Genomic DNA, 70,863 nt, shown 5'->3' with positions numbered 1-70,863 from the left:
GGAGCCAGAGTTTTATTGCTGCATGTTACTGATTGAAAATGTGGGAAACCCACCATCTCCAAAATAAAAAATAAACCAAGAGGAAACCAAAACTCACAAAAGTAGACAAACACACACAGACAGGAGACAAAATATAGAGGTGTTGTTCAGCACTGGAGGGAGGGCGACCACGACAGATGACACCACACGCTCTGCACTGCATTTTGTTCTTTTGGAGATGAAATAAATATTTTATACCAGTGGGTTCATTCTGAGGCAGGAAAAAGCTTTTATTTGTGTACAAACCTTCAGTGATCCATGAATGAAACTGTGAGAATAATAAAGTTTGTTTTATAGATGATTTTAGTTTTAAGTTTACGGACAGTAAGAGAGCTCACACAAGGGCAGCACACCATCCATCCATTTTCTTCCGCCAAGGGCGTAGATTTGGCACGGACAGAAGGGACATGTCCCCACCAATATCCAGCGATTATTGAATTGTCCCCACCAATACTTTGACCTCTTCGAGCAAAGAAAATCAAAACCGATAGAAAGAAAAAAAAAACGATCTGTCGACGTCCTACGTCATGTGACAAATATGGCCAATGTCATTGGCTGAGCCTTTCAGGGAGCTCTGTTTAGTTTCAGCAGCGGCAAACCTGCGCTGCGAGGAGGACGGTAGCAAAGAGGAAGAACCTGGATATAAGAAAGTATTTTTCAAAGAAACCTGTCAGTCACTTAAAGCCAAGTTCACTCATAAAATGTGTCCGTCATAATAACGTTACAGGCTATGCTAGGCTTTGGCCCACATCAGTCTACAAATGTATGTAACCATGAATTACGTGTTTTGGAAACTAACTGAACAACAGGCAGCACTGTTGGTTCTCTCAGTCTCAGAGTAACATTTCTAATTTTGATTGAAACTGTCAGAGAAAACGGAGCCTCGAGCAAGCCAGGATATTAGTTTACAGAGGCTGTTAAAATTATATGTCTAACGTCAAAAAAATGTTGGAGACACAATAATTTCATCCTAATGGCACTGACATATTCATCAGGTTAATTTTTGAGACAAAATATCACGAGGTAGTCATGATTTTGCAAATATTCCAACCAACACAAAGCTCAGAGAGTAACAGTGACACAAGATCACAGGTGAAATTGGATGATGACTTGATGGTTCATGACTGTATTTGAAGCACATGTGTGACTGCATGTATGTGGAATGTCTCACTGTTATTCATCAGGTGACAGAGGCAGCTCTGCCATGTTGTAGCTCAGACAGAGGTGAAGAGGCGAGGTCACAGGTGACTGACATATGATTTGGTGCTATAGATTAACTAGAATTTATTATCATGACAATTGTTAGGCTGCTGATGTAAATTGTTAAGATAAGATAAGACAACCTGTGTTAACCTGGGGAGTTCGCCTTGTAATCGGAAGGTTGCCGGTTCGAGCCCCGGCTCGGACAGTCTCGGTCGTTGTGTCCTTGGGCAAGACACTTCACCTTCTGGTGTTGACCAGAAGGGCTGATGGTGCGATATGGCAGCCTCGCTTCTCTCAGTCTGCCCCAGGGCAGCTGTGGCTACAACTGTAGCTGCCTCCACCAGTGTGTGAATGGGTGGATGACTGGGTGTCCCGCCTATGGACTAGTAAAAGCGCTATACAAATACAGGCCATTTACCATTTCTATTAGTCCCACACGTGGGAAATTTGCTTTGTCACAGCAGAAAGTGGACAGTGCAAAGTTATATAGCAAAAATTATAATATTATATATTAGAGCACCATCAACAAAAACAATAATCTATGTAAGAATAGGATTGGCGTACCAGAGAGAAAAAAAGAATACTTTTTTGTTTGTGGAATACGCGACCGCCAAGGATCCACAAACCTATTCTGAGACATGAAGTCCAAGATTGATTTTGACATAGAGGACTGAGTAAAGACACGAGGTGAGGAGCAGTCTAATGTCTGGCTCATTACACAATTTAAGTCCCCAGTGAGAATTACATTATGGGTATCAAGAAGAGGAAGAGTGCTAAATAGACAAATCTGGGTTATCAAAATTTGGAACAAAAATGTTAAGTAATAAAACAGGTGTGTGAAACAGATTACCAGTGAATATAAGAAATTTATCATTTTTATCCTTTAATGTTTTGAAAACTGTAAAATGAACCTTCTTACTAATTAAAATAGCTCCCCAAAACATGAATACTTGAGCTTGAGATGATGTGTTTCTTGTAGAAATAATATATTAGGGTTTAGACGCTTCAGATGTGAAAATATTTTAGAGCGCATCACCGGGTTGATAAGGCTTAAAAATCAAACTGAGGAAGACCTTGATGAAGCTTGGATGTCAGGGAACATGTCATCAGTTGTTTATAGTGAAAGTGAGAAGACATCCCGCCTCCAAATAAAAAAAAGAAAACAACAAAAAAAGAAAATCAAACAGAACAAAAACAAAGACCATCCCTCCCCTTGCTTGCACTGTGTTCTTCCCCAAACGAAGGAACGGTGTGTCATTGACAAACGTATGCTAACAGCTAAATAGTGCAACAGGAAAAAAGAAAACCAACACCTCTAAGTGCTGTGTGAATCCTGCAGAACTAGACAATTAGTATAAAATGAAAATATACGATAGACACTACTCTCAGTAATCAAGAATGCCTGCGGTGAAATTACTGTGTTTGAGTTAAACCTACAAATTTGATAATTGGGGGGGATTTTAATTTAGTTTTACATATCTATCTGGACAGGTTGTCAGCTCAGATGATCGCACCATCTAATGCGTCTAGGATTTTGAAATCATTAATTGACAGCTGTTTGAATGCAACCCGAAGGGAATATTTCTCTCACTCTGGGGTTCATAACACATACTCCCGTATATATATTAGATAGTAAACTGTTACACAGGGTCCAAAGTAGTAAATATCAAAATACCCTCATATTAAATCATAGCCCAGTGTCTATTTCACTAAATCTACTGGAACCAGGTGGTAATTATAAACACTCAATTTATTATGAGGAAAACATTCTGCAAATTCTTGGAAGCAGGGCCGGCCCGTGGCATAGGCCGTATAGGCAAATGCTAAGGGCGCCGTCCATCAGGGGGCGCCACGCCAGTGCCACAAATGTTGAAAAAAAAAAAAAAGTTGGTACTATTATTTCTAAGTACAAAAAATAATCCCACGTTAATTAAAATGCAAAGTAAAGCTTATTTAATAGAAATATTATTTGTTACAACATTACGCCCCCCCCGCACGGTGCGCCCCCTCCCTTCCCGTATCATGGTTCCTTTTGGACGTCACCACATCAAAAAATCAACACAAGATGTCAAAACGGCCAAAACTGTCAGCTGCCCAGGGAAGAAAAGAGAGAAAAGAAGAGGAGGAGAAACGAGAAAAAGACAGAGGTAGGTAACGTTAGCCTACATGAAATTATTTGTCTGAATGTGATAGTAACCTAAATTTTTAGCATTAAGCTAATGTTACATGTTTCCCTAACTGCTAATCAATAAATAGCTAGTTAACTGTTTTAACGTCAGTTAATATTGTGGAGGGGGCTAAATTGTTATGGAAAATAATAATGTAACGTTAGGTAATTACAGTACTCCCACCTTTCCCACCATTCCTCATTTGTATTCATCTTTTAAGCAGGTGTTTTTTGTTTACATTGTTATTGCCTTCTGGTTAGCTAACGTTTACCCTGCAGGTAATAGTCACTTTTCCACCCCTGTATATATTATAGTTGTAGTTGTTAAAGTGCACATCATTAATGTTAATTAAGCAATATCACATGAGAGGGAATGCTGTTTGTTAATATGAGCACTGCTGTGATTCGGTCAAAGATAATCATAACATAACATTCTCATATGATATTATACTGTTACTTTGCATTCTGCTATTCAGCATTTCACTGTAATGATGACAATAAATTGAATCTAATCTAATTTGCATATCAGTTAACATCATACATATATCTCTTTGGTTTTTCATTTATATTATACCATTTCATTTTATTCCTGGAATCATATGTTTTTATTATTAGACTTTAATACTCAGTGGTGTCACATACTCCTCTCTTCAGATGCACTGTTGAAGTTTCTAAATCCCACCCCTGGGCCATCTACCACATCTACCGCTGCTGCCTCCACTTCAGCAGCACAACCCACCAGTGATGCAGCATCAGCAGCACAACCCAGCCATGATGCAGCAGCATCAAGCGGTCTTCCTGTTGCCTCCACCTCAGCAGCACAACCCAGCAGTGATGCAGCAACATCAAGCGGTCTTCCTGCTGCACCAATAGACCCTGCTGACTGGCCTTCTGCTTTAACTGAAAAGGTACGAACAGAGTTAGTTCACAGAGGTCCATTTGTAATTGATAGTGACTTCACATTCCTGAAACAGAAAGACGGGCGAAGGTGTCAGCATGATTATTTTAACAGACTCTTAATCAATGGGGAAAAGGTGAGAAGAACCTGGCTTATGTATTCAAAAAAAGAGGATAGCTTGCACTGCTTCTGCTGCAAAATGTTTTCCAAGAGAGATTACAAACTGAGTAGGGAAGGTCTGAAGGACTGGAAAAATGCAAGCCACTTGCTCAAGGTCCATGAGGATAGCCAGGAGCATAATGCTCACATGGCAACATGGAAGGACTTGGAGGTCCGTTTTGCGAAAGGACTCACAATAGATAAACAAGAGATGGCACTTGCTGAGGCTGAGAGAAAAAGGTGGCGTGAAGTTCTACATCGTTTGGTGGCAATAATTCAGTCCTTAGCTGAAAGAAACATGGCTTTCAGGGGGTCCACAGACACATTAAATAAACCAGACAATGGCAATTTTCTGAAAGAAGTGGAGCTCATGGCCAAATTTGATCCAGTGATGAAGCAGCATGTCAGTAGAGTAGAAAGTGGAGCTGGCAGTCACATACATTATCTGGGAAAAACAATCCAAAATGAACTGATTGACACCATCAGTTCAAGAATAACAAAACGCATTGTGGAAGATATCAAAACACCAAAGTATTTCTCCATCATTTTAGATTGCACACCTGATCTGAGTCATAAGGAACAGCTCTCTGTCATAGTCAGGATAGTGTCACAAGAAGACATACCACAAGTTAAAGAGCATTTCCTGGGCTTTCTTGTTGCAGAGGAATCAACAGGAGATCATTTGTCAACTCTCATCCTAAAACGGATAGAGGAGCTTAACATTCCTTTTGAAGACTGCAGAGGACAGTCCTATGACAATGGGGCCAACATGAAGGGAAAAAATAAAGGTGTTCAGGCAAGGTTGCTTCAGCTAAACTCAAGAGCTTTTTTGGTCCCATGTGGTGCCCACACTTTAAATCTGGTAGTAGCTGATGCTGCAAAAAGCTCACCAGATGCCCTTGGCTACTTTGGGCATTTAGCAAAATTATTCAAGCTCTTCTCAGCCTCCACCCATAGGTGGGGTGTTCTCCTGAAACATGTGAAAACCACCTTGAAATCATGGGCTGAGACCAGATGGGAAAGCAGGATAAAAAGCATTGAGGCAGTCAGATATCAGGCTCGGCAAGTCAGAGAGGCTCTTCTGGAGGTGAGGGAAACAGCTACAGACCCTGTGGTCAGAGTTGAAGCCCAGTCTTTGGCTGAGGAGATTGGATCCTATCGTTTTTGCATTTTTACAGCCATCTGGTATGACATTCTCAGCAAGATCCAGTATGTGAGTAAACTCATGCAGTCGCCCTCCATGCAGCTAGATGTGGCTGTCGACTTGCTGAAGAAAACCAAAGATTCCCTCACCAGCTACAGAAACACTGGATTTTCTGATGCACAGACAACGGCAAAGGAGATGTGTGAAGAAATGAATGTGGAGGCTGAACTCAAACAAAAGCGATTGAGAACCACCAAAAGGCACTTCGGTTATGAGTCTTCAGATGAGCCCATACAAGATGCACTTAAAAAAATGGAAACCACATTTTTTAATGTGGTAGTGGATACAGCCATCTCTTCACTTGATGAGAGATTTCAGAACCTTGGAGAGGTGAATGACAAGTTTGGAGTACTCCTCAATTTCCACAACTTACAAAAAGAAGAGCTGCTACAGCAGTGCCAAACACTGAGTACTACTCTGACCCATGACAGCCAGCCGGACATTAATGGCACAGAACTTGCAATGGAAATGCAGAATTTCCCACCATTGCCATCAAAGAACATGACAAACATGGAACTCTTGACCTTCCTGCATGAGAAGAAGCTGGCAGAAATTTACCCCAACATGTGGGTTGCTCTGAGAATCTTTGCCACTCTTCCTGTTACAGTGGCTGCTGCTGAAAGAAGCTTCTCTAAGCTCAAACTCATTAAAACCTACCTGAGATCTACTATGATGCAAGAACGTCTCAGTGGACTTTCCATCATAAGCATAAATCATGTGGTCTCAAATCAGTTGTCATATGATGATGTTGTAGATGACTTTGCTGCAAGAAAGACTAGGAGAGTAAGGCTGTAGCAGGTGATGTGAGGTTGATGAGGGGGTGGTGTACAGTAATTTGTAAGTCATTCTAGTTAATGCAGTATTAAAAAGCACAACTAGAGAACTCTGTAGGATCCCCTTTTTTGTAATATAGTTGCTAAAGTCATACTGGTTTATTTAATATCTTGTTTTGTGCAGTGCCTTATTTATATTGTATTTTTAATTTATTTTATCCAACTTGTTGACACGTTTTATTGTGTTTATGTATGTAAAATTTATTGTATTTCATATATTCATTTTTTATTTTTTGTATTCATTTATTTATTCATATATTTTTTTATCTTGTTAATTATTCTGATTGTGAATTTGCTTTCTTTAAGTAAAAAAAAAAGGTCAAAGACAAAGCTATTCGGTTTCTTGTGAGTACATACACTACACTGCCGATGTAGGGGGGCGCCACCTAAAATCTTGCCTAGGGCGCCAGATTGGTTAGGGCCGGGCCTGCTTGGAAGAACAGATCAAGTTGTTTTTTTGAGACAAATGACAAAGACGAAGTATCATCTCTTTTATTGTGGTAGACGTTTAAAGCGTATGTGAGAGGCTGTCTTTTAAGTCGTCTAGGGCTGCCACGATTAGTCGACTAGTCACGATTACGTCGACTATTAAAATCGTCGACGACTAATTTAATAGTCGACGCGTCGTTTGAAGCTTTGTAAGATCCCAAAAGACGCAGGAATAAGTAGTAGTATTTAAGAGTGTAATAACGGACTGAAACAGAAGATGGCAGCACTGCATGTACAAGGATGCCAGCTGCTGTTAAACCCCGAAGAAGAAGAAACTGTGTTCCAGAATTCATAGCGCGGCCCAGCGCAGTTGTCAACAATGGCGGCAGCTAGTTAGTTTTAATATTACAATTATTATTCTTTCTGGGTCACAAAATAAACGTTTAACATATTTTCAGGTGTACATTTTACGTCCAATGGATGCATGATCTGATTAGTCGACTAATCGCAAAAATAATCGGTGACTAGTCGACTATCAAAATAATCGTTTGTGGCAGCCCTAAAGTCGTCTGAGAAAAAACGCAATAATGCGGAACATAGACAGTTGGAGGTTCAAATACCAAAGTTGGACTCTGCCAAACAATCATCAGTACAGCTACACAGTAAAATATTGACTCTGAAGTACAAACTCAATAAATTGCTCTCAGACAAAATTTCCAGGGCCTGTTAAGCAAACCTATTTTGAATTACTGGCCAGGCATCTAAGAAAGGGAGAAAGTGATAGGGCCATTCATGCAAACAGGTCAGACTCAGGGTTGTTGATTAACTCTCATAAGGATATTAATAGTGCTTTTAGACAATTTTATGAACAATTATATACATCTCAGTGTAATGCACCTTCTGAAACTATGCAGGGTTTTCTACACAAATGTAACTTGCCTACATTGGCACAAAAGGACAGGATGTCTCTAGATGCAGACTTAAAATGTCCAGAGCTGAATAATACCATACGCTCCCTGAAAAACAGGAAGAGCCCAGGACCTGATGGTCTATGTAATGAGTTTTATAAAACGTTTACGTTTACTTACCCCATATTTGCTGAAAATGTTTAATATGGCCTTGGAAGAGGGTGCACTTCCACAGACCTTGAATGAAGTGACTGTGACTCTCAGTCCAAAGAAAGGAAAGGACTCAGAATTGGTTAGTTCTTACCAACCAATCTCTTTATTGAACACAGCCCCGATCAAACAGGGTTAATCATGCATCTCATAACCTGAGGCATCTTTTTGACCTTATTTATTTCTCTAGGGATCCAGATAAAGACCTAATGATATTAAGCCTTCTGTGCATTCTGTGATGTCCTTATGATAATCTTTCATGCTATCTGTTTCTATCCATGCCCAATCTGGTATGGTGTTCTCTGTGATGCTGAACGTGAGAGACGCTGAACCTTATTACCAGGTAACAGTACAGAATCACATTTCAGAGATAATGGACTAGTGTGTCCGCTATATCCGCTATAACAGCTGGGCTTGGTGGAGCAGGCCGAACCGCTCCCCTTTGATTCCTCAGACCTGGCAGCAGCAGTCTGCGAAGGCTGCACATGCTGGCACCATCTTGCCGGTATAATCAGGGAAAACAGAGATGGTCATATTCAATGTTCCCTCTCAGCTGCGCTTGTGCGCAATTGCGCACTAATGGCACGGTCTCTGCGCACAGAAAATCTGCGTTGCGCACAAAATAAACTGACCTGAATTGAAATTAAAATTAATACTTTAACAATTCTGTTTTGCAGTGTTAGTCAGTAAGTGACTGGCTGCTCCCGTATTGTATTAGAACGATGCCGCCTTATCCCATAGTCCAGCCAATGATGCGATTCACATTCGTATATACGCAGCTAATCAACGTGGTTGACAGGCTATGACAGCGTCCTTATGTGCCGTCACCGGAGTTTTAGCTAGCAAAGCGGCGTGGCTGATGTGGAGTGAAGCCACGTTAATGACAACGTGAACAACCATTGGAGATGTGAGCAGGACAGACGGAACAACTGACAGAAAAAGTGTGGACTTTATACCAGTTTTTAAATTGTGTTGATCGGCCACGTAAAACCAGAGTTATGATAAAAATATCTGCAATGTTTGGTTTTCCTGAATAATATGTTGTTTATAATTACGGGATTACGGGATTGAGTTTCTTCCTTTAGTCAGCTTTGATGGCATTTTAGTGACCAAAACCAAAAAGTATACTGTGACACAGGACCGCGGAACACACATACGTACAAACTGGCGTTATGTTTGGGCAGCAGCCCTTTTATTTATGGCAACACAAACCGCGGTTTTGTTAGCCTTTCAGCTCAGGACGCAGACACTCCTGGTTCATTGCCACCTCACTTCTGCCCAGCCGCCAATGGAACAGAAAACACAGACTCATCGTCAATCGACCTACCCAGGCACACCTGTTCCCACCACCCCTCCATGCCTCCCTTCTGAGCTCACTGCGTCACCCCTCCTCTGCAGCAGACCTGAGACCACACCTCCGCCACATATACTATTCTAAAAGGACTTAGATATCGCTTGGAATCGAATCAGAGAAAAAGTGCCCAATAATAATTGAACAAAAAAAGCCAATTCTGCAGGAGCTCACCAAAACACTACTCACATCAAACCGCCAATAGTCCTCAAGACATGACACTTTTAGCCAAACTGAAAACATAATAATGAAATATGTAACCAGCAATGTTCCCTCTAATGTTTCATGTGTCTGAGCGAACACACAAACTCCCTGAGCGTCCCTTGGACCACTGTGAGCGACATCAGACGTGTGCACTGTGGTCACGTCAGCATCTAATGCATCCAAGTTACATGTTTATTAAAATAATCAAATTACAGCATTTACATTTATGTTAGACTACTTTTAATTAACTGCTTTAGCCCACTTACAACGAAAATTTAAAAGAAATCTTGTTCATGTCCTGTGTAGCATGTTAACACTATTGGAAGTAAAAATAACTTGAACTCCAATTTTGAAAACACAACTTTCTTTTTTCTTTTTTTATATAAAACTCTGACTTGTATTATGGTATTATGAGTCTGAGTCTGTGGTCTGGGAGAGAGTCTGTAACTCTCTGTCTGCAAAATACAGTATATAATGACCAATGTTGAGCATTTTACCTCAGTACAGTAGTGGATTAAATTGATAATAAAACTCTGTGTGCTTCAAATGTAATCTTATTTGAATTAACTCACTCTTCAGTGATGAGATTTATATACTTTTATATGCTAAAAAATGCAAAACTGCAGTTCATACATATGATCTCCAGAATCTCTGCAGTCATTGTGACCAAACATTTACATTGAATACAAGGGGACTCGTCTAATTCCCTGGTTAGCCTCTTGTGTCCTTGTCTAGTCTCGTGTTCTTTGTATTACTTTCCCCTGGAACACTCTCTCACAGTCTGTTCTCTAAAACCTAAAAGAGGAATTATGGATTTCATCAACTGGTCTCTGAATGCAATTGACACCCCTTTCTCAACTAGAAGTCTGGGCTCGGGTGAGCCTGAGTGCTGAAGATATCTACCTATTCGGAACCATGATAACAGGGTTCTTGCTGATCGGAGCTGGCTTGGCCCTGGCTTATCGAAGAATTAAGAAAGCGGAACCAGCTGTTCAAACCCCCACAAGGCTGCCCGCTGGGATTGAAACGATGGGACGAGGCGTGAGTTTCTCAAAATGGGCTCAATGAGTGCAGCACGGATAAGATCTTGGAGAAGCTTACGACTGCCGTGAATACTCAGAACAAGACATCTGAGTGCAAACTGGATTACATCTGGAGGGGCTCGCTCGGAATAACACCTCTGGGCGCAAAATTGGAAGACATCTCGGGGAGGCACACTGCTGTGACTTCTCAGAATCGCCTCTTTGAATACAAGAAATGACAACATCACAGAACGCAAGTATGGCGAAGCTCGCGGCTCTCCAACGGGAGATTGAGAGACCAGTGTTGGACTGTAGAACTGCTTTGAAATTCATATGAGCTGTTCGCACTAAAGTAAAAAGCAACATCACTTCATGCGGATACCCTCTTGGTGCCAACTGTGGTCTCAAGGCTGGAGCCGATCAACAACACCCTGATAGACTGGTGGTACTGCTGGTAGACTGTTTACTTAGCCTGGCAGGGCGAAGGACACTGTCTCAGCTGAACTCTGGACACACACACACATACACACATACTGATTTGCACACACTCATCCCCCCTCCCTTTCCAAACGCCTTCGATGCTTGTTTCCTGCGCGGGAACACGGCGGGTCTGAGCCCGCGCTGGAATGGTAGCGCTGGGCAGGATGGCCGCTGTGTTTGCTTTGGATTACTCCTCACCCCCCACCCAACCCTGTGGCTTGTCATGTCTTTCATAATGTTGTGCTGTGGACATTTATGTGCTTTTGTGCAGAGGAGTTTTTTTTTGTCTCCTGTTCTCATGCTGTCCTACCATGGAAGCACAGCATGAGTGGAGGTCTCTTTTTTTCCTCTTGTACTTTCCCATTGTAGTGTACATGTCAGTGTTTTTTCTGTAACGCTACCGATCTCCGACTTGTATCCCCATGTGATGTCTGTGTTCTGTGTGTAAGGTCTGGGGGGGGTTAATTGATTTGATTTGATTGATTGATTAATGTCTATCTGACAGTCAGTTCAAAGAAAAACTAATCAGGCACTGAAATTAAAAGTATCCCATTTGATTACCTTGTGTGAAGTTTATTCATAATTTTTGATGTTGTCCATAAAACATTACAGACAGTAACTCCAACTCTTTCAGAGCTGTAGTTTCCAGTCAAACAGCAGGTCAAAGGTCAGATTTATTGGAGTGCTGCTGAGTGTTGCTGCCAAGTTTGGGTAAATCATCTTCAAAATAGTCTAACACAGACACCATTTGCGCTCACTTTCACACTTACAGGTAATTTAGAATCACCAATTAACCTAACCCCAGTAACTACATGGGTGTTCTGGTGGGAGAAAACCACAGAGAGAACCCACTGCAAACTACCCTGATTGTGGATTTGAGCCCAGGATGTTCTTGCTCCACTGAGCTGTCGATCCAAACTTAACAAAAGTAGGAAATCTATGATAACAAGGCTTGATGCAGAATTTTCTTTACATTTTTGTCATTGACAGGTTAAACCACAATAAATAGCGAAAGCATACATGCAGACGCAGTCCTAGCCTGTTTGGTGCCCTGGGCAAACACCCCCTCTAGCGCCCCCCTACGCCATTACATGCTGGGGGAGCAGGTTGAGGGTCACAGACGCCAACAGACTAAATAAACTGATCCACAAGGCCAGTAATTTTGTGGGGATGGAGCTGAACTCCATTAGGGTGGTGTCTGAGAGGTGAATGTTGTCCAAGATAAAGACAATCATGGATAATACCTCCCACCCATTCCATGACTTGCTGGTCAGTCACAGGAGCAGGAAATCATTCCTGCCTGTGGCCATCTCCCTGTACAACTCCTCCACCTAACACACTGTAAACACTGCAATAGTTACACCCTTTATACACACACTCTTTTCTACGGTCGATCTGATTTCCTCGTGTTGGTGTTGGTCCCAGATCATCATGAAAATGTTGTTCCAGGATCAACATTGCAAGTGACCAATCAGAATGTTGTGACGTCATACTTTTGCGACTTCGGGAAAAACCGCCGTAAAACAAAAAACTGTACTTAAGCTGCGAGAAACCGCCTCTGTCCGCCGATCAACGGACCCTGACCCTAATCCTAACCCTAACCTTTTAATAAACGGTAAGCAGGATTGATATTGTCCTTGCAACACTGGAATTTCATAAATGCAAGAATGGCTTGGCGCGCAAAAGAATAACGTCACAACATTCTGATTGGTCACTTGCAATGTTGATCCTGGAACAACATTTTCATGATGATCTGGGAACAACACCAACACGAGGATATCAGATCATCCATTTTCTACTCTGTAATATTCTTGTCAGTTTTCTTGATATTTATTTATAATCATCTTTGTTAATCCTTGATATTTATAACTGAGTGTTCTGCATATATTAGTGCTATTTCTTAAATGTGTAAAATCTGTAACATGATGTATTGTTTGGAGTTTAGTCTGTTACTGTTGCTATATTTACCATTTTTTCTTGGACCAACTGTAACCCACATTATTTCCTTAGGGATTAATAAAGTATTCTGATTCTGATTGTTTCAGGATGACCTGCCATTATCCAATCACACATCTGCTTACCTGGATCTTTTGCTTATTTCTCCTCCTCTTTTCTTTTTTTCTAAACTGAGCACCTGATGGCTTTGAACTTTTCTTGTCCATCTTCCATTTGTTTTAATTTTGCACTCCAGAACACCCATCCCCCAACCCGAGGATCACCACAACATAACCTAACAGACCTACACCTTAGTTCACAGATGCGCTTTGTCGAGGGTTTATTTCTGGGATTTCGCACAATCCAGGATTCACACCAGGAATCCATGATGGACTTGGATTTACAACATTATGAATGAAATGTGCTCTATTTGGAAGCAGCAGGGCCCTCCTCCCCTGTCGACAGGTTGTGTGTGAGACTTTAAATCATCAAACTGTAAATTATAAATTTTATGTTGTTATTGATCAAGAATTTTATTGATCAAGAACAAGAATTTGCCGTCTCTGGTCTCGTCATTCACACCATCTAGGCTCCATAAAGAACTATTTCTTCTACGCGTCAAGTCAGTAAACTCACCCATTGCAATAAAACTAGCCCTTAATTACTTTGCATTACATTATCATAGACAAACAGAAGGAAATGGTATTGAGGTGAAAAGCAACACAGTTTGTCCCGGACTTCAGCTACAATGAAAAAGACACAAAGCTGGAGTTATTCTGTGTTTACGCTGCACAGCTGCCTCTTCTGCTCTCATTCTCTCCCCTCCCTCTTGTTTTGCTGCTTCAATCATGAAACTGATCAACGATCAGCTGATCGGCTTTTCTCTCTTGTTTATTTATCGCCCACATTGTGTCAGAAAGAGGAAACCAGCAGATGTCGCGCTAAACAACAGCAGCACGTTTAAGCTTGATCAGCTGTTGTTAGAATTTATTTAATATTAATTTCTAGTATCAGCTGATGTTTGCTGGAGCCACAGCTGTAAAGCTGCTGGTCATGATATCGGTTTGGTTATCTGGTGAGAGGGAAACATGCAGATGAAACCAGGAGATGTCCTTACTGAATCATCAGAGCTGAACAGGTGATGGAGAAACAGGTTTACCTTTTAGGTGACATGAATGAGTTGAAGGGAAGTTATGAACTGTTTCTGAGAGACAAATAACACCAGGATCCTTTTCTATGTAGCTGACAGCTGGTAACTGTGCAGGGGCGGGTCTAGCAAAGTGTTGCCAGGGGGCAGGTAGGGCATTAACAGGGAAAGGGGGGCACAAGGAAATACTTTCTGTTAGGAGGCCTGGGTCATTGACCCAGGGTTTTTGAGGTTGTTATATCATTTATCATTTCTAGTCTCTGGTTTCTTAAGTTCTGTCTTATGGTTTATGTCTCTGTCGTCTCTAGTTGCTCTGTCTCCCCTGTCAGCTGTATCCCCTTGTCTAGTTCGCGTCTCTGTGTATCCTTAGTTGCTATATCCCCGTATCCAGTCAGTCTGTGTCTGTAAGTTCAGTCTGTGTTGTGTTTCCTGTTTTACTTTGAAGGTCTCTGTCTTTTCTCAGTGTGTTCAGTTTACGCTTCTTTGTCTCGTTAGTCCTGATTTGCCCCAGCTGTGTTTCCCTCCTGTTGCCCATTCCCTGATTACTCCCTCTGCGTATTTAAGCCCTGTGTTTTCCTGTGCTCTCTGTCGCGTTCTACCGTTTACTTAGCTGTGTGTTCTGTTAGTCCTCTGGTTTAAGTTTATTTTGATTTTTTCCAGTCATGTTATGTTACCCTTTTTTGAGTTCAGTATTAAAGCTGTTTTGAGTTCACCTTTGGTCTCCGGAGTCTGCACCTTGGGTCCTATTCCTGTCTGCACACAGCCTGCACCTAACACTTTCTTATTCTCATTTAAAATGTCTGCTTTTAACAAATAATTATCTGAATTTTACAACCAAAGTTTTTATCTGATATAAAATGTATAGAAATCGTACATATACCAACAAGACAGTGTACATCACTGTCACAACAGCGTTTGTTTTCATTCAAAGTCTTTACGGCTTTTCCTATAATACCTGGTGGGCCGGCCTCTAGTCAAAATGCCCGGGCCGATTTTTTTTTGTCCCAGTGAACTACTTTAATTAAAATCAGATGAATATGGCACTGACACGGCTGGCAGCCTTAACCCAATTTCGCTCGGGATTAATAAAGTATCAATCAATCAATCAATACAAAAACAAATGCTCAATGCTCTGATAATGCTCCTCTGTTCCACTCATGATTCAGCTCAGTTCTTTGCTTTCCTGTAAACTTCAGAGGTTTATTTTTATAAGATATACTGAGAAGAGTGTGGGATTTAATTAACTTACATATTACATGACTTTATGTGTAAATGTAATCCTACACAAGGAGAAACTGTAAACCTCTGAGAAAATTATTCACCTGGTAGTTAGTTATATTTATCAGCCACAGCTTTTAATGCAAATAATATAAATGTTTAACATGATTCTTTGTATAATACAGACTGACAGACATGAAGTTTCACAGAAACCCTCCTCATGTGAGCGTCTTCCTTGTTTGGTTAATGTTTGATTCAGTTTAATAAGTTCTTACTAACAAATCCACCATCACGGGGAAATCTGATTGGTTCCAGGAAACAGTGACGGCTGTTTCCAGCAGACTGCAGATCGACTGCAGCAGTTCTTCCTCCTGTTATCACCTCTGATCGTCTCTGCTGTAACTCGACTCTCACTGAGTCGCCTTCACTCTGACTCAACTTTCCTTCTTCAACCTGGAAAGAAAATGATGCAGCAACAATCTCAGGTGAGTAAACCAACGCTCAGCACCACTATGTTACAAACTCATGATTCAATATTCCTGCTCTGGCATAAATTCTGCATTATGAACTTTATAATGTTCATAATGAGTCAGAGTCCTGCAAATGGTCACCAGATAAATTTACAGTCTTTCTTTATTCTTGGCTGGAAATTCTGTCATAAATAGCAAAAGTAGTGATGAATTAATCAATGATTAGATTTATTTGTTTTTGCAAATAAAGCAGTCGACTTTAGGAGAATCTTCATCAATATTTAATATTTAATAATCTCACCATGTAGTTTTTGTTTCCATAATTTATTTTCCTAACTTATCATCCATGTTCGTGTTTGCTCCTTCGTGCATACAGTGTCTGCTGCCCTCTTTCCCAGGAAACCTTCAAAAAGGAGGTTTTTTGTTAGTTGGTTATTTGATGTTTGTTATATTGTTTGGTGTAAATAATACAGTGTTAACTTTATAATGTTCAGTTTTTGTAGCTTTGGAAATATGTAACACTGCTGTATATATAATGTTTATTACTGACATAATTAGAGTTTTTTATTTTGCTGTTATTTGGGTTTTTATTCACAGAGAGGTCAGAATATTAGAAACACCAACAGCTGGTTAAGATCCAGACTAAATGAGTAAAATAATCAAACAATTAATACATTAAAAAACATTAAAACCACCAAGCAGAAACATCATTTGATTATTTAGAGGAGATCATTCAAAGCAGAAGATTCGGGTGAAGCTCTTCCTTCTGTGGTTAAGTTTAGGTTAAAGAAACACCGCACATGGTGAAGTCTGTGTCCACGTTTAAAGATAAATTTGGGAGTTATAACTGAGGACGTCTGTTCAGCATTAACTACTGAAAACACAAAATATAATTTCATTATTATTTCTAAGACAATAGAAAAAAAGGCACTGATAAAGTTGCGCGGACTAAACCCACTTCCTGCCTCCCTCAGCATGAGTTATTACTGAGGGCTGTAACCAGAATGCAGGTCATGCTTTTCATGTCAGCTGAAGAACAACGACTCACGATCTTTGCTTTAAGGTCACCTTTGCACAGGTGAGACAGGAAGTGGAACAAACACCTGTGAAGAGTTTAAACTTGGAGTCCTAAAAACCTGTGTGTGTGTGTGTGTGTGTGTGTGTGTGTGTGTGTGTGTGTGTGTGTGTCTCGGGTGTGGGGTTTCTAACTTTAAGTACTAACCACACATTAATATCCTCGTGTGTGCTGCTCAGGTGTGATCGTGTCCTTGAACCACACACCGACACATCATGTTTCAGAAGACACGCGAGAGCCTCACACAGAAGAAATACACAACAGTGATGACACACCGACCTCTGGTGAGTGCTGCCGCCCAGGACGGGAACAGACTTTTGGTTTGGACGTGCTCATGTTTAAGCACTTCCTGTTTGGAAACCTTTCCTTATGGTTAATGCCTCAGTGAATCATTACTCCAGAGTCCAGAGTCCAAGATGAAAGTGAGCATATGAGGAAAAAACACTCCAGTGATGAATAATCCAGGCAGAAAATAGGGCCATTCATTAACTGCTGCACCCTCTGCCCACTACACCTGCACCACAGTGTGATGCTGAATGTGATGCAGGACAAAACAGAAGCTCATAGGACTTTTGCACAGATTAGTTATGTTAATGCTACATTTATTTTTATGTTATATGTGCATCATTTTTATCTTTTATCATCTTTTTACTTTCCTGTTTCAGTAGAAGTTATCCTCGATGCTGAGCTAAGTTTATATCTGTTTTCTCCACATGTTTATAAAATCACTGTAAAGAATATCTGTTTATTGTGAGTGTTTAAAACAAATTTGTACTGTAGTTCTTTTTTTTAAATTAACGATTAAACATCAGGAAAGAACACATGTTTGGGACAATGTGTACAGTCAGCAGAAATCACAGAACCATCAAGAAGATCAGACAAATATGTTTTTAAGTCTTTGTTCCTGCACATCAACATTTAGTGACTGTGTTTTTCATGCATTGACATACTCAGTGAAATCTGTCCCTACAGGGTCAGGATGATGGTCATGGTCATCTGCAGACCTAATATTACGGCACCTTGTGTGTTTGCTACAGGAGAAATAAACTGTATGAAACACTCCTGTGATGAGGAAAGAAGAACATCAGATCAATAATTCAGATAAACTTTCATTAATTTACTTGTGATTCTTGATTTAAAAACACACACACACACACACACACATTACCCTCTTATACAACATTTTATTTAAATTTGTGAAAATTGCATCATTTTTGAGATGACAGAGTTTAAAAAGCATTAAAAATTATACTCAGTGAAGTGAAAATCTTCTGTCACAGAGCTTTCTGTGTATTGTAAAATTTATTTGTTCAACTTGTTTGCACTTTTAAAACTTTAAAAATTCTTTTTAGAACAGCAGTGACAGTATTGCTCCATATTTCTGTAGTACTGCTTGTTGACCACCAGACGGCGGTGGTTTAAAGGGCATCTGTTTCTGCAACACCTGCTTCACCTGTGAAAAATGTGTGACCACAGAAATATCTCCAGATGTAAAAAAGCTACATTTAAGACAGAAAGATCATTAAAAATAAAAAGTTTTCTCTTTTTCAGCCACGAAATTCTGACTTTTCAAGGTCAAACAAATCACAGATACTTCTATGCAAAACATCAAATTCGTGACTGATTCAATTTTTTTTGCATAAATCTGAGTTTTTTTATAATTAATTAATTAAAATATAATTAATGTAATTAAATGTAATAAATGACATCTTTAAAACATCTTTAAAGCTGCCAGCTCTGTATTTCTTTACTTTTACCTTCAGTGACTCTGTTACTCTTTAATGTTTGTCTAAATTAAATTGATAACTGTCAGCTGGTTTTATTAATTTGATCTGTATTTTCTAAACAGCCAGAAATTCCTCTGTTATGTCTCCCGCTGAGGGACAGTGCGGCTGGAACATCTGGTGAGTCCATCAAGCTTCATGTCACAGATGTTAAATACAAATTACTGCAATTATATTTCGTCTGTTTCACAGACACATGTGATGCTGAACCTCCAAACAGCAGCAGCTATGACCAAAGGCTTCCTCACAGTGAGTTCAACTGAAGTGAGAGAAAGTTCATGTGAGATAAACTGTGGAGTCGTCTTTCTGCGACACGAGTCAGACTCCACACCTCGAGTTTAAACCTGCAGGATGATGAGCTGATGAAGGAAAAATGATACTGGAGGCAAACAGAGAGGTGGTAGCCTCAGCACTCAGAGCCTCACGTATGCATTTCCAACAAGACAATCTGATATAGTTTTAACTTTAAAGCAACGCAGTAACAGGGAGACTGAGAACAAACACACAACGATTCTGTGCTGAAGCAGCTAAGACGAGTTCATCATCACAGAATAAATAAATCAGGTTTTTCTTTATTTTTCATATTAAAGTTGAAATGAAACAGAAAAATATTCAAGAACAAAATTAATGATTCATCATTTCTTTTCATGTGTTTTTGCTGTCATGTTCAGGCTGGTTGAAGCTTGTCAGCTTTATGTTTCTTATCTGAAGTCTGAACATATTGTTTTGCTGCTGAGTGCGATGATGAGTATCAAACATGTTGGTTTATGTTTATTTTTGTGTATTTTATGTGGGAGAAATTCTATGTAAGAAGTTTTTGTGGGACATCAGTAATATCATCCAGGATCTATACATTAAAACATGTCAGTAAACCATGTCTGTCCTTCTGTGGCTCATATCTCAGTGTTACATTAAACACTCAGAGTTTATGATCTCTACTCTCTGTGAAATACACTCAGAATAAGGTGTAGCGTCAAATCACAGAATTCATGAACAAATGAAGGAAATGAATTTCTGTCTCTTTACAGATGACGAGCGTCACTGCAGCCACAGCTATGAAGTGATGCCACATCACAGTGAGTAAAACTGAAAGTTTTTCTTTTTCTTTCATTGTTGCAGTTTATTTATAGCTGCACACTGAATCTGCTGAACTACAAACAGAAATCCAAACACTGTACTCACATGAACTCAGCTCTAAAGTTTTGCATAGTGAAAAAATCACTTTAGTTTCAGGTCAAATCAAAGTAAGTTTTATTTACAGTATAGTATGTTTGTGTCTGTTTAACCGGTGAATGTGAGCACTTCCAGGACAAACATGTTGATGATGACGCTCTGAGATGATCTTTGGGTTTTCACAGATGATCTGCAGCTGCTGAATAGCAGCGATGATCTGCAGCCACCAGACAGTGAGTCAGACCCAACTCTGAGTTTTTATAAAAACAATCAGTGCAGTCAGCTGAAACACTCACAGACAAATAGACAATAAATCTTTACCTGAATCTTCTACACTCGGTTGTCTTCATTGCTTTCTTTACGGTTTTCTTTGCAGTGTCTGAGATCAGGGTGGTTCTGCTGGGGAACATTCAGTCTGAGAGGGCAGCTGTGGTGAACTTCATACTGGAGGTTCCTGTGTTTAGCCCTGAGGAAGAGCCAGACTATCAGCCGGTCAGAGGACTTCTGAGGGACAAAGAAATCACCCTAATCAACACTCCAGATCTGCTGCTTCCAAACATCTCTGAAGACGATCTGAGAGAACATGTAGAAAACTGTGTGAGGCTCACAGCTCCTGGACCTCATGTGTTCCTGCTGGTCCTGCAGCCTGAAACCTTCACAGAGGATCACAAACAGAGACTCTGCAAAGTCCTGAAACTCTTCGGAAAACGAGTGTTTGATCATTCGCTGGTTCTGCTATCAGCATCCAAAAACAGGGGCTCGAGTTTCATGGAAGAGCTCGGGCTCCATCGTCCCTTAAAAGATTTAATCAAAATGTGCAGTTACAGATATCTGTGGAGGGAAAACCTCGAACCTCAAGAGCTCTTCACACGCCTGGTCCAGATTTTTAAGGAGAACAATGGAGAGCATGTGAGATATAAAGCACATAGTTAGGAAACCTTCACTGAGGTGTCAGGTCTCAAAATGCAGAGAACAACCTGCACTGTGTAACCCACAGAGGACTGCATGCCTTTTAAAACCAGAGTAAAGACCAAAAGTTTGTTGTAGTATCGAAGTGAGTATCAACCAACAGCAAGGGGTAAAAGTAGCTTTTTGTTTTTTTAAAGGCACCAAAATAGTAGAAATAAAAGATGTATAAGAATTCTTGGTTATCTGGATGTGTGTGTTTGTTGTTCTTTAGTCTGTTTGTCCAGGTGTTGTTGATTCGGTATCTCTTCCCTGAAGTGTGCGTCGTCTCTGTTTCTGTTTGAGGCGTCAGCACACAGTGACTCACTGACAGGACGCTCGCTATTGTGCTTCACCGGGAGCTGAGAGCACAGTCGGGCCAGCTTCAGCTTCCTCAGGAAGAACAGTCGCTGCTGTGCTTTCCTACAATCTGTGATATCTTCACTGACCATGTGAGATTATTGGTAATGTGAACACCCAGGTATTTGATGTTCTTCATAATCTCCACCTCTTCACCATTTATGGGAAGTGAGGATTTTATCATCACTGGTGATCAGTCCCACTGTAGTGGTGTCATCAGCAAACTTCACTGTATCCCAAATCCTCAGGACCAGGGTTCACAAGAGTTTGGGTGCAGGTTCTGACATGTGATGGTCTGTGGGTAGTGGATAGTCACAGGGTCCTAAGTTTGTGTCCCAGTTTGTGAGTGAACATAGTGTTAAAGATGCAGCTGAAATGAAAAAAAAGCTTCCTTAAATGTTTTTGGATGCTCCTGCAGGGACAGGGGTGTGTGAAGTGCAGGTAAGACTTCATCCTTCAAAGATCTGTTCATGGTTGTCAAGATCTTTGGAGAAAATGTGAGATAAAATAATGCCCTCAAAGCACTTAGTGACCAGGTGAAGGTCACTGAGAGACTTAACTACAAATGTTTCTAACATTTTTCACTTTATCCATCCTTGGACCTGTAGGAATAGTGTTGATTATTAATTAGCAGAAACCAAAAGAGCTCTGCCCCTCAGGGGAATCGAGCCAAAGCTGATGACATAACAGCAGCAGAGACAGATTGGAGCTGTATTTCGAGACTTAGAGACTTATTGATTGATTGATTGAATCTTTATTTTGAACATGTTAAAAAAGTACAACAACATAGAATTCAAAGAGACAAATAAACAAAGCAAAACAAAAGGAAAACGAGCAACCACAACTACAAATAACTTTCATGTTCAAAAAGGAGCAGGAAGAAGCATAAGCTTATTTAATCCCACCCCTTTTCCACTATGTAGTAATGAATAGACTACAGAAATACCTCCTTGCAATTACATATGTTATGTGTATTTTATTTATTTTATTTATTAATTTATGTAAAAAAAAAAAAAACACCCAGCGCGCCCCTGCGGGCGGTTTATCCTTCAAGCTCGGGTCCTCTACCAGAGGCCTGGGAGCTTGAGGGTCCTGCGCAGTATCTTAGCTGTTCCCAGGACTGCGCTCTTCTGGACAGAGATCTCCGATGTTGTTCCCGGGATCTGCTGGAGCCACTCGCCTAGCTTGGGAGTCACCGCACCCAGTGCTCCGATTACCACGGGGACCACCGTTACCTTCACCCTCCACATCCTCTCGAGCTCTTCTCTGAGCCCTTGGTGTTTCTCCAGCTTCTCGTGTTCCTTCTTCCTGATATTGCTGTCATTCGGAACCGCTACATCGATCACTACAGCCGTCTTCTTCTGTTTGTCTACCACCACTATGTCCGGTTGGTTAGCCACCACCATTTTGTCCGTCTGCATCTGGAAGTCCCACAGGATCTTAGCTCGGTCATTCTCCACCACCCTTGGGGGCATCTCCCATTTTGACCTCGGGACTTCCAGGTTATACTCGGCACAGATGTTCCTGTACACTATGCCGGCCACTTGGTTATGGCGCTCCATGTATGCCTTGCCTGCTAGCATTTTGCACCCTGCTGTTATGTGCTGGATTGTCTCTGGGGCATCTTTACACAGCCTGCACCTGGGGTCTTGCCTGGTGTGATAGACCCCAGCCTCTATGGATCTTGTACTCAGAGCTTGTTCTTGTGCTGCCATGATTAGTGCCTCTGTGCTGTCTTTCAGTCCAGCTTTGTCCAGCCACTGGTAGGATTTCTGTATATCAGCCACCTCCTCTATCTGCCGGTGGTACATACCGTGCAGGGGCCTGTCCTTCCATGATGGTTCCTCGCCTTCCTCCTCTTTCTTGGGTTTCTGCTGCCTGAGGTATTCACTGAGCACGCTGTCAGTTGGGGCCATCTTCGTGATGTATTCGTGGATGTTTCTTGTCTCATCCTGGACTGTGGTGCTGACACTCACCAGTCCCCGGCCCCCTTCCTTCCGCTTAGCGTACAACCTCAGGGTGCTAGACTTGGGGTGAAACCCTCCATGCATGGTAAGGAGCTTTCTTGTCTTGATGTCAGTGGCTTCTATCTCCTCCTTTGGCCAGCCTATTACCCCAGCAGGGTACCTGATCACGGGCAGGGCGTAGGTGTTGATGGCCCGGATCTTGTTCTTACCGTTCAGCTGACTCCTCAGGACTTGCCTGACCCTCTGCAGGTACTTGGTGGTTGCAGCTTTCCTAGCGGCCTCTTCATGGTTCCCATTCGCCTGTGGGATCCCCAGGTACTTGTAACTGTCCTCTATGTCTGCAATGTTGCCTTCTGGTAGTTCAATCCCCTCAGTTCTGACTACCTTCCCTCTCTTTGTTACCATCCGACTACACTTCTCCAGCCCGAATGACATTCCAATGTCATTGCTGTATAGCCTGGTAGTGTGTATCAGTGAATCGATGTCTCGTTCACTCTTGGCATACAGCTTGATGTCATCCATGTACAGGAGGTGGCTGACAACCGCTCCGTTCCGTAGTCGGTATCCGTAGCCAGTCTTGTTAATGATCTCACTGAGGGGGTTCAGGCCTATGCAGAACAGCAGTGGGGACAGAGCATCTCCTTGGTAGATCCCGCACTTGATGGTGACTTGTGCTATGGGCTTGGAGTTGGCCTCTAGTGTTGTGTGCCACATTCCCATTGAGTTCCTGATGAAGGCTCTTAGGGTCCTGTTGATCTTGTACAATTCTAGGCATTCCAGTATCCAGCTGTGGGGCATTGAGTCATAGGCCTTCTTGTAATCAATCCAGGCTGTGCACAGGTTGGTCAGTCTGGTCTTGCAGTCTCGGCTGACTGTTCTGTCTACCAGTAGCTGGTGTTTTGCGCCTCTGGTATTCTTGCCAATCCCTTTCTGTGCCCCGCTCATGTATTGACCCATGTGCCTGTTCATCTTAGCCGATATGATGCCTGACAGGAGCTTCCATGTAGTACTGAGGCAGGTTATTGGTCGGTAGTTGGATGGGACCGGTCCCTTCTTGGGGTCCTTGGGGATCAGGACCGTCCGACCTTCGGTTAGCCATTCCGGGTGTCTCTCGTTAACTAGCAGCTGGTTCATTTGTGCTGCCAGACGCTCGTGGAGTGCAGTCAGCTTCTTCAGCCAGTAGGCGTGAACCATGTCGGGCCCTGGTGCTGTCCAACTCTTCATACTGGAGACCCTTTCTTGGATGTCTGCCACTGTGATGGTTACTGGACCCTGTTCAGGGAGGTCGCTGTGGTCTGCCCTCAGATCCACTAGCCACTGAGCATTGCCGTTATGGGTTGCGTCCTTCTCCCATATGCTCTTCCAGTATTGCTCCGTCTCCAGCCTTGGTGGTGCTGTTCTGTTATTGTTCCCTTGCCACTGAGAGTACACCTTTGCTGGTTCTGTGGAGAACAGCTGGTTTATTCTCCTGCCTTCTATCTCTCTGGTGTACCTCCTCAAGCGGCTGGCCAAGGCTGTGAGTCTTTGCTTGGCAGTTTCCAAGGCCTCAGGTATGGACAGCTTGCTGTATTTCTTATGCACCTTCTTTGTCGCGCCTTTCTGCAACTCCGTTAGTTGGCTAACCTCCCTTCGTGCTACTTTGATCTTGCCCTCTAGCCTCCTTCTCCATGGAGGGTACTGCCCCTTGTGGCTGTTCAACTTGTAGCCAAGCATCTCACTGATCACTGCTGCCGTAGTGTAGATCAGCTTGTTAGTGTCGGTAATCGTGGTTGTAGGTATCATCCGTAGTGCTGCATTAACATCATCTAGCAGACCTTCTGAGGGTACTTCACGTAATCTTGGTAACCGGCTAGGGGGGGTCCAGGTTTCAAGCTTGGCCATGATCCTATCTTTCAGGTCAGTTCCTCTCGCACTCAACGATCCTTCTCCTATCGCACTTGGGGCTATGTACCCAATCTCGGGTGGGGGTGATGATATCTCCCCCCTGACCTGGCGTCCTGACTCCTCCTTGCCGTAGCATTTATGTTGTACCTCGTCAATCTCTAGCTGTGAGAGCAGTCCCTTCTTTCGAATGTTGGAACACTGAGCTACTAGTTGTTTCGCCGTCATTGTGGATGTTGGGTATCGAAGAATCCATAGGTCCCTCATCCTATTCATGTAACCCCTTCCGGCAGGGTTACTTGCGTAGTAGCATTCCAACAACGCCCTGTTTTCGTCTCTTGCCCACCGATGCCTTCTTGTTCCAGTAGCCCACTTGTCGTCAGGGTGCCCTGGTTCCTCAACACCTGACGCGGACCTTGTTGATCCGGGCGACGTCCGAGCCGGCATGCCTTCATATTTATCTGTCTCGCTCATGTCTGCGGTAGGCTCACTTTTAGCATAGGGGGTCTAGCCTTAGGACCCTTACTGGATACAGACGCCCCAGGCAGGAATCGAACTTGCGATCTTCTGCTCCAAAGGCGTGTAGTCTAACCACTACGCTATCCAGCTGCTATTGGCGCCCGAACAGATATATCTAGATATATATATCTAGATATATATAGATATATATATATATATATATATATACACACATATATATATTAGGGGTGCAACAATACACAAAATCCACGGTTCGGTTTGATACTTTGGTGTCACGGTTCGATATTTTTTCGATACAAAAAATGTTCATCCTTTTTTAGTTGTCATTTATTAAAATTATAAATATGTATTTTAACTCAAAAGTACAGTTTTTAAATTTAATTTTGCTGAAACAACAAAGTAATAAAAAAATAAATCTGATGGAGAAATCACTCATCTTTGGAAAAGAGAGTTTATTACAGAGAAATGGCTCTTTCCAAAATAAAAGCTCTACTATACCCTTCTTCTGGGCTATATTCTCAGCAGCACATTAAACATATCAGGTCCCCATGAGGAGAATCATGTGCTAACGGCTGTCTAAATGACTCGGGTAAAGTTTGTAGCATGCCTGCTTGTTGTTTTTGTCTGCTTCCACTTGTCTTTGCACTAGGATGATGTCGGCGTAAATGTGGAGTCATATTCATTATGTTCCCACTAGTGCTGTCAGCGTTAAACTGAAATGACGTTAACGCCACAACACGGAGAATCTCCCTTAACGAGCTACCGCGGATCGACCCGTGTGTGGGGCTGGACGGAGTCAACAGGTTAACGAGCTAACTGCGCTAACGCAGTAGTTCCCACCCATGTAATTGAGCATTGCGTGGCACATCCGATATACTGTTTTACTTTTGTCCATGAGGCGCTTACCTTCAGGGTCATACTTCACATGAAGACCAAAATAGTTCCAAAGGCCAGATCTGAATGCGGGCGGGGGAGGTTCAAATTGCCATGTTGCAATGAGCTTGCGCTCAGTGGATCTGCGCTCGACAGTGCAGCCTAGGCGGAGTAGTCGAACGCAGATCCACTGAGCTCTCAACACAGACAGCATCGTCAGAAGAAAAGATGATATCTCCATATTTCTGTAAAAAAAAAAAGAAAAGAAAAAAAAAGAAAAGAAGTGTTTCTGATTTTATGACTTGATTGTTTCATTTACCATCATCCAAATTTGGTATTTTATGAATCATCACAAAATCAGTTCTTGTGCTGGTAGATGCAAATCGACAACCAATAAAAAATCACGACGATAAATTGACACGGTGATAAACATCTGATAAATTATTAGAACATGTCAGTTACAAATGTCATCTCAAAAATCTCTTCTATCACAACTAAACATAGATGTTATCTGAAGGTAATGTTTAAATTTGAATCTAACTTTTTTTGAGATCACATCAGTCCTCCTCTGTCCTGTACTGTTTGTGTTTTCATTTACCTTATGTTTATAATTTGCTGTACTAATGTCACCTTGAGGGTCTTCAAAGGTGCATGTAAATAAAATGTATTATTATTAATATTATTATTATTATTATAAACATGCATAAAGACAGTTAAGTTTTCAGACAGTAGTCATCTTCTTTAATATTGATTCTAAATTTAAAACGTTTTCATGTACAGGCTTTTCAATTTGTTTTGACTCAAATATTTAATGGGAAATTAATCAACTAATTATTAGATATTTCCATTATTATTTGTCTGCCCATTACCTCAGACAGACGATGTAAGAAAATGGTTTTGATAAAGTTTCACGTCCTTTGTAGAGAGCAGCAGATAGAAAAGGCAGAAATTTGTCTCCAGTATATGTTTTATTATTGAATGACCTGCTCACCAGGTCAGACCAGTGGGGGGTTTTGGAGCACCAGAGGGAGTGTTCGCCCAGAGCGCCAAACAGGCTAGGACCACTTCTGGATCAGACTGTGAAGTCTCGACTAGTGATCACACTTAAATTTAATTAGATCACAAATTTGGGACAAAAATGAAGTAAAAAAGTCACAGAAGTTTCATTGTGAAATCGAAACTTCCTCATTCACACAGCTACGTCTTGGGGGGGGGGGCAGCCTCCACCTTTTTTGGGGTGGAACATTCTGAAAACTTTCGTTTTCATTCGGATGGGCGTTTTGCTGCAAAACGGTTAAACCGGTGAGTAACTCAACCGACGATGAAATACTTTAAGATCTTGTGATAATCTACTGCTGAGCTGCTCATTAAACCAGGCGAAGCTTCAGTGTTGATATTACTGACTGATCATCAATCACTAATCAGTGATCAAATACTGTTAGGTGAGTCAGATTTATATCGACATAATGACATCACGGCAATTTGTCTGACGGACCTGGAAACAGCTTCCTGATCCCTCAGACTGCACACACAGCGTCATCTTCAAATAACTCGGTCAAAGTACGCAGAGTGTTTGAAACGGAAATACAGAAAAAAGCCCGAGAACAACGACGCGATTTGTACAGTTTAATGTGGAATTTGATCCTCTGATTGTCAGTTTGTGTTAAAATGAGACATCTCCGGTTTCTTTTCTGCAACACTAAGAATTTTTTTTTTTTTAAATGTGAAATGATCAAAAATGCAAATGGTAAATGCAGCATTTTTGATTTCAAATGTGAAACACAACCAGGAAGAAAAACGTACATAACAGAAAGTTACATTTACATGGTTTTGTCTTATTATCAATAAAGGCCCCAAAAGTCTTTGTATGTTATACTGTGGATGTGTTATAGATCATACATTCTTATATATTTTATTTCAATGAAATATTTATTTATCTGACTTGTTGCCATTTAGGCCACGATATATGCTTTAGCAAAAAGGAAAGTTTGAAGCCTAATCTTAAAAGTAGAGATAGTGTCTGTCTCCTGAATCCAAACTGGAAGCTGGTTCCACAGAAGAGGGGCCTGAAAACTGAAGGCTCTGCCTCCCATTCTACTTTTAAATACTCTAGGAACAACAAGTAGGCCTGCAGTGTGAGAGCGAAGTGCTCTAATAGGGTGATATGGTACTACAAGGTCATTAAGATAAGATGGGGCCTGATTATTGATAATACATTAAAATAATAACATGTACAGTGAAAGAACTTACAGCCAGAATTTATGCTAAAATTATTATTTACTTTTTTAACTTAGTTAAGGTGCAAAATAGATAGAAAACATAGCAGCCGTACACTCACAGTTACTTACCACCTTTATTTTTCTTTCATAACAGGTACCAACTGAGGTACTAATGTGTTGTTGGCCCATGTGAAACCTAAAGTCTCTATAGGGTCTGGTTTATCTGTTGGAACATGTCATAAATGTCCACATTCTCCTAATTAATTCTTGACAACTTCAAAATGTTTATTTGTTCTAACTGCACTCAGTTTCTACTTCTGGACATGAGCCAGTCACACCTGAATATCTGGAACATGTTCAAACAGTTCCTAGGTGCAGATGTTTTTGCAGGTCTGAATAAAACAGTTCCAAGCAGAAACTCTATCTCACTGAGAGGTGAAGGTTATAGTCACACCACAGGTCAAAGGTTAGTGGAGTGTTAACGTCTTCATAAAGGTATACCTGTTGAAAAGACTCACCTTTTAGCATATCCCAGCACACCCACTCACTTCACCAGGTGCACCTTGTTTAGTTCTCTCACCTTCAATTGGGTGTGGTGCTTGTCCTTAATTGCACTCACCTGTCACACAGTATATAAGGACTGCATCCACTTTTGGCTCACTCTTTCTTCACTCCCACACGGGGCGGCAGCAGAGGTGAGGTTCTGTTTGGGTTTTTATTTTGTGTTGTTTAAGGTAATGAGTAACTTAAATCTCTGTTTTCTTTCAGCATTGGCAGTCCATGTGTGTCTTCCTTCTTTGCTTTATTGAATAGAGAATAAAAGGAGAACCCTGTGAATGATTAGATGACTGCTTATTCTCATTCTGATCGGATGAGCCCATGATGCTGATTATTTAAACCCTGAGCCTTCCTTCCTTCACAACATGGTCCTCCGAGCCGGAGCAGTGTTAGCGTCATGGATTCACAGCAGCCATTGACTGAAGGTTTGAGACATTCCAGTCGTGATAGTCGACCTCCTGCCTACCTGCAGCAGTATGACGTTCAGTATCCTGGGAGTAGAAGAGCTACATGTGAGACAGAGAGTCAAACCGAATGCCAACACAGTGACAAAGACACACATGGGCTGCAGAATCCTGTCGGAGAATCAGAAAGTCAACCAGAGAAACGTCCTGCCCCTTTACCTACCAACCAAGATGAGGTTATGAGAGAACTCCTGACGACGATGAGGGAGATTAGGCAATTTATGTGTCAATCATCTCCTTCCCATTCTCGTAGCTCCAGATCTTCAATTCGCACTGTCTCGTCTGATGGAATCAAATCTTCTGTATGCAGTTTACGAGCCAGTCCTCAAACACATCAACAACATGAGCAGTTCCCAGTGATTGATACAGCAACCGGTCAATCACCCTTTCAGCCCCCACAGATTAGCCGTCAGTCTGGTTTAGTTCCGGCTGCCAGCCCTCCTTTACCCAATTCAACAATATTAGATGCTGCAGTCCCTTCAAGCGGTTTGCCTAGACCAGTCCTTGCTACACAAGATGAAACTCCCTTTGATTTCCTGGCCTTATCACGGCAGGATCCCCACCAGATCTCATGTGTTCAACCTGCTGTTTCTTTAGCTGAAGACCCTGTTCAACCTCTCATTTGCATATCTGACCACAATCATCACCCTTCTCTAGAGCAACAACCAGCTACATCCAATGCCTTACATGAACAGAAACCTTTGGTACCTGTTACTGCTAGGTCGGGTCACTCCTCTAGCACGAGAACACATGTATATAAACTTGAAGGTCCTTCGTTTCCAGACCTTAGTAGAGAAGACGAAATGCAATACAGGATGCTACGGATGGCCCTTACAAACCTTCTTGATCCTCATGAGACAGAGCACTTCAAATACCATGTCCTTCTTGATCACCTCAAAGTAGACCAAGCCAAACGATTAGCTCTTGCCTTTTCCTACGCTCCTGACCCATACACTCAAGCCATCAAAGCCCTTGATGAGCGTTATGGGCAACCAAGACAGCTGGCGTTGAAAGAGCTAAAGAATATACTGGAAATGCCTCCTATCAGAGCAGGTGATGGTCAGAGTCTTGATAACTTTGCTCTTCGTGTACAGGCCTTAGTTGGTTTGCTTAGCACTATGGGAGATCAAGGACGTGCAGAACTAGATTGTGGCTCCCATGTTGATCGCTTGTTAGCGAAGCTGCCTGCAGAGCATTTCAGTCGCTTCAAACGGCACGTTTACAGGGAACAGGGAGAAATGACGTATACCTTGCCTTTGTTCTCATCCTGGTTGCAAATGGAGTGCAAGTGTCAACCAAGAAAGGACAGTGCTGTTTCATCCTTCAACCAGCCACGACCTGCCCGTAAGTACACCTCTCCACTTACAACAATATTACATGGGGCAAATACATCTGATGATCCTGTACAAGCAGCACAACCGATCATAACAACTAAGGCAACATGTGCATACTGCTGCTCACCTGAACACCACATTAGTAAGTGTCCTGAGTTCATTCAGAAGACAAAGGATGAGAAAATAAACTGGATAAAAGCAAACAAACGGTGTTGGCGTTGTGCTAGAACTCATCAGGCTGCAAAGTGTGACCTGAGGAAAGCATGTGCCACCTGCATGGGACGACATCTACAGATCCTATGTGATGTAAATAAGAGATCTAAAACTGAAACCAATCCTGTAGTGAGGACACTGTATTTTGATAGACCTAGTGATTGTCCTAGTGTACTATTAAAGGTTGTGAAAGTGCTACTGCGAAATGGCAAAAGAACTCTTGAAACATATGCAGTACTTGACGATGGCTCCCAGCGTACCATTCTTCTAACATCAGCTGCACAGCATCTCAACCTAACTGGGGAAGCAGAGAGATTATCACTTAGAACTGTCCGTCAAGAAGTTGAAACTATTCAAGGTTCTTCCGTAAGTTTCAAAATCTCACCCATTGCACACCCAGAGAAAACCTACACAATTAATAATGCCTTCACTGCAAGTCACCTAGCACTTTCAGACCACACCTACCCTGTATCATCTCTCCAACGGAGATACAAGCATCTTCAAGGTATCCCATTACCCATTATTAATAAAGCAGCGCCACTCCTGCTCATAGGCTCAGATCATACTCACCTCATCACGCCTACAGCTCCATTAAGACAGGGACCATATGGGTCTCCTGCAGCAGTTAAAACCCAATTAGGATGGACACTTCAAGGGCCGATCACAGATTTTCAGCCCCAGATCAGTACAGAGCATGTGCAGTGTTTGTTCACATCTCTCAGTTCATCTGCAGATGTACTGCGTTATCATGTTGAGAAGCTATGGCAACTAGACACTTTACCTGAATACAGTGAGAAATCTGTGATCCGATCAAAGCAAGATCAACTGGCACTGGAACTCCTTGAACAGGCCACAAAAAGGGTTGAGATCAATGGTGTTAATCGCTACGCCACTCCTCTTCTTCGGATGGCAAACTTTCCTCCTTTGAATGTCCCTCCAACTGTAGTCATGTCTAGACTCCGCAACACTGAGGCTCGGTTAGCTAAAGATCCTGACAAAGCCATGTCTTACAAGGATCAGATTTTGAAATTGGAGCAAGCAGGCTATGTAGCTAAACTTAGCCCAGAGGAGATGCACAATAGCAAAGAAGCCTGGTATATTCCTCATCATATGACAAGTCACAACAATAAAGATCGCATAGTCTTTGACTGCTCTTTCACATTTCAAGGTCAGTGTCTCAATAAGTACCTATTGCCAGGACCAATCCTTGGGCCAACACTTCTCGGTGTTTTGTTGCGTTTTAGGCAACATTCAGTGGCAATAAGTGGCGACATCAAAGGCATGTTTCACCAAGTCCGTCTTCTGCCTCCTGATAAACCACTCCTCCGATTCCTGTGGCGTGACATGAACAAAGCAGCTCCCCCTTCAGTGTATGAGTGGCAGGTACTCCCCTTCGGTACGACCTGCAGCCCTTGTTGTGCAATCTATGCACTGCAGAAACATGTGAAGGAATATCAATCTGACAAAGATGTGCAGTCTTCAGTAATGCAGTGTTTCTATGTTGATAACTGCTTGCAGAGTTTTCCATCAGCAGAGTCAGCTCGAACACTCCTAGACAAATTAAGAAACCATCTATCAGATGGAGGCTTCGACCTTCGCCAGTGGGCCAGCAATAACCCTGTTGTGATTAGCCATCTACCATCTGAAGTAAGAACGGCAAGCAATGAACTTTGCCTGACTGAAGACAAGCCATCTGGCCCACATGAACGCACATTAGGATTATTGTGGAATTGTGAGACTGATTTGTTTGCCTATAAATACAAAACTCTAGCCTCACACCCCACCACAATGCGTCGTATCTATGCAGTACTTGCTCGTCTGTATGACCCATTAGGCTACTTACTTCCATTCACAACACGCGCCAAAACCTTGGTGCAAGAGCTATGGAGAAAAGAGAGAGATTGGGACGACCCTTCCCTTCCACACAACCTCTTAGAGACATGGAAGTCCTGGGAAGAAGAACTTTGTTATCTTCCTCAAATTGCCATCCCACGTTGCTATACTTCTAAGGAAATGGATGTTTCTACCACAGTTAGAGACATTCATATTTTCTGTGACGCTTCGGAGCGAGCATATGGTGCTGTCGCATATTTGAGATCAGATGATCTTGAAGGTCACGTGGAACTAAGTTTCTTGTTAGCTCGCTCACGTGTTGCTCCTAAACGGAATCTAACAATACCCAGACTGGAGCTATGTGCAGCCCTCCTAGGTGCACGCCTCTGTGAGCTTATACAAACAGAACTCACCTTACCAATCAGGACCACCACCCTTTGGACTGACTCGACAACTGTACTTCACTGGCTTCAGTCAGATTCCTGCCGTTTCAAGGTATTCGTAGGAGCCAGAGTCTCAGAAATTCAAAACCTCACAAACAGTCAAGACTGGAGATACATCAATTCAGCCACAAATCCTGCTGATGATGTTACGAGAGGTAAATCCCTGAAAGAGTTCCTTAGCCCAAACAGGTGGACCAAGGGTCCCTCGTTTCTGCATGAACCTCCAAATAACTGGCCCACAGTTACAGATCTCCATCCTGATCATGATCAGACTGAGTTAAAGAAATCCTACTTTTTTGGTATTGTCAGTACCCCTTCCCATACATACACACCCTGCTTCAGAACCTATCAAGAACTATTGGATTTCACGGCTCGTTCACTCCCTAGCCAAAAGGGTAACATTCCTTCTGCAGCTGATTATCTGACAGAAGAACAAGAAATCCTTCGTCAGACACAACTGGACAGTTTTGGTGAAGATTTAGCCCGTTTACAGTCAGACAAACCCCTCTCATCCGACAGCCGTCTATTGTGTTTGTCCCCAGTGTTGTGCAGGAATTCTGGACTTATCCATGTAGGAGGCCGACTACGGCAAAGCCCGGACTTGGAATTGAATGTCATTCACCCAATAGTACTTGATCCTGCTCATCCAGTGACCAAACTGATCATACAAGATTATGATGACAAACTGCATCATGCTGGTTCAGAAAGACTTTTTGCTGAACTACGCCGGAAATTTTGGATTCTTAGAGGAAGGGAAGCAGTACGCAGGCATCAGTATAGCTGCGCTGCATGTCAGAAATGGAGAGCACAGCCCATCATTCCAAAAATGTCAGACTTGCCTGCTGCTCGTCTTAGGTTATTCAAACCACCTTTCTACTCCACAGGAATAGACTGCTTTGGACCATACGTGGTCAAGACCGGTCGCAGATCGGAGAAAAGGTGGGGAATAATATTCAAATGTCTCACGACTCGGTGTATACATCTTGACCTCCTAAACAGCATGGATACCGACTCCTTCCTCATGGCCCTCCAACGATTCATTTCTCAACGAGGAACACCCCTGGAAATTATATGTGATCAAGGAACTAACTTTAAAGGAGGAGATAAGGAACTACGGGCTGCCTTTGACAACCTTGCCCCGACTCTACAGCCGATGACTAAAAGAATCCATTTCAAATTCAATCCCCCGCATGCACCCCATTTCGGTGGAGCCTGGGAGAGGGAGATACGTTCTGTGAAGAATGCTCTGAAGAGAACCATTGGTGCACAAATGGTCACTGAAGAGGTCTTAAGAACAGTCCTAATTGAGATTGAAGGCATTCTTAACTCAAAACCCCTAGGCTATGTATCCTCAGACATTGCGGATATTGATCCCATAACCCCAAACCTTCTCATTATGGGCCGACATGATTCGTCACTTCCATTGGTATCCTATTCTGATTCTGACCTCCTAGGTCGACGACGATGGCGACATGCACAAATATTGGCAGATCACTTCTGGCGGCACTTCATAAAGGACTATCTACCATCCCTTCAAAGAAGACACAAATGGCAGAAGGAGAACCCAGATCTCACACTGAACTCTGTCGTAATGATCATGGATTCACGCCTTCCACGTGCCCTCTGGCCTGTAGGAAGAGTGACACGCCTCCTGAAAAGTCCAGATGACCGCATCAGAACTGTGGAAGTCTTAGCACAGGATAGAACCTATATCCGCCCTGTCTCCTGTCTGATTCCCCTGCCCCCGCTTCCTGACGAAGACTGATTCTGATCATAACATATTTCTCACTAGAAATATGAGGGCGGCTGTTGAAAAGACTCACCTTTTAGCATATCCCAGCACACCCACTCACTTCACCAGGTGCACCTTGTTTAGTTCTCTCACCTTCAATTGGGTGTGGTGCTTGTCCTTAATTGCACTCACCTGTCACACAGTATATAAGGACTGCATTCACTTTTGGCTCACTCTTTCTTCACTCCCACACGGGGCGGCAGCAGAGGTGAGGTTCTGTTTGGGTTTTTATTTTGTGTTGTTTAAGGTAATGAGTAACTTAAATCTCTGTTTTCTTTCAGCATTGGCAGTCCATGTGTGTCTTCCTTCTTTGCTTTATTGAATAGAGAATAAGAATAGAGAATAAAAGGAGAACCCTGTGAATGATTAGATGACTGCTTATTCTCATTCTGATCGGATGAGCCCATGATGCTGATTATTTAAACCCTGAGCCTTCCTTCCTTCACAACAATACCATAATAAGATTTTCCTGGTTGTTTGCATTAAAGTTAATTCAATGCATTTTTTAACCTTTCAGCCACTACTTCTTATTGCTTTAAGTTTGAAACTCTTCTTGCCTTTTGTGCAAACAAATCATATGTCAGTTTATTAAGCTTCCATATTAATGGTTGAGGTGTGGTTTCTTTCAAGAATTTTAGGTAACTGAACATGTTAAACTATTAACTCCACAATCACAAAAACATAACTACCAAGTTTGTCCTAAACCAGGGTTCATCATTAGTCACTGTTGAGCCCCTCTGACATAAACCGAACGTTTACTGAGAAGAATCAGAATCACGATCAGAATATTTAACTAATCCCTAATTATGTAGTTACAGTTGTTCCAAGATAATAACAACAGTAACAAACTTTCCATCCATCTTCTTCCGCTTATCCGCGGCCGGGTCGGAGGGGCAGCAGCCCAAGCAGAGAAGCCCAGACCGCCCTCTCCCCAGCCACCTCCTCCAGCCTGTCTGGAGGAACACCAAGGGGTTCCCAGGCCAGATATAATCTCTCCAGCGCGTCCAGGGTCTGCCCAGAAAACCTCCCCCAGGAGGCGCCCAGGAGTAGTGATGGGATTTTCGGCTCTTTTTAGAGAGTCGGCTCTTTTGGCTCCGAACCGGCTCTTCAGATTGTTTTGTTGCTTTAATTAATTTATTATTAACAATAATATAAAATTATGCACAAAAGGAATTACTAATGTAAAAAAAGTGGTTTTATTTATATATTTATATATATAAATATATACGGTGGTCCCTACAGACAAAGCACTTACAAACTCTAAAACACATTTCTAGCGTTAACTGAACTTCCAAAACAGAGCTACCTAGATCACTTAAATTACACAATTGAAAGCATATGTATATTGTTTGTGTATTTATACACAAGCACTCATATATATTCAAATAATTTAAAAAAAAGTTCATTTACCTGTTACTACCACACACCAAATCCGGTCGTTGGTACTTGCTGGCTTGTGTAGCCTCTAGGTAACAAAAGCTCAACACTGCGCCCGAGCATCCTGGAGCACTTCTGTTGTGTTTTGTACGTGTTTTGGAGTTTTTACGTGCTGCTTTGTCTCTAGGGGCCACCGTAAATATATTTTTATTTATTCACTCCACATAAAATGTAATAAATAAATCATATAATACAAAAACCAACTATTCACATTTCAACTTTTAACTATTTAAATTTTCAGCTTTTTCCTTTTAAACAAATTTAAAGTGAAACAACACAAAACACTGCAAACCACAGCACAATTAAATATAAATTAAAATATGAAAACACAAAGAAGATGCATATTCTCTGTCATATGGGCCTGCATGAATAAACTTTCTGAATCCTTTATCATCTGCAACTGAAAATAGTTGTGGATGATTACTATACCTTTCTAATGTGACCTTGTTGTCCCTGGCTCTCTCTCTCTCCCTCCCGCTCTGTTCCTGTGCTACTGCGAGTGTAACTACCGCCCCTCCCCCCTCTGCCCAGCGCAAAGCACAAGTGAAACGGAAAAAAAGTGCGAGAGAGAGAGGGTGAGAGAAAGAAAAAAAACCCCCACGGCTCGCAATAAGGAGCCATTTCGTTCGCGACCGACACATCACTACCCAGGAGGCATCCTTGTCAGATGCCCGAACCACCTCAACTGGCTCCTTTCAATGTGAAGGAGCAGCGGCTCTACTCTGAGCCTCTCCCAAATGGCCGGATTATTGTAGGGTCCGTGCCTTGGAAGTGTGGTGTTGTTGTGATTGCAGACCTCAGCAGACAGCAGGAGTTTATTTTCCCAGATATGACTGAGGTTACAAATCCAACCAAGTCTGTTTACACATGTTTTCATGTGTTAGAGCCCTGACTTCAGTTCAGGAGATGAACCTTCAGGTCAGAAGGAAGAGGATGAGGTTTTATTAAGATGCTGGTGGCATCTCTTTCCTTTGCATTTTCTGTTCTTTCATGAAGGAGCTCCTTCTCAGGTGATAAAATATAGATATGTTCCTTCACATCTTGAGTCTGAAGGTGCAGATGTGAATGAAAATTAGCTTCTATTGCCCACAAATGAATATAAGTTCTTACAGATGTAATAGATATGCAGCTGGTCTCTAGCCGCATAAATGAAAGGGAATTAGGCAGAACTGTGTTCTTCTTGGCTACCATATTTAAGACAGCAGTTGCCAGCAACTTCCACAAATAACTGCCTGCTGTGTTTTTAATTTATAAATTGTACAATTATCAGTATTGGAAGACTTAATTACACATTAATCAATATATATTTGTGAGTACAATATTATTTTTTCTATCAAATAAACTGAAACATGAATGAATGTACCTTTCAAACTATGGGATAAAAATGACTATAACTTAGATTATGGAGCATGTTTTGATCTGCATTTTATTTTTACTAATTTTATTTATTTATTTATTTATTTTGCAATAACTAAAGGTCTTTCGCAGATGCCTACACAGTTGTCCGTTGACCAATTCTCCATTCAGCACTATGCACTAAAAGCACAATAAGTGAAGCATGTTGCAGCCTGCTCCCTAGAACAGTGAATTATCAATTAAAATCATCAGGAAGGCACAGTGATAATATTTTTTCTTCTGTTATTTTCTTTGTTCTACTGTACCAGCTGGTTAGTAACTCCAAACAGGCAGCCTAAAAGGTTATGTCTTACATAATAATACATAACAAAAGAGCTGCAAAGGAACAAAACCTGAACTTAAAACGTCTTGATGCATGCTTAATCATCTAGGTAAGGAAATCCCAAAAAGGTTACCGTAAACCTACGCATACAGATCAGTATTTAAGGTTTGACTCTCATCATCCTCTGGAGTAAAAACTGGGTGTCATCAGGATCCTACAACACAGAGCGAACACCATCCCCACCGACACAGCAGCCAGGGAGGCAGAACAACATCAAGAAGGCCCTGAGTAAATGTGGTTATCCCAGCTGGACTTTTCTGAAAGGCACCTAAGGAAAGCTCCAGCCAATCCAGGAGAGAAGGAAAACTGCTGCCTAAGGGAAAACCTGTAGTGATCCCGTATGTGTCAGGGGTATGCATATACATATGTTCACCCTGACCGGGATAGGCTTACTGTGGTGGATTATTGTTTGATATGTATAACTATGTAACTATATACTCTATATATCTATGTGTACTGAACATATATATTTTAACTTTCATGTAGAGTCTTAAGCACAAGACATTTTTGCTTCATCGAGGTTTATTAAGTTGGTACAGTAACAGGACAGTTAATGCTGTTGAGAGTTTGCCTGCATAACTTACTCTCCGGTAACTAACCTTCCCTAATACACACTCAACGTCTTTCATGCAGCACAACCAAAACAGCAACATAGTAATAGAGATCCTGAACACATCACGATAAAATACCATACAAAATAATCACACACACACACACACACACACACACACACACACACACACACACACACTGAAGTGTTTTTATATATGAGAAAGCATGTAACCTGTGTATTATATGTTTTAAGATTGTGCCACTTGGTGTATAAGATTTAATAATTAGGATTAATGTGTGACCTTTGACCGTGTCATGACCTATTGTGATAAGCCAGAGCAAGAGGTACTCAGAGTCCTGACTGGCCTTTGGCCAAGACCTTGGCCGCTACCTGACCCCAGCAGCTGTGCTGAGCGTGTGGGAATGTTACCCAGCAGCAGGGGGCGGGGATACTGGTCCCTATATTAGGGGACCAGAGGACGCCCCCAGGGCTTCTTTTCCTCCTGCTGCTGCTACCTGTCTGTCTCTGTGTTGCTCTGCTGTCTGTGCTTAAGGCTGTACACCCCGGGGTTTTGCTTTGCTTGCTTTCTGCTTTGTAATTTTCTTGCTAAATGTCTGTATGTATTTTTTCTGCTGTTCATATGATTCAGTGTATTAAACTCTGTTCCAAGAATTCTACTCTTTTACAGAGCATCTTTTTGAGTGTCTTGGTTTTAATTGGATTTGGATCTCCACATCGTTGGTGGAAGAAGGTTATCACGATGGCTTCAAAATTTGCGACCACATTACCAGGGCCCTGCTTTGGAGCCAGGCCTGGGGAGGGTGGCCAAGGGCGAGCGTCTGGTGGCTGGGCCCTAGTCCATGGGGCCCGGCCGAGCACACCCAGAAAAAGGGACATGGGCCCATCTTCCTGCTGGCCCACCATCCGCAAGAGGCACCATAGGTTAGGTGCATTATGAGCTGGGCGGTGGCCAGGTGCGGAGGTCCTGGCAGACTGATCCCCGGCTACCAAGACTGACAGTTGGGACATGGAATGTCACCTCTCTGGTAGGAGAGGATCCTGAGTTAGTGCGTGAGGTTGAGAGGCCCCGGCTAGATATAGTTGGGCTCACCTCAACGCAAGGCCTGGGCTGGAGTTTCCCCTGGTGAGAGGTGGTGGGCTGGGGTGGGTATCCTGGTATCCCTGGTATTCTCATAATTGTTAAATTATTTTCATATTTCTTGTATCTATTTTCAAATTTCTATTTTGATATCTTGGAAAGTTTCTATACAATCTATTTCCTTTTTACAGGCATTTTACAATCCTTTCTTTTACATTCACAACACTTGTTTGGCTGGACAATTTTTGTCATTTTTTAAATACTTAAAGAACTGTATCATGTGCTTTATTAACATTGTTTTTAGTCCTGTTCCAAAAATAATTTCAATCCATCCATTGCACAGAAGACCTGCGTCGCCAGACAGGAAGCAGCTTTGAAGTCCTGCCAGAAAACAGTGAGTCACACTGAACTGTGTCAGCCTGAACTTAAAATTTATGTAAATTTACAATAGTATGTTTGTGCACTCTGTTAGAACTAAAACCTCTGGATTTAAGCCTCACTGAAACAAAAGGAGTCAATCTTCTGTATGCTCCATGCCTGTGTTTCACGGCCTTTTCTAAATCTCTGTTTCCCGCAGTGTCTGAGCTGAGGGTTGTTCTGCTGGGGAGCAGCTGGACTGAGAAAATAGAAGTAGGAAATCTCTTCCTGGGACAGACTGTGTTTAGCAATAAGCCTAAATGCTTTATGAGAATTGGTGGACCACTGGGGGACAAAAAAATTGTTCTTATCAACACCCCCTACCTGCCTCCTCTCGACACCTCCCAACAAGATCTGACAGAGTTTATAAGAGAGTGTGCAAAACTCTCTGCTCTTGGACCTCATGTGAAGCTTTTGAGGAAACAGAACAGAATTTATCGAAAAATCAACTGCCCCCCCCACCCCCAAAAAAGGAGACGAAGACTCCAATCACTGATGCTGTTAAGCTGCAGGTAAGATGAGAAACTTCTTCTGACAAGGATGAAATACACAGAATATAAATGGTAAATGGTAGATGGCCTGTATTTGTATAACACAGGAGGAAAAAAAACATAAGAAAAAAAAGAAAGAAAATTAAGAAACCAGCGAGCACTCTGTGTCGATCCAGAGACGACAGCCTGTATCAGGAGCTCTGGGCAGACATGGCTAATGTCGAGGGCAGGAGAGTAGGGATCAGGGCACACTCGTTTGGCTCTCAGCGAAGGCAGTCGCACTTTCTCCTCTCCTCTCCTCCTCTCCCTTATCTTCCCTGCTTAGCTTCTTATGTCCTTGTCTAGTCTCGTGTTTTCTGTACTTCCCTGGAACACTCTCTCATAGTCTGTGTCTAAAACCTAAAGAGAACTATGGATTTGATCAACTGGTCTCTGAATGCTATTGACACCCTCTTCTCAACGAGAAGTTTGGGCTCGGGAGAGCCTGAGTGCCCTGGAGGGACTTTCCCTGCTGGATACACGATGGACGGGTGGCAGACATGGAGGATCGTGTGCCTGGCAGGACTGTCGATCGAGGACGCTGAAGATATCTACCTATTTGGAACCATGATAACAGGGTTCTTGCTGATCGGAGCTGGCTTGGCCCTGGCTTATCGGAGAATTAAGACAGCGGAACCAGCTGTTCAAACCCCCACAAAGCTGCCCGCTGAGATTGAATTGACGGGACGAGGCGCGGCTTCTCAGAAAAGGCTCACAGACGGGGACATGGTCAAGAGCTTGGAGGCTATTGCGGCTGCAGTGAATACTCAGAATAACATCTCTGAGCGGATACTGGGTCACATCAGGGAAGAATCAGCTCAAATCAACAACTCTGGGCGAAAGCTGGAAAACATCACGGATCAGTTGGCTGCGGTCGTGAGGTCTCAGAATCTGCTTTGTGAGCAAAAGATTGACAAGACCACGGAATTGCAGGTAAACAACATCATGGAGAAGCTAGCAGCTATACAACGGGAGATGGAGAGACCAGTCTCGGTGTACTAAAACAAAGACAGCTCGAAATTCTCATGAGCTGTTGGAAAAGAAATCGCCATCTTAATGTGGCTACCCCTCCGGCGCCAGCTGCGGGCTCAAGGCTGGAGCCGAACAAAACAATCCCTGATAAAGACTGTGTTTAGACTGTTCCTCCCCATTCTATGCAAGGCCACCTGGGTTGGCTGTTTACTTAGCCTGGCAGGGCGAAGGACACTGTCTCCGCTGAACTATGGACACGCACACACATACACTTACACTGATAAGCAGACACTGATTCCCCTCCCTTACCAAACGCCTTCGATGCTTGTTTCCTGTGGGGGGAACACGGCGGGTCTACGTGCCGCGCTGGATAAGATAGCGCTGTGCGAGGCGGCTGCTGGGTTCGCTTCAGATTACTCCTCACCCATCACCCTACCGTGTGGCTTGTTACGTCTTCACAATGGTGTGCTGTGGACATTTATGTGCTTTTTTTGTGCAGAGGAGTTTTTTTTGTTTCCTGTTCTCATGCTGTCCTACCATGGAATCACAGCATGAGAAGGGGTCTCTTTTTTTTCCTCTTGTACTTCCCATTGTAATGTACATTTCAATGTTTTTTCTCCTATGCTACCAATCTCCGACTTGTATCCCCATGTAATGTATGTCTGTGTATGTAAGGTCGGGGGGGTCCCATTTCACTGCAGGGCAACCTGCATGTGACGAATAAAGCCTTGATTGATTGATTGATTGATTGACTGGTAGACTGTACTGACTGTTGACATTGTATGCAGGTAATGAAGGGATGCAGAGCCCAGAGTGTCTCAGGTTTGTGCTGATAGGTAAGACTGGCTGTGGAAAGAGCTCATCAGGAAACACAATTCTAGGAAGAGCAGATACATTTTTATCTAAACCTTTCCAAAAGTCGGTCACCAAACGTTGTCAGAAAGAACAGGGTGATGTGAACGGTCGTCCGGTTGTTGTGGTCAACACTCCTGGACTGTTTGACAGCAGTTTATCACATGAAGAGATCAATGAGGAGATGGTGAAATGCATCAGCCTCCTGGCTCCAGGACCACACGTCTTCCTGTTGGTGTTACAGATCGGCAGATTCACCCCAGAGGAGCAGGAGACACTGGAACTGATCAGGAAAGGTTTTGGGAAGAATTCAGAAATGTTCACCATCATTCTTTTAACAAAAGGAGATACACTGGAACATGTAAATGTGTCTGTTGAAGAATACATTGAAAACTCTGAAGATTCCTTCAAGAAGCTGATCTCTGACTGTGGAGGAAGGGTGCATGTGTTTAACAACTATGATAAGCAAAACCGCTCACAGGTCAGTGAGCTGATAACAAAGATTGACACCATGGTGAAGAACAATGGAGGAAACTGCTTCACTAATGAGATGCTGGAAGAAGCTGAAGCAGCGATACAGAAAGAAGTGGAGAGACTCCTGAAGGAGAAGGAAGAAGAGATGAAGAGACAGAGAGAGGAGCTTGAAAGAAAACATGAGGAAGAAATGAAAGCAATGACAAAAAGAATGGAAGAAGAGAAGAAAAAACTTCAGCAGGAAAGAGACCAGAAACTCAAGGAGATGGAAGAAAATATAAAGGAGCGTGAGGAGAGAAAGAAAGAACAGGAAATGAGAGAAGAAGAGAACAGGAAATGGAAAAATGAGGAAGAATTACACAGACAGGATTTGAAAACACAACTTGAAATGTTGGACAAACAAATTCAGTCAGAAAAAGAGGAAAAGAAAAGTGTGAACAAAGAGCTGGAAGAGAACAGAGAAAAGACGAGGAGAAAACAAGAAGCCTGGGAGAAAGAACGAAGTGAACGGTGGGAGAAACGAAGACAAGAAGATGAACAGAGACGAGAGGAAGAGCAAATAAAACTTGAAAACCTTGAAGAAATGTACAAGCAGGAAATAGAAAAAAATGAAAAGAAAAGAAAAGAAGAAGACGAAATGAGGAGAGAAGAGGAGAAGAAAGAACAAAATCAGCTGGAGGAAAACCATAAAACAAGTTTGGAAAATCTGAAGAAGATGTATGAAGATGAGGCCAGAAAGAAAGCTGAAGAGTTCAATGATTTCAAAGAGAAACACAAAGAGGCATTGCAGGAGCATGAGAAGAAAATTAAAGACAAAGATGAGCAGTATGACCTGTTAAAGGCTCTGGCTGAGCACAAGGAAAAACAAAAGAGAGAAAAGCATCAAGCAGAAATCAAAGATGTGATAAAATGTCTTTCCAAGAAGAGAGGAAACGTGAAAAAAATCAAAGATTTGCTGATAAAACATGAGGATCAAATGAAGATTGCAAAAACCCAGGATGAAAAAGAAAACCTGCAGAACATCCATGAAACAGAAATAAGTGAACTAATACAAAAACTTCTGGATGAAGTTGAGACAAAACCTCCCTGCAGCATTTTATGAACTAAATCTTTTGTGACAGAGCTCAGCTCAATGAATAAAATACACTCTGTACATTTAGTTAAAGTTGAGATAAGCATACCGGTGTTAGTGCTGGTGCTTTATTATATTTTTATTATATGTTTGGAGACTAAAAGATCACTCTGACTTAATCAAGCACAGCAAAATCCAAATTAAACTGCTTATGATTCTCTGATTGATCAGACATAAATTCATAGCTGATGTAGCATCAGTTGATCGACCAAGAAAGCAGCTGAGGTTGACTTCATGGTTGAAATGGTTCAAAAGTTGAAAGTTGTTTGTTCCACATCACTTTGAAAGTCACAAAAGGAGGGAGTGAATGCTGGCGCATTCTATATGCTTCTATATACCGCTGCTCTCTCTATATACTTTCTATACTTATTGCTTGTTTTATTCCCTGAACCTATATTGTCTGCCAGGTAAAGGGCTTCCCTGCCTTACCTGTTTGGCTGGCGTGCTTTTGGACATATTTACTGTCAGCTGTTAGCATCAGCTGTCAGCATCAATTGTTAGCCACTGGGCTGTTTTCGGACAGCCGGATTCCGGATGTTATAACATCATGACTGCTAAGGTCCTGTTCTTCCGGGCTCTTCTCACTGGATTTGTTCTGCAGTCCATACTCTGGCCTGTCTCCTCCACCCTGAGGTACATGGCATCAGAACTACTCTATCTACGCTTCCAGCACCTCTCGGCCCTTCCGCCGGCTTTACTGCTGCACCCGGACATCGCCTGGCGCTCGCGTCAAAAGTATGTCCGCCGCGGATCCAGACGGAATTACAGGATCGACAGCAGGAATTTGATACCATCCCTGTGATCATCTCACCGCTGCTCCACCAGGAAGCCTGGTGGACGGACTACTGACCATAGTGTGCTCACCAGCCTTGCCAGGTCGGCTTGCAAAGCTAGCGGCCACTATCCCGTCTCCGTTGGATTGTTAAATGTCCAATCCCTCTCCAGCAAGGGACCTCTTGTCTATGATATTCTTAATGATCCTAAACTTGACTTTCTATGTCTGAAGGAGACCTGGCAGCGTCCAAATGATTTCCCCGAACTCAATCTGACCAATCTGCCTGGATTTGTTTACACCTGCCAGCCCCGTGTTTCGGGACGTGGGGGTGGCCTTGAGATCCTGTACAACAGCAGGTATAAGGTATCTTCTCTTTCTGCTCTTGCCTATTCTTCATTTGAATCCATGATGATACAAATTAATGGACCAGTTCCCACAGTTTTAGTTGCTGTTTACTGTCCACCTAAACCCAACTCTGACTTTTTAACAGATTTTTCTAACTTTCTTGCTGAAATTCTAGTCTTATCTCCAAATATACTACTGCTGGGAGATTTTAACATCCACATGGACAGCACATCAAATTCATCCACAAGAGATTTTATATCCTGTCTGGACAATTTTGGCTTTTTCAGACCATAAATTAGTTTTATTCAGTGTTAGTCTCCCACTGTAGAAAAATAAACAAAACCGCTCAATTACTTATAGAAATATTAGGGGCATTGATCTGTCAGCTCTTTCCCATGGCATTAATAATTTTCCTACCATTGATGCCTCAGCTTCCATAGACGACCTGGTATCTCACTATAACAACGGACTTATCAACCTCTTAGATACCTTGTCTCCCCAGAAAACTCGAACCGTTTCCTTCTCTCGCTCTGCCCCATGGTATTCATCTGAACTTCGTCAACTTAAAGCTACTGGACACCGCCTGGAATGTCTCTTCAGGAAAACAGGACTCACTATTCATAAGGACATGAACCTCAGTCATATACAACATTATACATAAGCTCAATCTGCTTACTACACTTCTATTATTGAAGGAAAGTTTTCTACATTACACAATATTGTTAAACCTCTAGATACCTTTGCCATACATACATACTTTGCTGCAGTCCGTAACAAATTTATGGACATCTTTTATACCAAGATTGAGAATCTTCATCAACAATTGCCCTCTTCTTGTGATATGGATAATTGTTCTACCTGCATTTTTTCTCCTACTCAACTGTCATCTTCTCCAAATTTGAACTTCCTATAATAATTCAGCTGTCTTCTATAATTACTAAGTTGAAGTCATCATCATGTAAACTTGATCCACTGCCGACTAATCTTGTTAAACTTTCACTTACCTTTCTTGGCTCAATGATTGCTAATATTGTACACTCCTCTCTCATATCTGGTTCTGTTCCATCTTCTCTTAAAACTGCAATAATAACCCTTTTACTGAAAAAGAATGGTTCAGATCTCTCCGATCTAAATAATTTCAGGCCAATTTCAAATTTGCCTTTCATAGCCAAAATTCTGGAAAAGATAGTGGCTGCACAGATTCATTGTCATCTCACTGGAAATAACTTGTATGAACAGTTTCAGTCTGGCTTCCGTTCATTTCACAGTACAGAAACAGCTGTAGTAAAAATCACTAATGATCTTCTGCTTGCAGCTGACTCTGGACTCACCTCCATCCTCATTCTCCTTGACCTTACAGCAGCTTTTGATACTATCTCCCACCGCATCCTTTTTCACAGATTAGCATCTATTGGCATCAATGGTACAGCACTCGCCTGGTTTACTTCGTATCTCTCTGGCCGCTCACAGTTTGTTCAATTACTCCCTCACAGATCAGTATCTACTCCAGTTAATTCCGGTGTACTCCAAGGCTCTGTCCTGGGTCCTTTACTTTTTATTATCCATCTCCTACCCCTAGGTAATATTTTCAGGAAATATAACATCCAGTTTCACTGCTGTGCAGATGACACCCAGCTTTACCTATCCTCCAAACCCACAGCTACTCTCCCACCCACATCCATTTCTGAATGTTTAAGTGAAATCAAGCTCTGGTTTACTCAGAACTTTCTTAAACTTAATGGCAATAAAACAGAATTTATTTTAATAGGCACCAGATCAAAACTGACTACAGTTCCAACCAGTCTTTAGTTATCCATTGATAACTCTGTTGTCACACCCGGCCCTCAGGTTAAGAGTCTTGGTGTCATCCATGACAGCACTCTGTCCTTCACAGCACATATAAATAATATCACTCAGTCTTCCTATTTTCATCTTCGTAATATTAACCACCTTTGTCCTTCACTCACTCCAAACAGTACTGCCATACTTGTCAATGCTCTTGTCACATCTCGTTTAGATTACTGTAATTCCCTTCTCTATGGTTTACCGCATAAATTTCTCCACAAATTGCAGTTAGTTCAAAAGACAGCTCCTCGTATAGTTTCCAGAACTAGATCCACTGAACATATAACAGCTGTTCTTAAACAGCTCCACTGGCTTCCAATTCACCTCCATGTCAATTTCAAGATCCTGTTTCTCACTTTCAAAGTGCTTCATAACCTCACTCCTCCATATTTACCCGATCTTCACCACACATACTCACCCACTCGTACATTCCGCTCTTCTTCAGCTTCCCTTCTCTGTTCCACCTGCTCGCCTGACTACCATGGGACTCAGAGCCTTTAGCTGTTATGCCATGAAACTTTAGAATGCACTTCTACCAGATCTCCGGACTACAACTCTCTCTCCACTTTTAAATCGCGTCTCAAATCCCATCTATTCAGAATTAGTCTATTTTTATCTTGCTTAGCTTTTATACTTTGATACTTGTTTTTTTCTCATTTATCTTATGTTTAAATTTTATTTTGCTTTATTTTATTATATTGTATAGTTGCTACTGTTTTGTACTATTGTAAGGTCACCTTGAGGGTCTTAAAGTTGCCTATAAATAAAATGTATTATTATTATTATTATTATTATTATTATTATCATAAATTTTATGGTCAGTTTGTGAACATTTTACAATTACAAATGGAATTCTTGATTTAAATTCTTATTTTCAGGATTGCATTTCATTTTGCGTCTTTTGTGAGTCAATGACGTATGTAGTATGAATTGCTGCCATGTAACTTTTCAGTTTATAGAAAATTTTGAAATGCTGTTTAATTTTTTGGAGTATATTTTATTTAGATTATTTTCAGGCAGTAGCATATTAAACAATAGAAGAACCTTATTAGGTATTTGGATGTTTGCTGTAATTTTATAAATATTCAGTATTAAATAAATATGAATATCCTTTATTCTGTTCTTCATATGAATCAGTGATTTAAAGAAAGAACATTGGAAATTAATTTTTCCATGTATTCTTGTTGTATTATATAGGGAATTGAAAATTATTATCCTTTCTACCCCTTATCGTTATAAAAGAAGAAGTGTTTGTCAGCCAAGAGAGGACGAGCCAGATGCCGGAAGCATAAAGTCTCAACAAACAAAATGAGCTTTAAAGGCTGATAAACACCGAGTGTAATAATTATCTGCCAAGTCAAGGTCCTTGTTGTCATAGCAGGGCCTTTGTCTCTACACATGCAATAAAATGAAATGACCAAAAGCAACAAAAGATGCCCAACGTTTCAAATATGATTTAATATTTCTTTCATGTAAACCAAATGTTCCAGATGCTTCATAAAAATATAAACAGCTTAAGTTAACAAAGTCCAAATGATTCAATACATAACATAGCAGGTCAAAAATATTTGGCTCTTTCTCTCTACTGCCAGATTTCGTCTAATGATGTCACTGATTAAATAACAGCCTAAACATTGGCATCGCAGCTCCTACTAGTGGTGGGAGGTTCATGAGTTCAAAAGTGCTTGATCATATTGAATAAAACTCAAATGTGTGGAATGAGCCTTGAATTTTTAGAGTGAACCTTGAAAATATTGAATGAAAGTGTGAATATATAGAATAAACTCCTTGAATATTAATGCTTAAACACAATCAGAGTGAGAAAGCTGGTTTAAAAAATATGTGATTTGATATGAGACTTGAAAGTGGAGAGTCCGCTTTCTTGATGTTGGGGAGGGTATTCCATTGGAAGCTGAGCTGTTGAAGGAATTTTTTCACAAAAAATGAAACAATTGAGAGTTAGATAGAAGACTCTGATGACTTTGTGAAGAAACTGCTACACAACTGTGGAAAGAGATATCAGGTCTTCAACAGCAAAAATCAGACAGATCGAGGTCAGAGAGCTGCTGACAAAGGCTGATAGGGCTTTGGAGTTGACGTCACGCCGCAATGCATTGTGGCGTGATGAATTTTCGGGGTCTACGATACAGTCATTGATCAAAACAAACACAGGAATGACGACTACAAGAATCATGCTTAAAAGCAGCTCAAAAGAAAACGGATGAGACCGATTGCGTCCAGAGGCGAAGCAGCGGTACTTGCAGAAAATAGCGTGCATTGGAAATGTGGACCCGTATGAAATATGGCCGTGGAGTAGAAACCCTGAAGAACAACCGCTATAGCCTGACATATTTTCGTACCTTATCTGTGGAGTCAGCGCGTACAAGTCGTCATTCAAACAAAGGTAAGTCATCTATTGCATCTATTTTATTTTAATTTTATACATTGATTAATGACCTGCAGAATCTCCTTATCATATTAAGTGATTCATAATTGTCACTTTATGCTTTCTCCATCTCTAAAGCGATTACATCCTTGCATTACATACTTTAGGTTCATTTTCTGCAGGCAGGTTTCTGACAGAGAACAGGCAGATTTACCCTATAAAATGCAGCGGTCTATAGATAGACACATAAAGAAAAAGCCTTGAGGCTCGTGTGCCCATAGCAAAGTTAGGACCACACCTTTAAATCTCTTTAAATACTTTCACTTTCACTCGGGTGGATATTTTGCAGGAAAACTGTTTAGTGTTAATGTGGTGAATTCAACCGAAGCACTGCAGATACACTCTGGATGCGTAAACAGCTGATCATTAAACCACGCCAAGCTTCAGTATTGACGTCACTGACTGATAATCGATCACTGATCGTCGTTAGGTGAGTCTGATCACATTTGTTATTCTCTCGGTAATTTCTTGGACTGAAACATTGTCCTGATCCGTGAGACTGCTCACAGACTCAGCTCAGGTAAAAACTTCACTTCAAACACATCTGTAAAATTAATCAGAACATTTGAGGCGGAAATACAGAAAACAGCCCGAAACTAAAACGTGATTTCTAATGTGGAATTCGATTCTCTGATTATCAGTTTGTTTGGGAAAATGAGACGTTTCCGGTTTCGTTGTAGATTTATTCATTTATTTTTAAGGCTGAAATCATCAGAACGTGTAATGATAAATGCATGATTTTAAATCTTTAGCACAACCAGGAAGAATGACGCACATAAGTAAAAGTTAAGCATCATGTGTATTTGCTTTGTTATCAGTTAAGCATCAACAAACATGTCTTTGCAAGTTATACTGTTGATGCCTGATAGTTCAGAAATGATTAAATCCTTGATTTCAGATCAACTTATCCGAGTTCCTGTGTGTAGTCAGTGGACACACCCGATTCTATACGTTTCCTTACGGAAGTACAGTATGTTTTTTTTTTTGTTTTGTTTTTTTAACATTGTAATGTAACAAGTGTCACCTGGCAGTTTGTTGCTCTCTGCCAGGTGATTGGCTGAAGAGCTTTGAAAAGGTGGTGTGTGGGGTGAAGTCAGCGCTCTTCTTTTGGAAAAAACCAGAGGCGATTAATTCACTCGGGTGCGAGTGGATTTTGCCATTTTGTTTGGATCATTTGTGATTGCCCATTTTTAATGAGTGTCGTTGGACTTTTTTTAGTGTGACCCCGAATTGTTTGCAGTGTGTGCCACAGGTAAATCGATTGCAGGTCGCTAAACGGGGTGTGACGGTTTGCAGTGTTGTTATTTTCGCGCCGTTTGTGTGGTAAATCTCATGTGCAGCTGGGTTATCAGCAGAATGTGTCGTAAAACCTGTCTGAAAATAACAACACTGCAAACAATTCGGGTCTCAGCACAGCTGGTGATCACCTGGCAGAGAGCAACAAACTGCCAGGTGGCACTTGTTACAGTAAGATGACGTAAAAAATGCTCACTCCGCTTAGCACAAACTGTTAAATTGAGGAAGCCCCCTCAGCTTATTTTTGTTATTTTTTTTATTGTGTTTGTTCGATAAAAATTACCAGTGGAATAAAAATATGTGCATTGGTTGCATGCAGTAAAATTCTGTTTAGTCTGTCCTGTCCTATTCTTCTGTGGTGTTAAAGCCGCACTGAGTTTGTGTCTAAGCTCTGCCCGTCTTTATCCACTCAGGATCTCTGTGCAGGCATCACTGCAGCTCTCCATCTGTTGATAGACTGTTGATATACTTCGTATGGTTTTAGGGACACACGTTCATCCACATACTGTGAATACTCACAGAGCCTCTGCAGCCAGACTCAGACCAACTAGATATCACACATGCAGACGCTGTATTACCAGCAGAGATTAGACATTTAAAGCCAAGAAGTCTGTAACCCAGAAATACATCCCACAGTCCATCATCACCAGGAACGATTAAGCTATGCGGCTAATATGTATTTACACGCAAATGTGTTGATGTCTGTTTAAACACTTTCATGTTGGCTTGAAATAACAATTTCTCCCCTTGCTGGTACTGCAGCTTACTGCAACCTTTGCAAGCGCGATGTGGACACCATGGGCCGGCGTGTCCAAATTTATACAGCAGCAAAGCACAACAACAGTTGTCTCAAGGCACTTTATACTGTAAGGCAGACCCTGAAATAATACAGTAGTGAATGACCACTGTGGCCTCTGCCCCCCTCCCTCCTCCCAAAAAAGGGACCAAAATAAAAAAAGTAACAACTGCCACCAACCCACCTAAATCCCCCTACACCTAAATGTCAGTAAGAGATCATCTTTGTAACAGAATAAATCAACATTTTCTCTGTATTACAATAAATCAGTTGGAACTCATTTCCACATCTAATCCCCTGTTTTAACCTTTCAGCCACGACCTCTGATCTTTGCAAAGACTTGATGTAGCTTGTTAATAGATAACAGTTGCTCCATTAGTCTTATATACTGCTTTTATAGTGTTAAATATTGAGAAAATATGTTTGTATGGAATTCTGCAGGTGTTTCCTAAACTGAAACATCATCAGTCACTGTTGAGCCTCTGAGCGAGCTTCCATAGAGGAGCACGTCTGTGTCAGACTGTTGGGCACTGAAAGGTCTCAAAGCTTGTTTTAAAGCCGCCCTCTGCTTTCTAAGCCTCTGTTCCTGAAATGATCTCTGACATTTTGTTTCATGCAAATCAGCTGCTCGTTCATGCTGCACAAAAACAGGTTTAAAAAACAATGCTACTCATCAACTACATTTTGTTCTACTGTCACAACTGTTTGTTTAAAATAGTTCAAACTTACTTGGTTTAAATTTGTATTATTGTAGGGACCTCTGATCACTTTGAGGTCAAATACAGTCATAAAATAATCTTTTATCTTTAAGCTCAACTTTCATTTCCAATTATTTACAATTCAAGACTTATTGTAACACACACAGAGATTCTAGGTCTGACCAACTGTCTCAGCTGTGGGCAAAAGATGACAACCAGTAAAATTCTAAAGCATAGTTTATTAGTACAATTATTTTAAAAATGAAGGGATTAGCAGTTCAGTGTCCCACTTGCAAAGGGAAAAATATCTCATCTTAAATTTGGCCATATGACATACCTGCACAGAGAGACAAAATATCACAGCAGTGTTTGTAGTGTGAGCTATAAGTAAACCAGAGTTTCAGTGCAATCAAATACACAACTCCTTCACAGCCGCTGCAAAAACAGTCACAGCAAATGTGTTACACAAAACTACTCCCAAACCAGTGCTTATTTCCCACAGCATTATGGAGATGAATTAATATAGACAATACTACTCCACCACGTTACACCACACTACATTACCAGCTCCGACATAATGTTTAAACTTGAGCTTATCCTGTAATTGAATGGAATCGTTGTGCTGAGTGCCTTACTTTATGAACTGCTACCTGTTTTTTTTCTAATCCTATCTTATTACTTTTGTTTCTCTAGTGACTCTTTCCTCCATCATGGCGACTGCAGCACCTGGTAAGTCCAATAAGAATTTATAACTAGACTGAGACTTTGCAATATAATAAAACACAATCTTGTAGGAAGAAATCAACAACTAAATAAAATATATTCAGCATTAGTGTCAAGATAGAGCAAACAGAGAAGGGGTCCATTCTTCGTACCTCGCTTACTACATCCAAGATCAAATCATCGCGCTAACTTTGAGCTCGCTAATCCGGTTCTCCGAACACACCTGTTGTTGACGATTAGTATAGCTGGCTGAAGTAATCTGAGATCACTGGGTGGCTTAAAAGGGGCTACGCATCGATAGTAGAAACATTGATCGGCAACCCTGTGATTGGTCGGCGAAGATGTCGAAGGAGCGCGCTCAGTATTTTACGGCAGCAGACCAAGAACTCTTGATTGAGGGATTTCAGGAGTTTCAGAGTTTAATTAAAACGCAGGGGAACACTGCAAAGGCTGCAAAAGCAAGGAGAGAGGGCTGGCAGAAAGTTGCTGACAAATTAAACTCATAAGTAATTCATGATATTACATTATATCATGTGATATTATATTATACCACATTATATTATATATTACATCATATCCTCTTTCACATTAGAGCCACAACAGGACCCACTAGAACATGGGGAACAAGTAAATATCTCTCTATGAGCACACCGTCGCGCTGAGCTAAAGGATCCTGTCTATCCCGCAATATACGCTGAATTCTGAAAACTCTCCTTATCAATCTTGCACCTTCCTTGCTCGCGTACAAACGGACAGGACATGGCTGCGACAGACTTCCCAAATCCACCTTCGCTTTTATAGCCGTGATCTCTCATCTTGATTACACGAAGTAATTTACTATTACTACTCTAAAATATGAATTACATCTGAAATAATCAAATACATGACATAGAATGATTAATAGTACATTTCCCTTTTTTAGGAAATGATCTGTATGTATCTGTATGGAATCAATAAAAGAATCAAATACTGCATTATCTTTAGTTACATTGATAATATTTATTTATGGAGAAACAGTGGAGAAATATCGCTGTTGCTTTCGTATAACTGCAGCGGACATACCTGAGTGGCCGCGATCTAATCCTGTTTACATAAAGTAAACCTGCTCCCGAGCAGGTTTACGCTTACGGATCTGTTGCTATGACAGCAAGTCCCAGATGAGCTTCGGAGAACCGAACGATCCAAGATCACGCGAAATCGTCAACAATCAAATCCGGCTAACTTACTTAGCGAGGTACGAAGAACGGACCCCAGGATAACCTACACACCAGCTTTACTCTTCTCTGCACCATCAAATCAACCACACAACCAAGTTGGTAAACCACAGAGATAACATCAACAAACTGTCCGTAACCCTAACTGCTTTAAAGTTGTTCTTGGAAGTATTTTAACAGGTAAACTCTCAGGATCCCGGGTCTCTCAATCCAGCATTTTGTGTTGTATCTTTGTGATTTTGTATTGTGATTGATGTTTAAGGTTCTCTTTGTTAATCTTAGTTTATTCCATAGTGCTCAGTGTTCTAGTTTAGGTTTCCTGTATTCTCTGTTTAGTTCTCTGAATATTTAATAGGTTCCCTCGTGTAGTTGCCCTCTGTGTGTCTGTGTTTATATTGTGATTTGAGATCTGGTGCCATGTTCCCACTCCTTGTGTTCTGTGTTTCCTCATCCTGTCACGTGCTCCTCCATGTTCTTTTTCTCCCTCCAGGCTGTCTCTGTGTACTTCCTGTTTTACTTTGAAGGTCTGTGTCTCATGTTGGTGTATTCTGCTTTGCTTCCTTGTCTTGTCATCTCTGATTTCTCCCAGCTGTGTTCCCCTCCTGTCTCCCATTCCATGATTGCTCCTGTGTGTCTATAAGCCCTGTGTTTTCTCCTGCTTGTTTTTGGTTTGTCTGTGTTTCTCCCCAAAATCTCCCTCTGAAGTCTTCCTATATACTCAGGTTTCAGTTCAGTTTCATTAGTTTTCCCAGTTTAGAGTTTCTTGAGTTTCTGCGTATGCCACAGGCTTTCCTCGTCAGCCGTGACATAAGCTGTGTAAACATCATCATTTAGTTTAATTAAATATGAACTCCCTTTTAAATGTTATAGTTGAATTAATGTCATGAATTACAGCTAAATATACCTAATAAACTGGTATATTTAGCATATATGTCTATAGATTACGTGTCAGTCAGTCGATTAGTTGTGTTTTTCTGCACCTTTGATTTCCTGCCACAAAACAGTGAGTCAGACTGAGCTGTGTCAGCCTGTGTTAGAATATCTGGGCTTACAATATTCTGTTGGTGCAGTATCTTAGAATTAAACGAACTCTGGATTTGGACTTGTCTCTTTTTGCTTTTCTATTCTGTTTTTCCACAGTGTCTGAGCTGAGGATTATTCTGCTGGGGAGCAGCTGGACTGAGAAGAGTTCAGTGGGGAATCTCTTACTGGGAAATAATGTCTTTAATAATAAACCTAAAGGCTGTGTGAGAACTGGTGGGACACTGGAGGACAAAAAATTAGTTGTCATCAACACCCCCTACCTGCCTCCTCTCGACACCTCCCAAAATGATCTGACAGAGTTTATAAAAGACTGTGCAAAACACTCTGCTCCTGGACCTCATGTGTTCCTGCTGCTTGTACAGCCTGAAAACTTTACAGAAGAGCACAAACTGAGACTCTGCAGAGTCCTTCAAGGTTACAGTGATCGATCATTTGATCATTCACTGATACTGATCTCAGCACCCAGAGAGGATAGCTCAGGTTGTGGGGAAGACTTCATGAAAAGTCCAGCATTAAATGAAATGATCAAAAAATGTAAATGCAGATACTTGAAGAGGAGCAACGTTGAACTTCCAGAGCTGTTAACACATTTGGGTGAAATTACAAAGGACAACAATGGAGAGCATGTCAGCTATGAAGCTTTTGAGGACACAACACAAACAATAGCAGGAGAGCAAAACCCAAAACAAAAGGACGCAAAGACTCCAATCACTGATAATGTGGGTAAGTGGAGAAGGTTTGTATGTATAGGCTCTGACCAGCTTATACATCCAAAAATATTTATATTTTCACAATAATCACATCAAATCCCTCCTTTAATCTCGCTCTGATTTTTTTTTCCTGACAGCAAATAAAATGATCTGGGATTAATCATGTATTTGAAATTTGATATTAAATTTCTCAGTGATTAATTCAAACATCCCACAATTCTTCACAGCTAAAACCTTCAGTGAAATAATTTTACTTTTAAACAACTAAAATGTTTTGTTTTGTGTAATGTCATTTTTTTCCTAAAACTAAACTTGGTAATAAAACTTACATTATGAGTAAACAGTTTAAAAAGTTAACATATTTGGTAACAATTTATAATACAACCTGCAACTAACGGTGTAATTAATTAAACGTCATTTCAGTGGATTTTGTTTGAAATTCCATCCATCTATTTTCTTCTGCTTATCCGGGGCAAAGATGCAGGTCTAAGCAGAGAAGCCCAGACCTCCCTCTCCCCAGCCGCCTCTTCCAGTTTGTCCAGGGGGAACACCCAGGTGTACCCAGGCCAGCCAAGAGATATAATCTCTCCAATGTGTCCTGGGTCTGCCCAGGGGCCTCTTCCAGTGGGACATGCCTGGAACACATCGCCCAGGAGACATCTTTGTCAGTTTCCTGAACCACCTCAACTGGCTCTGTTCAATGTGAAGGATGGGGATTCACAATCTTGTTCTTTCGGTCATTATGTAATGACCAAAAGTGGGGGATGTAGATCAACTGGTAAATTGAGAGCGACGTTTTACGCTAATCTCTCTCTTCACCATGACAATCGTTTCAGTGTCCGCATCACTGTAGCCACAGCACCAGTCTGTTGATCTCTTGGTCCTGTCTTCCCTCACTCATGAACAAAACCCCAAGATACTTAAATGACTCCACTTGGGGCAGGACCATGTCCCTGGTCCGGAATGGGCACTCCACTCTTTCCCACTGAGGACCATGGCCTCAAATGTGGAGGTGTTGCTGCTTCATACTTGGCTGTGAACTGTTCCAGTGCAAGCTGGAGACCGTCAACTGATGAAACCAACAGAACTACATTATATGTGAAAAGTAGAGATAAAATTTTGAGACCGCCAAGTGGAAGCCTTCCTCCACTTGGCTATTCCTAGAAATTTTGTCCATAAAAATGAATAGAATCTGTGACAAAGGGGAGCCTTGGTGGAGTCCAACACCCACCGGAAATAAGTTCAACTTATTGCCGGCTATACAGACCAAGATCTTGCAACAACTGTATAAGGATCAAATGGCAATGGTCCAGTAGCTGGTCCAGTGTTCTGTGAATGAGACAAAAATCGCATTATTCTTTCTGTATCCAGAGTTCCACTAATAGATGAACTCTCCTTTCCAACACCCTGGTATAAACTTTCCCGGGTTGGCTGAGGAGTCTCATAGTCTTGGGTCTTGTAACCCAGTGTTTTGTGTTTGTGTATTTGCATTCTGCAATTTTGTGGATTTTCATGGTTTAGTTTTTGTATTTCTAGTTCTTTTAGTTATTCTTTAGTGTTTTGGTGATTTCTAGTCTTTAGGTTTTGTTACTGTGTCTACTTTGTGTTAACTAGTCATCTTTGTCTCTATATTTGTGTATTTCCTGTTTTACTTTGACAGTTTGTGTCCTGTATTAGTGTTTTCAGTTTTGCTCTCCTCCCCGCCTCATCGCATCTGATTAGTCCGACCTGTGTTCCCCTCGTGTTTCCTGTTTTCCTCATTACCCTCTGTGTGTATGTATAGTGTGTCTTTCCCTCTGTTCCTGATCAGATCGTCTGCTTGTCATTCCTCTGTATTTCCTCTGCGGTACTTACCAGGTGTTCCCAAGTCTCTGGTCGCTTGTTCCCAGTTTGAGGTTTTTGTATTGTCTCCTATGTCCCACATGTCCTTTGGTTTAGCTTCTCCCAGTTTAGGTTTTCCTAGTTTGTCTCTGTTCCTCCTGTTGACTTTTGTTCGTGGCGTTATTGCAGCCAACAGGCCAAAGGCTCATCTTTTGTTAATCTCCACCCTCATCTCCGTGTGCCTGCTTTTGGGTCTGCATCCACCTCACTCCACCTCTGCTCTGGCAGACGTGACACGGGGTGTGATCCCGCTATAGTTGGAGCACACTCTCTAGTCCCCTTTCTTGAAGATGGGAACCAACAACCCAGTCAGCCAATCTAGAGGTACCGCCCCTGAAGTTATGCACTAGTTAAAAATTACTTACATTGTACTTGAATGGATTAATGGATTAATCTTCACACTCACTGCTTTGAACTTAGAAAACTGTATTCTCGCATACAGTTGTATATTGGCACAATTTGCTGATTGGGTTGATATTCAATCTTTAACTGTGAATAGGACAGATGACCAATGGTCAAATGCTGAAAAACACTAGAAACCATCCGTGCACCCAGAGGACTGAAGAAATCTCCTAACATGAGGCAAGGGTTGGGGTTTCAGGTTAACTTGTGTTTGTGATATTGTTCTTCTCTCTGTTCTTTCACAGTGTCATCATACAGGATTGTACTGTTGGGGAAAAGTGAGGAAAAGAAGATCAAACTTGGTAACCTGATCAATGGGTACCAAGGTTTTCACTGCCAAAAACAGTCACCAATAATGCACTGTGTGGCCTGCTGTAGTGAGTGGAGAGGAAAGCCATTAACAGTGGTGAAAACTCCAAACCTGTTCACTCTGCCTGTGGAGAACATGAGAAAAACAGTGAAGAGTTGTCTGAGTCTCTGTCCTCCTGGACCTAATGTTCTGCTGCTGTTGGTGAAACCGTCTGATTTCATTAACGAAGACACAAACACTCTGAAGTTCATACTGAGTTTGTTTGGTGAAGATTTCTATAGACACTTGATGGTCATCATCACAGATCAGGATGAAATGAGTTTCTCTTTAAATGAACTTGTTAGAAAATGTGGAAGACAGCATTACAACATATTTGAAGATAATTATGAATCATTAATGGAGATGATTCAGAAAATGGTAAATGAATCCAATGAACCACTCCTGTTAAAGAAAGAACTCATCAAACCATCTTTAAACCTGGTTCTGTGTGGGAGGAGAGGAGCAGGGAAGACTTCAGCAGCCAAGGCCATTTTAGGTCAGACTGAGCTTCATTCAGTCTCCAACTCATCAGAGTGTGTTAAACATCAGGGAGAGGTGTGTGGACGTTGGGTTTCCCTGGTGGAGCTGCCTGCCTTGTATGGAAAACCTCAGGAGGCAGTGATGGAGGAATCACTCAGGTGTATCTCCCTCTGTGATCCTGAGGGTGTCCATGCCTTCATCCTGGTCCTACCTGTGGCTGCCATCACTGATGAAGACAAGAGAGAGTTAGAGACCATCCAGAACACATTCAGCTCTCGAGTCAATGACTTCACCATGATTCTGTTCACTGTGGACTCAGATCCTACAGATCCAACTGTTGGTAAATTTATAATGGAAGACAAGGACATGCAGGAGCTCTGTGAGAGCTGTGGAGGAAAATCTGTTGTTCTCAACATTAAGGACAAACAGCAGATCCCAAAACTGTTAGATAACATGGACAAAATGAGATTGGGAAAGGACAAACAATGGAGTTATACAACTGTAGCCTTTGCACATGCTCAAATACGAAAGATTCTACAACAAGAGAGAAACATCACTTTGCACAAAGCTGAACTTGAAAAATTTAAAAAACAAGATGCACAGCACCTGTAAGTCTGTTTATTTTTGTATATTCTTTGTTGTATGTCATGAATAACAATCTTTGTTAAAATACACATCTGTGCATCTCAGTAATAGATCTGAGAGGAAGTAATCAAGGTGCTGTTGAAGTGCTTAATTTGGGTTGATAATCCACAGTATTGCATCAGCTAAATCTCCATCCATTGTGTAGATACATGCAGAGTAGACTATTTCTTATTTCTCCATCAGTTAAAAAGTTAAACGTTAAGAAATCCTTTACTGTGGAATTTGGAAGCTGTTATTTTTATCCCAGAAAATCTGGAAAAATGGAACGGGCAGTATTTTTATTGCAAAAACAAAATCATCCAAACTGAAGAAGTGAGATCATGTCACCTTGTGATATTTATCTTAAAAAATCATCTCTAAAACATAGCGGAGGGCAATGTGATGCAAGGACATGCGTGGCTTCCAGTGGCACTAGACCACAGGAGCTGATGTGAGAGATTCTAGAATCAGCTGAAATGCACATGGACATATTTATGTTCAAATGCAGCAGAGTTTCAGGGACAGTGCTTTACAATACAGATGGACAATTACACAAAACACACTGCAACAGCAACCCAGACGTTTTAAAGTTAAGACATATTTGCTGTATATGGTCATGGTGGATCTCACCTTGCATTGTAATGCTGAACACTATACTAAATCATAGACTTGTAAAATACACCCTGAAGTGCATCGACCTCAAGTTGCTTTGTAAGTGACTACAGCTTTCGACCAGGAGGAGATGTACGTCAGTTTATGTCAGAGTATCATTGGGTGTTTTGACCCTGAATCACAACACCCTCAGGTTGGCGGATCCGCAGTGATAGCCAGTTACTGCCCATCTTCTCTTAGTCCCCAGCTACCCTGCTCCCTCCTGCTTCAGAGCCAACAAGAGGCTCTCTCAGTGGCCTACCTCAGGACGGCTGCCTTCCTATCTGGAAAGTGAACTGGTGGCACACACTCACAGGCCTTGGAGCAACAGGAAGTCGTTACTCCAAGGGCTGTGAGTGTGTGCCACACAGACTGTGCTGGAAACTCTCTGCATCTTACTTCAACTGGGAATAGCCAGGCCTGCCACCTTTTGTCCCTGCAGTCCTTGACTAATTCATGGTGTTTATTGGTTTTCCTCTCTGCATCTTCAGCACATCCATCCTCCAACGGACAGTCAGTTCTATCAGGATGATCTTCTTAGCCTCCTATAACCAGTTAACCATCTTAGGTCTCAGGGAAGTTTGCACAACCTAAGAAAAATGAAGTTTCCTTCCCACATCCACCCTCATCTCCCATGATAATCACAGCAGATGCTTCCTGGTCTTCTTGGAAAATGGAGGTTTCTCTCCTTTCCTGATGGATGGATAACATTGGTCTTGCTTGAACTTGATGTCTTCTCTGTCTCTGCTATCCAAAATGTCAAGCAGTTCTCTAAGGATCTCATCATGGCTTCATCTGTATCATCCCTGGCTGAGAGCAGTCTTTCCGTAATGTGCATTATTGTTCCTGTCACGGCTGCCGAGGTGAGCTGTGTGGTGTCGAAGGGAGAAAGGACCCAAAACGCAGGCAGTAGATGATTATGCTGGTCATGTTTTATTTACACAGGGGTGAGATGGCAAAACAGGCAAGAGGGAAGACAAAACTAAAGACCTAAACTGGGAAAGCTAAATGACAAACCTGAGAGGGTACCAGAATGGGGTGAGAGGCAGAGAGACACGGACGAGGGACAGTACACCGTGGAACACAGAGTAACGCAGACTGACACGGTCGGAGACAGGTAGTAATCAGAAAAACAACGAAGTGTACAATACAAAGGGCAAGTGGGGGGGGGGAGACCTCTACTCACACTGGGCTCCTTGTGGGAGGTCAGGGTAAGAACAGAAAACCAAAAAAATAACTCCTTAGTACAGAGAGCACATAAATCTCCACATCACGACACCATAAAAGGACAAAGTTTTATGTTGTTCAGCTCCAGCATTTTAATCTTTCTTTAATCTCTGATAAGCCAAGCCAGCTCTGATCAGCAAGAACCCCATTATCATGGTTCAGAAAAGGTAGATGTCTTCTATGTCCTCGATCGACAGTCCCGCCAGGCACCCTCCAGTTCCTCCACCTGTCCATCATGTATCCGGCAGGGAACATCCCTCCAGGACACTCAGGCTCACCCGAGCCCAGGCTTCTTGTTGAGAAAAGGGTGTCAATTGCATTCAGGAACCAGTTGATTAAATCCATAATTTCTAATTTCTCTTTTAGGTTTCAGAGAACAGACCGTGAGAGTCTTCCAGGGTAAAAGTAGAAAAGTAGACCAGACTAGACAAGTACATGAGAATCCAAGCAGAAAAGATAAGGGAGAGGGAGAGAGAGAAAAGTGCGACCGCCTTCGCCAAGAGCCAAATGAGAATAAATAATAAAGTACACTCGAAAGTGCTTCCATCTTAAGTTGTGTTGTAAGCAACTGCAGCTTTTATTATTATTATTATTATTGTATCTTTATTTCAGACATATACAACAAACCAATATATACACGTACACATACTTGCATCTACACTAGATTTTTATTAGTCCTTTATTTATCCAGGTAAAAAATTTCATTGAGATTAAAAATCTAATTTCCAAGAGAGACCTGGCAGAAGATGATGTCATCAGGTGATGTCCAGCTATCATCGGGTGTTTCGACATGCAGTAGTTGAAAGGTCACTGAGCCACAGGTCACCAACTGTTGATGGGTTTCAGAAATTAGGTAGTCATTGCTTACAAAGGATTCCTGAAAAAAACAAAAAACAAATATGAGATTTCAATTACTCAAGGCTAAATGCTTTAATATGGGTTCAATACATAGGTATTTTTAAATTTCAGATCTTTTATGATGGCATATGTCACTGTTCGGTTATTTTCACATGTAGACCTCTTCTTACTTTTGCATTTCTTAAAATAAATCAAGCCTTTATGAAATGTTACAGGTGATGAGGAGCAGAGCACCAAAAGTCTCAGGATTGTGCTGATAGGAAAGACCGGCAATGGAAAGAGCTCTACAGGAAACACCATTCTAGGAAGAAAGGAGTTCAAAGCAGAATCGAGCCAAACATCCGTCACCAAATACTGTCAGAAAGCACAGGGTGAAGTGGATGGTCGTCCTGTTGCTGTGGTTGACACTCCTGGACTGTTTGACTCAACTTTGACACATGAAGAAGTTCATGAGGAGATGATGAAATGTGTCAGTCTTCTGGCTCCAGGACCACATGTCTTCCTGTTGGTGTTAAAAATTGGCAGATTCACACCAGAGGATAAACAAACACTCAATTTAATCAAGAAAGGTTTTGGAAAAAGTTCTGGAAAGTTCACCATCATTCTTTTAACTGGAGGAGATTCACTGGAGGATGATGAGGTGTCTGTTGAAGAGTACATCCAACACAAAAGTGATGATTCCTTTAAGAAGCTGATTGCTGACTGTGCAGGAAGATACCATGTGTTCAATAACCGTGAGAAAAAAAGCCATACACAAGTCAGTGAGCTGATAACAAAGATTGACACCATGGTGAAGGACAATGGAGGAAACTGTTTCACCAATGAGATGCTGGAAGAGGCTGAAGCAGCGATAAAGAAGGAAATGCAGAGGATCCTAAAGGAGAAGGAAGAAGAGATGAGGAAACAGATAAGGGAACTTGAAAGAAAACATGAGGAAGAAAAAGAAACAATGAAAAGAAGAATGGTTGAACAGGCAGAGAAAATTGAACAAGAGAGAAAACTGAGAGAACAACAACTTAAAGAAAAGGAGGAACACATCAACAAAGAGCGTGAGCAGAGAAAGAAAGAACAGGAGGAGAGAGAAGAAGAAGACAGGATGAAGAGAAAAGAGGAAGAACTTCAAAGAAAAGAGTGGAAACAAAAATTTGAAGCTTTAGAAAAAAAAATAAAATCAGAATCTGAAGAAAAGGAAACCATAGATAAAAAGTTGATACAGAACAGAATGGAAATGAGAAAACAACAAGAGGCCTGGGAGGAGGAAAGAAAAGACTGGTGGGAGAAACGATATCGTGAAGCTCGACAGTCTCGCATTAAGGAGCTAGAAAGAATTGAAAAGCTCCAAAAAGAATTTGACCTGGAAAGAGAAACGTATGAAAAAAGAAAAGAAGAAGATCGAATCAGAAGACTACGTGAAGAAAAAGAGAGAAAAGACTTAGAGGAAAGCTACAAAAGAAAGATAGATGACATGAAAAAGAAATCTGAAGAGAATGCCAGAAAACAAGCTGAAGAGTTAAATGACTTCAGAAGAAAATACACCAAAGATCTCGAAGCTTTGGCAAAAAAACATGCTGACGAATTAAAGAGGCTGATGCAAGAGCAAAAAACAGAAATGCAACAGAAAAACCAAGAACACAGCGCACAGTTTAATCAGCTACAACAACGCTCAAGAGACACAGAAAAGAAACTCAAGGAAGAACTGAAGAAGAAGGAAGAAAATCAACAAAAACTGGAGGAACTGAACAAAAAACAAGAACAAGAGATAAATGATCTGAATGAGAAGTACAAAAATAAATGCACTGTCTTCTGATGTTCTTTTTCCAACGCTGCAACTCATAATATTACTCTGTCCAGAGTTTCAGCCTCCTATTTATTTTAATAGGGAATAAAAATGAATAAACATGCAACAGATAGGATAGGGATAGATGAGGTTAGTTTACAGTAGCTTAATGGTGCATTCCTGAATGAGATGGAAGTCGGAATTTCCAAGTTCCTGGTCAGAATTTGAATCTGTAACACCCCCTTAACTCAGATTTCCCACTTGGACAGTGAAAGTAGAATTGGATTGTTTAACTCAGCAACCCTATGTTAAGAATCCAAAATGGCAGCACTGAATGGAAACTGTATTAAAACTGTAGATTTGTAATCTGCACTACCAGTGTTGTGTATTTGTTACTCACTGAATAAATCATATGCAGAGTACTGATTAGGCTCAATCCATGATCCTGTTATTTTAAGAGCAACAAACCAAGTATCATGCTGTATTGCTAGTGATGGCTGAATGACTCTACCTTGCTAAGAACCAAAACATCTTTTTGCTCACTTTTTTTGGAATCTGAGTTCCAAAGTGTCTGGAATATTGTTTTACAGTGTCTTACTTCCCTACACTCAAAAACATAACAGCTCTCATGGTTTGGTTAAGCAACATAAAATGACAAAAATCATGTTCACATTTGTCTATTTTAATGTCAAATGTGATTTTTAAGACATACCAGGTTAATTAATACACTTTAATTATTTATGTGGGTTTTAAAACATTTTAAAGAGAAAGCAGAGTGGCAGAGCTGAATGTAGTATTGAAACTTATGAAGAAAAAAATTCACAGATGAAATCTCTGAAGAACTGAAAGTTGCAGTGGGAGAAACAATACTTTTAGCTATCTGTGCAGCTGATTTATGAGGGCTTATTAAACTTAAAATTTTACATAAAAAACAAATATATGTTTGATGCTGTTAATCACTTGTCCTGTGTGCATTGTGCTTTGCTTCCCTCCGTTTCATCAGTTAGATTCTGCTCAACTGGGTCTTGTTTAATTCCCAGGTGTTTCTTCTCTTTCCTCTGTGTATTTACCTTTATTGTGCCCTAGCGTCTCTGTTCCCCAGTGAGTTGACTTACTTTGCACTGCTTAGTTTTATGTTTAGCTTCATCATCTCAATAAAGAGCTCGTCTTTTGTTACCCTCCATCTTGGGTCCTCATGCACTGTATCCTGACCAAAAGAGAGACCACAACTTTCTTTGGTTCATTGTAGACGGCCAAAAAGATGAATGGAAAACAGGGAATCATTTTTTTTATTTGACATTTTAAACATATGCCTATTGTTGGGTTACAATTCAATTTTACATTTGGTGTTTGATGATTCACTTCACTGAATCCTCATAGAAAAATAATTTTTTCCCCCATTTGTTTGTTTGATTTTGAACTTTAAGAATTTAATCAAAATCTCTTAAAATATGTTTTTTGTTTTTCATGTTACGTCTGTGAAGGTTCTCAGTCATCCAGGTCATCGTAGTCAAAGGAGTTTGCAAAGAAAAGCGTCTGGACTTCTTTAAGTTGCTTGAAGACGTTTCACCTCTCATCCGAGAAGCTTCTTCAGTTCTAAGGTCAAATGGCCGAGAGTCCCAGATTTAAACCCAGTGGGGGTTTCCCCCCAAAGAGGGACCAAGGACCCCCTGGTGATCCTCTAATCACATGAGCCAAGGTGTGAAAGCGGGTGTGGGACCTAATCAGCCAGGGTTTCGGGTGTGCTCATTGTGAAACCTGGCCCCACCCTCTCATGTGATTTCCTGAGGTCAGATGGCCCAGGATGTGAGTGGGCGTTAAGGCGTCTGGGGAGGGAACTCAAAACTGGCTTATAGATGGCAGACAGTTGGTGTCGTAAACCACCGCCTCTGTTCAAAGATGGTCGCTCACAGTGGACATAGATGGCCTCTTTCACTCCTCTTTCAAACCATCTGTCCTCTCTGTCCAAAATGTAAACATTGGCATCCTCGAAAGAGTGACCTTTGTCCTTAAGATGCAGATGGACTGCTGAGTCTTGTCCTGTGGAGGTGGCTCTTCTATGTTGTGCCATGCGCTTGTGAAGTGGCTGTTTGGTCTCTCCAATGTAGAGGTCCGGGCATTCCTCGCTGCACTGTACAGCATACACCACATTGTTCAGTTTGTGTTTAGGAGTTTTGTCTTTCGGGTGAACCAGTTTCTGTCTGAGTGTGTTGCTGGGTCTGAAGTACACTGGGATGTCGTGCTTGGAGAAAACTCTCCTGAGTTTCTCTGATACACCGGCTACATAGGGGATGACAATGTTGTTGCGTCTGTCTTTCTTATCCTCCCTCGCTGGTGTCTGATCTTCTTTTCTGTGCCTCTTTGCTGACTTTATGAATGCCCAGTTAGGATAACCGCATGTTTTGAGAGCTTCCTTTACGTGTGTGTGTTCCTTCTTTTTTCCCTTCAGGCTTAGAGGGAACATGTTCTGCCCGGTGGTGTAGGGTCCTAATTACTCCAAGTTTGTGTTCCAGAGGGTGATGGGAGTCAAAGAGGAGGTACTGGTCCGTGTGTGTGGGCTTCCGGTAAACTTCAATGTTGAGGTTGCCATTCTCTTCAATGTGCACAGCGCAGTCCAGGAAAGGCAAACAGTTATCCTTTGTGTCTTCCCTGGTGAACTTGATGTTTTTATCCACGGCGTTAATGTGCGCAGTGAAGGAGTCCACTTCTTGTGTCTTGATTTTGACCCAGGTGTCATCTACATATCTGTACCAGTGGCTGGGTACTCTTCCTTTGAAAGAGCCAAGAGCCTTTCTTTCCACTTCCTCCATGTAAAGGTTGTCTACAATAGGTGACACAGGGGAGCCCATGGCACAGCCATGTTTTTGTCTTTAGAAGCTTTCGTTGTATTTGAAGTATGTTTTGGTAAGGCAGAGGTCTAACAGTGTGCAGATCTGATCGGGTGTGACCAACTTCACACCCGATCTGATCTGCACACACTCTGGCTTGCCAGATATCTATGCTCAACAGACTCGGTGCAGTTTAGCACTCAGGAACTATTTAAATTGTTGGTGTACACTGATGCGTTATGATCAATAATCACACATACATATGTGTTAGCACACATATGTAAGTATCTGTATATGTGTATATATTAATTTGTTTGTCTGAAATAAAAGGTGGTCTTCATCATCCATCATAATCATCATGATATATATTTACATGTTACAACTTGACATTTATGCGATCATGCACCAGTAGCATACATTTATATGTGAATTAGTGTCTGTATATAGATTAAAAAAGTACATCTGGCATTTTTGCAGCATGTGAGATGTGAGCTTTGATCAGTGCAAAGAAAAGTCCTGAACTGCATTCACTCTGGTCTGGTTCTACTACTTCTTATCACAGGTGCAATTTCATTACAAGCCATTAAATTCAAATAAAAAGCTTATTCTAACAGAATTAAATTGAATTATTATTATTATTATATTATATATATATTATTTTAAAAAAAGAGGTATTTTTAATAAATCTAATGTAAATGATGATGATGTAATGAAGTAAAGCTCTTGTAAAATCTTATGAGCCCACTACAGAAACGCACACTGCCTCTGAACCTCCAGCCAACAGGTCAGAATGTTCAAGGTGGGCCATTTATATGGATCCACCGTAATAACATGGGAATGGTTGGTGATATTAAAGTCCTGTTTGTGGCACATTAGTATATGTGAGGGGGCAAACTCCTCAAGATGGGTGGTGACCATGGTGGCCATTTAGAAGTCGGCCATCTTGGATACAACTTTTGTTTTTTCAATAGGAAGAGGGCCATGTGACACATCAAACTTATTGGTAATGTCACAAGAACAACAATGGTGTGCTTGGTTTCAACGTAACTTTGTTCTTTCATGAGTTATTTACAAGTTTCTGACCACTTATAAAATGTGTTCAATGTGCTGCCCATTGTGTTGGATTGTCAATGCATGTCAGGGGTCGGGTGCGGAGGCGAGGAAGAGATGACCCACTAGCAGGACTCTTGGTGCAGAATGAGGAGGTTTATTGGAAACGGAGACAAAAGATGACAGGGTGGCTGGCTGAACTTAATGGACTGGTAGACTAGCTGGCTTACTGAACTGAACACGCGACAGGAACAACATCACAGGAACATCAATGACACGACAGAGAAGTGGTAAAACTGAGGAACTTAAATACACAGACTGGATGATGACGATAATTGGACACAGGCGAATACACAGCTGAACATAATGAAACAGGAAATGGCAGGAGTGGTGAAAACAGAACATGAACTGAAAACGCTGGGTCAATGACCCAGGAATCCTGACAATGCAACCCTCTTCTCCCACTCTTCACACACTGATAGCAACACCGCAGGAGAAATGCCAGCACAGGCATCCAGTATCCGTAGTTTCAGGTGCTGCACATCTCGTATCTTCACACCATAGACAATTGCCTTCAGATGACCCCAAAGATAAAAGTCTAAGGGGGTCAGATCGGGTGACCTTGGGGGCCATTCAACTGGCCCACGACGACCAATCCACTTTCCAGGAAACTGTTCATCTAGGAATGCTCGGACCCGGCACCCATAATGTGGTGGTGCACCATCTTGCTGGAAAAACTCAGGGAACGTTCCAGCTTCAGTGCATAAAGAGGGAAACACATCATCATGGAGCAATTTCAAATATCCAGTGGCCTTGAGGTTTCCATTGATGAAGAATGGACCCACTATCGTTGTACCCCATATACCACACCAAACCATCACTTTTGTTGTTCCAACAGTCTTGGAGGATCCATCCAATGTGGGTTAGTGTCAGACCAATAGCGGTGGTTTTGTTTGTTAACTTCACCATTCACATAAAAGTTTGCCTCATCACTGAACAAAATCTTCTGCGTGAACTGAGGGTCCTGTTCCAGTTTTTGTTTTTCCCATTCTGCAAATTCTGTGCGCTGATCAGGGTCATCCTCGTTGAGATGCTGCAGTAGCTGGAGTTTGTAAGGGTGCCATTTGTGAGTAGCTAATATCCGCCGAAGGGATGTTCGACTGATGCCACTCTCCAGTGACATGCGGTGAGTGCTACGCTGTGTTGCTGAATGAAGCTAGGACAGCCACTGATGTTTCTTCATTAGTCACAGTTTTCTTGCGTCCACATTTTGGCAAATCCAACACTGAACCAGTTTCACGAAACTTAGCAAGCAGTTTGCTAACTGTAGCATGGGAGATGGGTGGTCTTGTAGGGTGTCTTGCATTGAAATCTGCTGCAATGACCCGGTTACTGCGTTCACCAGATATCAACACGATTTCGATCCGCTCCTCACGTGTTAACCTCTTCAAAATGTCAATGGCTGTGAACAAAGAGAAACTTGTAAATAACTCATGAAAGAATAAAGTTACGTTGAAACCAAACACACCATTGTTTTTCTTGTGACATTACCAATAAGTTTGATGTGTCACATGGCCCTCTTCCTATTGAAAAAACAAAAGTTGTATCCAAGATGGCCGACTTCTAAATGGCCACCATGGTCACCACCCATCTTGAGGAGTTTGCCCCCTCACATATACTAATGTGCCACAAACAGGACTTTAATATCACCAACCATTCCCATGTTATTACAGTGTATCCATATAAATGGCCCACCCTGTAGACAGAGCCTCATGTTGAAATCAACATCACAACTTCAGCCCAACAGAAAAATGTCTGATCCACATCCCCCACTTCACTAAAAAATTGAAGGAACACTTTGAAAACACATCTGATCTTAATAAGCAGAAAACTCATGATGGATATCTAAACTGTTATGGACTGGGTAATGTGTTGTAAATGAAAGGATGCCACATCATTTGACAGAAATTAAAATTATCACTCTGCAGAGGACTGAATTCAAGACATGTCCCAGAGTTGTTCAGTTGGATTTAGGTCAGGTGCGCATGGAGCCAGTTAATGGTATCCTTTTATTTATCCTCTAATACCTGCCTGCACACTCTAGCCACTCCTAGAGTATTTAAAAGTAGAATGGGAGGCAGAGCCTTCAGTTTTCAGGCCCCTCTTCTGTGGAACCAGCTTCCAGTTTGGATTCAGGAGACAGACACATCTCAGGGATAGCTCAGTAGGTAGAGTGTCTGCCCCATGATCGGAAGGTCGGGGGTTCGACCCCACTGAACGGCTACCCTGAGGTACCCCTGAGCAAGGTACCGTCCCTACACACTGCTCCCCGGGCGCTGCACTGGTGGCTGCCCACTGCTTCACTGGGT

The 70,863-nt window shown here is 41.6% G+C and overlaps 6 protein-coding genes and 1 long non-coding RNA gene across 10 annotated transcripts; 6 read left to right on the top strand and 1 right to left on the bottom strand.

Annotated features, from left to right (window-relative positions):
- The first annotated feature begins 3,050 nt into the window (after positions 1-3,050).
- LOC102079812 (GTPase IMAP family member 2) lies at positions 3,051-21,052 on the top strand. Of its 2 annotated transcripts, XM_025896961.1 has the most exons (9): positions 3,051-3,389; positions 4,064-4,317; positions 15,723-15,892; positions 17,132-17,236; positions 18,802-18,856; positions 18,929-18,985; positions 19,765-19,812; positions 20,095-20,142; positions 20,286-21,052. In XM_025896961.1, the coding sequence occupies exons 4-9, from the start codon at positions 17,168-17,170 to the stop codon at positions 20,840-20,842; spliced, it is 834 nt and encodes a 277-aa protein (XP_025752746.1). In that variant the 5' UTR covers positions 3,051-3,389; positions 4,064-4,317; positions 15,723-15,892; positions 17,132-17,167; the 3' UTR covers positions 20,843-21,052. The 2 variants fall into 2 exon arrangements, with proteins under 2 accessions (XP_025752746.1, XP_013122748.1); XM_013267294.2 differs by lacking the exon at positions 3,051-3,389 and having other exon boundaries at positions 3,774-4,317.
- Positions 4,765-6,833, top strand: LOC106097401 (zinc finger MYM-type protein 1). Its single transcript, XM_025912009.1, has 2 exons — positions 4,765-5,881; positions 6,268-6,833. The coding sequence occupies exons 1-2, from the start codon at positions 4,765-4,767 to the stop codon at positions 6,288-6,290; spliced, it is 1,140 nt and encodes a 379-aa protein (XP_025767794.1). The 3' UTR covers positions 6,291-6,833.
- Positions 19,819-26,643, bottom strand: LOC109204455 (uncharacterized). The gene is made up of 3 exons (XR_002063934.2): positions 26,449-26,643; positions 20,231-20,413; positions 19,819-20,126 (listed from the first exon to the last, which is right to left on the bottom strand). It is a non-coding gene; the product is annotated as an uncharacterized LOC109204455 (long non-coding RNA).
- A 4,692-nt stretch (positions 26,644-31,335) lies between these two features.
- LOC109204447 (uncharacterized) lies at positions 31,336-35,714 on the top strand. Its single transcript, XM_019365408.2, has 2 exons — positions 31,336-35,479; positions 35,553-35,714. Exon 1 carries the CDS (start codon positions 32,110-32,112, stop codon positions 35,242-35,244), a length of 3,135 nt encoding a protein of 1,044 aa, XP_019220953.1. The 5' UTR covers positions 31,336-32,109; the 3' UTR covers positions 35,245-35,479; positions 35,553-35,714.
- A 7,100-nt stretch (positions 35,715-42,814) lies between these two features.
- Positions 42,815-44,445, top strand: LOC100695714 (GTPase IMAP family member 4-like). The gene has a single exon (XM_025912008.1). It carries the CDS (start codon positions 42,817-42,819, stop codon positions 44,443-44,445), a length of 1,629 nt encoding a protein of 542 aa, XP_025767793.1. The 5' UTR covers positions 42,815-42,816.
- Positions 44,446-49,550: 5,105 nt separating this feature from the next.
- LOC100696240 (GTPase IMAP family member 5) lies at positions 49,551-59,038 on the top strand. 3 transcript variants are annotated; one of them, XM_019365433.2, is made up of 5 exons: positions 49,551-49,844; positions 53,370-53,405; positions 55,754-56,380; positions 58,477-58,572; positions 58,896-59,038. In XM_019365433.2, the coding sequence occupies exons 1-4, from the start codon at positions 49,724-49,726 to the stop codon at positions 58,503-58,505; spliced, it is 813 nt and encodes a 270-aa protein (XP_019220978.1). In that variant the 5' UTR covers positions 49,551-49,723; the 3' UTR covers positions 58,506-58,572; positions 58,896-59,038. The 3 variants fall into 3 exon arrangements, with proteins under 3 accessions (XP_019220978.1, XP_025752874.1, XP_019220977.1); XM_025897089.1 differs by having other exon boundaries at positions 58,378-58,572; XM_019365432.2 differs by having other exon boundaries at positions 56,846-58,572.
- Positions 59,039-59,374: 336 nt separating this feature from the next.
- Positions 59,375-65,040, top strand: LOC109204428 (immune-associated nucleotide-binding protein 12). The gene is made up of 2 exons (XM_019365285.2): positions 59,375-59,858; positions 63,055-65,040. Exons 1-2 carry the CDS (start codon positions 59,375-59,377, stop codon positions 64,644-64,646), a joined length of 2,076 nt encoding a protein of 691 aa, XP_019220830.1. The 3' UTR covers positions 64,647-65,040.
- Positions 65,041-70,863: the final 5,823 nt, after the last annotated feature.

The sequence above is a fragment of the Oreochromis niloticus genome, linkage group LG12, assembly GCF_001858045.2.
Source record: "Oreochromis niloticus isolate F11D_XX linkage group LG12, O_niloticus_UMD_NMBU, whole genome shotgun sequence".
Lineage (NCBI taxonomy): Eukaryota > Metazoa > Chordata > Actinopteri > Cichliformes > Cichlidae > Oreochromis > Oreochromis niloticus.
This window is presented reverse-complemented; position numbering and strand designations above follow the sequence as displayed.

Coding starts and splice junctions, on each gene's coding strand:
- LOC106097401 (XM_025912009.1), top strand. CDS start 4,765: ATGGCTTTCAGGGGGTCCACAGACACATTAAATAAACCAGACAATGGC. Junction 5,882..6,267: donor CACCAAAAGGCACTTCGGTT/ATGAGTCTTCAG, acceptor TTTGCCACTCTT/CCTGTTACAGTGGCTGCTGC.
- LOC102079812 (XM_025896961.1), top strand. CDS start 17,168: ATGTTTCAGAAGACACGCGAGAGCCTCACACAGAAGAAATACACAACA. Junction 18,857..18,928: donor CAGTGCGGCTGGAACATCTG/GTGAGTCCATCA, acceptor TCTGTTTCACAG/ACACATGTGATGCTGAACCT. Junction 20,143..20,285: donor TGATCTGCAGCCACCAGACA/GTGAGTCAGACC, acceptor TTTTCTTTGCAG/TGTCTGAGATCAGGGTGGTT.
- LOC109204447 (XM_019365408.2), top strand. CDS start 32,110: ATGGCAAACTTTCCTCCTTTGAATGTCCCTCCAACTGTAGTCATGTCT.
- LOC100695714 (XM_025912008.1), top strand. CDS start 42,817: ATGCAGAGCCCAGAGTGTCTCAGGTTTGTGCTGATAGGTAAGACTGGC.
- LOC100696240 (XM_019365432.2), top strand. CDS start 49,724: ATGTGGACCCGTATGAAATATGGCCGTGGAGTAGAAACCCTGAAGAAC. Junction 53,406..55,753: donor CATGGCGACTGCAGCACCTG/GTAAGTCCAATA, acceptor GTTTTTCCACAG/TGTCTGAGCTGAGGATTATT. Junction 56,381..56,845: donor TCCAATCACTGATAATGTGG/GTAAGTGGAGAA, acceptor TCCGGGGCAAAG/ATGCAGGTCTAAGCAGAGAA.
- LOC109204428 (XM_019365285.2), top strand. CDS start 59,375: ATGGTAAATGAATCCAATGAACCACTCCTGTTAAAGAAAGAACTCATC. Junction 59,859..63,054: donor CAAGGACATGCAGGAGCTCT/GTGAGAGCTGTG, acceptor GAAATGTTACAG/GTGATGAGGAGCAGAGCACC.